Source organism: Arachis ipaensis, chromosome B1 (genome assembly GCF_059453495.1).
Source record: "Arachis ipaensis isolate K30076 ecotype BB chromosome B1, ASM5945349v1, whole genome shotgun sequence".
In the NCBI taxonomy this organism is placed as follows: Eukaryota; Viridiplantae; Streptophyta; class Magnoliopsida; order Fabales; family Fabaceae; genus Arachis; species Arachis ipaensis.
Genome location: NC_142436.1, coordinates 2,793,047 through 2,865,135, shown reverse-complemented (window position 1 = coordinate 2,865,135; position 72,089 = coordinate 2,793,047). Strand labels below are relative to the sequence as shown.

The 72,089-nt window shown below is 28.9% G+C and overlaps 4 protein-coding genes, 2 long non-coding RNA genes and 2 pseudogenes across 17 annotated transcripts in view; 3 read left to right on the top strand and 5 right to left on the bottom strand.

Moving 5' to 3' along the window:
• Nucleotides 1-8,786, bottom strand: part of LOC107640329 (isoleucine N-monooxygenase 1-like) — a 9,277-nt gene extending 491 nt beyond the window's left edge. For 2 of the 10 annotated variants that reach the window (XM_088500824.1, XM_088500826.1), the window contains exons 1-3: nt 7,765-8,764; nt 5,248-5,581; nt 3,224-4,743 (exon numbers count right to left, since the gene is read on the bottom strand). In XM_088500824.1, coding sequence (XP_088356950.1) covers nt 5,522-5,581; nt 7,765-8,703 — 999 coding nt within the window. In that variant the 5' untranslated portion in view covers nt 8,704-8,764 and the 3' untranslated portion in view covers nt 3,224-4,743; nt 5,248-5,521. Of the gene's footprint in view, nt 4,744-5,247; nt 5,582-7,764 lie in introns of all 10 variants that reach the window. The other 8 variants (XM_088500830.1, XM_088500831.1, XM_088500825.1 and 5 more) reach the window with 7 other exon arrangements.
• A 13,803-nt stretch (nt 8,787-22,589) lies between these two features.
• Nucleotides 22,590-24,762, bottom strand: LOC107644270 (isoleucine N-monooxygenase 1-like; annotated as a pseudogene).
• A 1,951-nt stretch (nt 24,763-26,713) lies between these two features.
• Nucleotides 26,714-27,367, bottom strand: LOC148575554 (dof zinc finger protein DOF3.4 pseudogene; annotated as a pseudogene).
• A 2,841-nt stretch (nt 27,368-30,208) lies between these two features.
• LOC107644267 (isoleucine N-monooxygenase 2-like) lies at nt 30,209-32,995 on the top strand. The gene is made up of 2 exons (XM_016348090.3): nt 30,209-31,156; nt 32,354-32,995. The coding sequence occupies exons 1-2, from the start codon at nt 30,224-30,226 to the stop codon at nt 32,993-32,995; spliced, it is 1,575 nt and encodes a 524-aa protein (XP_016203576.3). The 5' UTR covers nt 30,209-30,223.
• A 10,332-nt stretch (nt 32,996-43,327) lies between these two features.
• On the bottom strand, nt 43,328-43,938 carry LOC148575553 (uncharacterized). The gene is made up of 3 exons (XM_088500822.1): nt 43,861-43,938; nt 43,528-43,685; nt 43,328-43,394 (listed from the first exon to the last, which is right to left on the bottom strand). The coding sequence occupies exons 1-3, from the start codon at nt 43,936-43,938 to the stop codon at nt 43,328-43,330; spliced, it is 303 nt and encodes a 100-aa protein (XP_088356948.1).
• A 3,204-nt stretch (nt 43,939-47,142) lies between these two features.
• On the top strand, nt 47,143-49,904 carry LOC107640247 (uncharacterized). 2 transcript variants are annotated; one of them, XR_001620358.3, is made up of 4 exons: nt 47,143-47,886; nt 48,757-48,839; nt 49,052-49,171; nt 49,459-49,904. It is a non-coding gene; the product is annotated as an uncharacterized LOC107640247 (long non-coding RNA). The 2 variants fall into 2 exon arrangements; XR_015902169.1 differs by having other exon boundaries at nt 48,757-49,171.
• A 1,500-nt stretch (nt 49,905-51,404) lies between these two features.
• On the bottom strand, nt 51,405-56,668 carry LOC107640133 (uncharacterized). Of its 2 annotated transcripts, XR_002357219.2 has the most exons (11): nt 56,084-56,659; nt 55,051-55,081; nt 54,356-54,408; nt 53,869-53,932; nt 53,670-53,697; nt 53,393-53,489; nt 52,899-53,035; nt 52,634-52,721; nt 52,315-52,381; nt 51,884-51,944; nt 51,405-51,649 (listed from the first exon to the last, which is right to left on the bottom strand). It is a non-coding gene; the product is annotated as an uncharacterized LOC107640133 (long non-coding RNA). The 2 variants fall into 2 exon arrangements; XR_002357212.2 differs by lacking the exon at nt 55,051-55,081 and having other exon boundaries at nt 56,084-56,668.
• A 10,759-nt stretch (nt 56,669-67,427) lies between these two features.
• Nucleotides 67,428-72,089, top strand: part of LOC107644259 (isoleucine N-monooxygenase 2-like) — a 5,216-nt gene continuing 554 nt past the window's right edge. Inside the window, exons 1-2 of the mRNA XM_016348078.2 lie at nt 67,428-68,339; nt 69,245-69,732. Coding sequence (XP_016203564.2) covers nt 67,428-68,339; nt 69,245-69,732 — 1,400 coding nt within the window. The remainder of the gene's footprint in view (nt 68,340-69,244; nt 69,733-72,089) is intronic.

Below are 72,089 nucleotides of genomic sequence, written 5' to 3'. Positions count from 1 at the left end.
GATTTATACCTACCGAAATTTAATTCCTTTCACCTCCCAAATCAGACCATGCGATTTGATGGAGAAAAGTTTAGTAACAAAGAACTCAGATGGTCCGAGTTCTTCTACCTCACGCTGCCAAAAATCTGTCCCACATATATGTCTAAACCTCCTTGAATCCATATCAAAGAATAGCACACATATGCTATCCATTTCCATAAAATTGAGCCAAAAATTAACAACCTATCCCCTTTAATTTAACTTTTACTTCCATTAATTTATAAAATGAAAAATAAGTTAAACCGAAAAAGTTTACATACAATTTATAAACCTCACAATAAGATATGTCAATAAATTAATTACATTAAAAACTAAACTAAAAACAATCCTTTTTTATTTAGTTCTTGTTATATATAAAAACTAAATTAAGCACATTAATTCTATTCTTGTTATGTATCAAAACTGAATTATATAACAAAAATAATTTACTACATTCAAACAAATTCATAATATCCCTAAACCTTCAAAAAAACGAAAAATTAGTTTTGATATATAACAAAAACTAAGTAAAAAGATTGTGTTTAATCTTTTTTCGTTGATATATATCACTGTGTTTTTTTTTTTCAGTTTCAATTTTAATTTTATAAATTTAATTTCTTTTTTTGGTTTGATCAACTTAGCCATATAAAAAGAACACTTTCCTTTAACATAACGAGTTATGAGCCATCAAAATATCCCATTTCTAAAAAATAAATGGTCTCATAAGCCCACTTCAATTTTTCTTCTTTATTTACAATTAAGTCGCTATAATTTTTTCCTTTTTAATTAGATCTTTACACTACTTTTAATTTAGTAATTAGATACTTTCTAGTATAAAAATATCAGAGTTAAATGCATATTTTTCTACAAATTAAAGATATCCATAATTAAAAACTTAATTAGATCTTTAATCACATATTTTTTTTGAAAAATATTATGTTAATTTTAACATTTTTAATATAAAAATTAAAAAATACCTAATTATAAAATTAAAAACAGTATAAAAATTCAATTAAAAAAAATAGAAATATTTGATGAAATTATAGACACTATCAAAGTAATTAAATCTTTAATAAATAATGATAAAGACTGATTTGTTCAATTTTTTAGACAAAATTTGACATAAGAATTTATTTATGTAAAAAAAATTAGAGACTCATTTGATTATTGAAATTTATTAACGATTAAATTGTTTGATGAAAAATTCTTAGACATTGATTTGTATTATATATATATATAAAATAAATGATACTTATTTTTCGAGGGAGGAACTAATAGAAAAATACTAAGAACCAAAGAGATCAACACTCAGGTGGCAACTTTGTAGTTACAATCTATTCAAAGATGCAGGAAAAGTTTGTCCTTTTATTTAGTATTTATTACTATTTATTTTTATATTATCTATGCAGAAATTAAAGGGACCTAATAATTTCCCAAATAAAGGGATATGTCATTTTATGTGGCCCATTTTCTATCAAAGGTACTCTGATTGCCTAGTATAGGATAGGGTAAAGATTAGAAATTTTAATTTATTTTTTAATTATTTTTTTAATATTTGAATTAATACACTTTTAAACATGTATAACAAAATTGTAATATCACCGCAATATAAGCATTTGACATTATGTATCAAATAAACTACTTATTTTATAAGTTAATATTTTATCCCAAATGTTTAAATCATATTTTTATTCCAAAATATTTTATTTTATATTATTTAATTTTTTAATCAAAACAAAGTTTTACTTTTTACCATAATACAAAATAAGAAAAAAAAACATTTAAATCCAAAGTTAAAATGTTTCAAAACGTTAAAAATAAAATTTGAATTTAGTACACACGTCAACAGTAATTTATCCTATTTTGCATTAAGAGGATTGTCACATAAGTTAAAAACATATAATAATTGATATATAAATTGAATTTTGATAGAATATCAGTTATACATTATTCAATTACATATTATTATGTCAGCAAAAATAATCACTTTTCATTGGTTAATTAATGTGTTTCTCTTTAATATAAATTTAAAATTTTTTATTTTATTTTAAATAACAAATTGAACCCTGAGATTTAAAAAATCGAAAAGTCAAATTTCTATAATGAAATGAATTTTTTTCTCTTTCAAACAACCAGAAGATTTGTTTAAAATTTTTTTCAACATTAAAATGCAAATCTCACATTCAAACTTGTCCCTCATTTATATTTTTAAAATCTGACCTTTGGATTTGTAGTATACTCACACACACAAAAAAAATACATTAACTCTCCACATTATTAAAAAATACCACCAAAATCTCAATAATAAAAATAAAAAGTGCACATTTCATCCCTTACTACCACACACTACCATATAAAAATTATACAGGAGAAAATTATTTATATTAATTCTTATAATTTCATCTAACTTTTGTTTACCTTCTTAACATTTAAAAATTAGTATTTAAATTTTACACTAAATAAAAAATATGAAAAATTCTTAAAATATATATATATGTTTTTACTTGAAGTGAAATAAACTGCAGAATATTCTAAAAATGTTTTTTTTTTTTCTAAAAAACAGTTACTAATAAATTTTAGTTATAAACTTTTAAATTATAAAAAATTTAATATAATTATAAGACCAACAAAATAATTAACCTTTGTATGAGGACATTCAAACAGAATTTATCTCACTTTTCATTTTTTTTTTCAAAAGCCAAAAGTTTATAGTAGTGCAGCAAGATAGGACCCTCATATTATCATTAAGTCAAAAGACGTCGACCACTTTACCCTTTTGTTCTTTTCAAGAAATGGTGGGATCTGGAGAAAGATTGGATGCAACTATGCTCTCTATCATCTATCATGTGAAACTTCAGAAAAATATTAAATTAGAAATTAGAAAATGACTTCCTCACATTTTTCTTTATGCAAAGAAATTGTAAGAGATGGTTGAAAATTTGGCCAAACAGCCCAAAATAAAAATATTAAACAGAACTATGGAAAAAGACAAATTTTAAAAATTTGCTTAAAATTAGGAAAATAAAAATTAATGGACTTAATAAAGTGCTCATTTTCTAAAACTATAACATAGAGGCTACAAAACGGAAAAAAAAAAACTATAATGGAATAAATTAATTGTGAAGCCAAAGAATTCATAGAAAATGCAAAATCTAGTTTAAGAGTATTTGTGGGGGAAAAAAAAAAAAGAGTAAAGGAAAATTACCAGAAAAGAGGAACTGAAGTAGCACAAGTAGTATTAGAAAGTAATTAACACTCTTTTCCATCTTCAAAATTTTCTTGCTATGCTTCTTCTTCTTTGGCACTTCCTTCAATAATGTAGTACCTAAATTACAGAAGTTCTTTCTCTGAAGGAAGATATCTATCATAAACTATATATGGAGGGTGAATGATGTTTTGGTTAAAAGAATAGAAAAGGGAATGTGTATTGTGGACTAATAATCATGGGGAAACTCTAAGGCATAGTTATCAAAACCGAACCAGTAATCAACTTGGTCATATGATTATGTCAGTGGGTCATTGATTCACTCGGTTAATCCGGTTATAATTAGAAAAATATATAAAAATATAAAATTAAAATTGGGTTTTCCATCAAGCTTAAAGACACTTTTATCATAATTAACTTTTACAAAATTTGCTTTCAAACACTTTCAGACCTCACCAGCAAACAAACAATAATTTATTCAAGAACACTGTAGCAAAGAAAAACTCTATTGTAAACATCTAAACCAATTAAAATATGGTTATTGCGATTCAACCATTATAAAGTATAAACTTTGAAAATATGGTTATTCCAATTCAACCATATACTCCAAATGTTAACAAGAAAGAGAATTTGGCTACGATCCTTGATCCCAGCCTAAAACCAATTTGCAATGAAAGATTAGTTAATGAGGTGTTGTCGTCCAAAACTCAAAATGCTAGACACTATCTATCATACAATGCAAAATAGTTTCAATCCAGCCAAGTGATTATTTACAGCAACAAATTCAAGGTTCTCATGATAACAAGTAACAAATTCAACTTGGTGATGTTTTCCAGCAACAAATTCAACTTACAGCAACAAATTCAGTTCATTGAAAATTTTCAACAAACAAATTCAACTATGATAATTTTCTAACAACAAAAACTTTATCCTCAATTTTCCAAATATGATTTACAGCAAAAGAAAAAATTAGCTAAATTATTATTTCAACAACAAATTCAACTTTCAATAGCAAATTCAAGGTGTAGTGATGATTTACAGCAACGAAATTAAAAAAGAAATAACAGAACTGAAGGAAGCTGAAGCTCACCTGGCCTCCACTCCAAAGATGATAGGCTTTGCATCAGAAGAATTAATGCACCAAACATTCCAAAAAAAAAAAAAGCTTATCCCTACAAACAAAATTTTCTAGTCTTAACACCACCTATCTAAATCAACTCCCTATGTGTTTTGAATTAGAAATATTTAACACCCTTATCTCATAAAAATGCCTATTTGCCCTCTATCCAATCAAAATGGTAATTCCCAATCCAAATCTCCTCCTTAGATATTGCTACATCCCCAATGTATAATGTCCATCTAGCCTCCACTCCCAATTTGAAAAAGTCCACCCCTAAAATTACACTTGTTATATTTATACACACTGAATAAATAAGAACATATAAAGGAGGCAGATTCAAAAATTTGAAAATTTGAAAAGTCTCCATGATCTGCTTCTAATTAGAGAGAAGACAAAGCACCTAAAACATTATAAGATAATAAATTAATAAATTTTTATATTCCAAAATTGATACCAAAATTCAATAATTTAAGCATATAAACTATTTAAGTTAACCATTATGATTAGTAAACACAAAGTTCATATGAAAATTCAATAATTGATACAACCATAAAATTCAGAATGCATTTAAACCTTGCTTGTTCCACCACAAAAATGATAAATCATAGCATAAATGCCTAATCCACATTCAAATTCATAATGTTCCACCACAAAGTCAGATTATCAATTTTATTTAGCAACAGCTAAGTAAGAACACAGTATAACATTCAACCATCAACAATACACAACACAAAATCAACAATCAACAACACAAAATCAGATTATCAATCATCACAAGACAACAACAATCATAAATAATATTAATGAGTCAGAAAGGCAATAAGTTTAACTGTTTTAACATAAAAAAAGAAATAAAATCATAAAAATTAATTCAATAAGTAGTGAGTGAGAGAAGAGTGCTTACTGCTGCAGTGAGACGATGAGGGAGGAAGGAGGGACGACAAGGTGAACAGCGACCAGAGACTGCAGACCGGAGAGGTGAGGCGGCGAGGAGACTGACGGCAACGAGAGAAGTGGGAGCGATGCGAGCTCGGTGAGGGACATCGGCGAGATGAGCGACTGAGCGAGGTGAGGAGGGTTGGTGAGCGACGGCGGCGGTGTGCTTCGTGAGTTGAATGGCGAGGTGAGCGACTGAGCAACGGTGGCAATGAGGGACAGCGAGTGGAGCTTGGCTGGGTTCATTCACTTCGTTGGAGACTTGGATTTGGTTGAGGGGAGGGTTGACTGCGGGACGATATCTAGAATGGATAAGAATTAGAAAGAAAACCGTTATTTTTAAAAGATATATATATGCAGATAGGGAAGGGCACACCATGACCCGATCCCGCCCTGCTCAACACCCCGCCCCGTTTGATATCCGTTCCACTTTGGATCGGATTTAAACCGTCCCGACTGGGATAGAGGCAGGTCGGGCGTCTGCAGCTATTCTTCTCACCCCTAATATAATATCTAGAATGTTTACACTTTTGATAAAAAAAAAAGTTACAAAATTAAATAAGTGCATAAATTTAAGGTGAATTCTACCCAACCCCCTCTAAAATAACATGTAAGTTACCCTTCATGATGTGTTACATTTTAATTGGTCATTACTTAACTATAGTTGGATTATTTTGTAATTTATTATTTGAGATGGGTAATTGTATAATTTCTTAAAATATTAAAATTCTACCCCATTAATTGAAGCACGTTCTCACGCAATCTCTTTTTACAGTGCATCATTCCTTAACTAGTCGTTGAATTTCCATGGCTTGTAACTTCTTCATTCTTCCCAGTATAGTCAGCACCGACTTCCAGTATAGTCAGCACCGACTTCATTGCTATCTCATGTCCTCTCACTCAATCTCTTTTTTTTTTTTTACCATGGATCATTTCTTACCAATATAATTAATGGTTAGTTTGGTTATTAAATTTTTTTCATTAAAAATAATATATGGAATATATATTCATATGTAAAATATAATATAATATAATAAAATAAATCTATTAAGAGTACTTAAAAGTATAATTAAAATCAGGAATATACAAATATAATAATAAAATTTGTACTCTAAACAAGTAAATATATCTTTTATCATACATAAATTATTTAAAAAAAATATAAATTGTTAAAATTAATAACACAAATTTAAAATGATAAAATTCAACTTTCTTACAAGTAATTTTTATAGTATTTTTATTCTTTTAATTTTTAATTTATTAATATTTTATTATTTAATTAATGATTAAACAAATTATTTTTATGAGAAATATTTTTTGTATAATCTTAAAGAAGAGACCAATATACCAATTTAAAAATTAATGTAAAAATGATATTTTAAATAAAAAATAGTTAATATTAAAATTTTTAAATACAAAAGCAAATTATATAGATATTCAGGATATAAATATAAAATACATGTTTAAAATAAATAAAGGAGACAAAAATAATTATTTATTTCTCATGAGTACTTCTATTTTATCTATTTTATTTATTTTATGCATATATTTTATATTTATCTTTTAAATATTTATACAAATTATTTTTATATTTAAAAATTTTAATATTAAATATTTTTTATTTAAAATTTCATTTTTACTTTATTTTTTAAACTAATATATTGGTCTCTTCTGTAAGATAATACAAAACATAATTTTTTATAAAAATAATTTGTTTAATCATTAATTAAATAATAAAGTTCTAATAAATTGTAAATTAAAAGAATAAAAATATTATAACAAATACAGTAAAAAATTGGATTTTATTATTTTAAATTTGTATTATTAATTTTAATAATATATTTATTTTTTAAATAATTTATGTATGATAAAAAATATGTTTACTTGTTTATAGTATAAATTTTATTATTATATTTATATATTCATGATTTTAATTATACTTTTAAGTATTTTAAATAGATTTATTTTATTATATTATATTTTAAATATGAATATATATTCCATCTTGTAATTAAATAAATATATATTTTTTTAATGAAAAAATTTAATAACCGAACTAACCATTAATGATGTTGATGTTGGTAAAGAGTGATTCATGGCAAAAAAAAAAAAAAAAAAAAAAGGGGGGGGATTGAGTGAGAGGACAAGAGATAGCAATGAAGTCCGCGTTGGCTATACTGGGAAGAACAAGGAAGTTACGAGTCATGGAAATTCAATGACCCGTTAATAAATGATGCACTGTAGAAAGAGATTGTGTGAGAACGTGCTTCAATTAATGGGGTAGAATTTTAATATTTTAAAAAATTATACAATTACCCATCTTAAATAATAAATTACAAAATAACCCAACTATAGTTAAGTAATGACCAATTAAAATGTGACACATCATGAAGGGTAACTTACATGTTATTTTAGAGGGGGTTGGGTAGAATTCACCTAATAATAATAATAATAATATGAAAAAATGAATGAGTAAAAATGTTACCATGATTTGACTTTTGATTTCCTGGAGAGTCAAGAATGGATTGCTGTTAGCATCTTTCAAAGATATAAGAACATCAAGCCAATCCTCTTGATGTGCCCTTGTCCCATTCCTCCACTGATGAATCCTTTCTTCAATGATGGGATCATGGTACTTCCTTATGGTATTAGTAACTTCCTTCAATACTTTTTTATGACCTTCAAAATCAAGCCACCACAACCATGGAAGATAATCGGAAACAGAAAATGCATAAATGTGCCTTATAGCAATGAAGAGTGATTCAACATACTCCACTTCCTCAGCACCTGCTCCTCCATCTTCTCTACCATTACCAAAGTACCTCTTATTGAAGAGTAGCCTCCTCATCAAGTTTCCACCATATTGTTTCGTTACAATCCTCAAATCCACTAGGCCACCACCATTCTTGTTGGTTTGGTTATACACATGGCGGACGAGGTTGTCGGCTTCTTCCACCCTTTTGTCATGCAGCCATTGATGCCTTTTTGGTGAAATCAATTCTTCCACCATGACTCTCTTCATTTTCTTCCATTGTTCTCCAAAGGGTGTTATTGTTGTGGTTAAGTATCCCGATGAGACATATTTACTCGACCAATTCAACGGCCGTGATGCGAAAATCGCATCTTGTTTCATGAAAAATTCACGTGCAATGGAAGGACTAGTCACTAGAATGACATGAATGTTGCCTAGTCGAATGCATGCGATTTCAGTTTCGAGATCATTCATGATGTTTTGTATCCATCTGAACGTGGGTTTGTTTGCAAGCATTTCAGGGATGTTACCAACTATAGGCCATGGTTTGGGACCTGGTGGGAGCCTAGGCTTCTTTGATTTCTTGGTTGAATCGTTGTGTTTGAGGAGATTGATGAAGAGAGGTATAATGAAAAAGAGTAAGAGCAAGAAGGTAGGAGCAGAATATTCCATGGCTGAGATAATTAAAGACAGTCTAAGTAAGTAGTTGAATTTGAATGATGTGTATTCTCTAATGCACTTTGGTCTTTTTGGTTGATGAGTTGGTTGCGTGCATGTAACTATTATATAGAGCTGTTTTATGTGGGTTTGGAGAGATAAGATACTATGAGTGCTGACTTGTCATATTCTTTGAATATTTTCATTCATAATATCAATTATGAAATGTAGAAAGAATTAACTTTTAAATTAGTTAACATTACTTAACATTAGTCAAAATTTTTATTGTAATTATAATTAGGGATAAGTATTGTTTTAGAAACCATCCCTAACGTAATTTTTTATTTAGAATCATCCTTAACATTTTTTTTTATTAAAATCGTAATATTTTTTTAATAAGTTTTTTTATTTTATTACTAAATTACCCCTATTAATAAAAAATTATAAAATAAAAAAAAAACACGCAAGGAGACAGGGGAAAAGGAAAAAGAGGAAGGGCGCGAGGAAGTAGGGGAAGGAAAAGGGAAAGAGGGAAGGGGAAGGGGAGACGACGCCGGCGAAGAGGGAGCTTTCTGCTTCTGCTTGAGCTTCAGCTTCTGCTTCTGTGACTGCTGCGTCGCCGGGAAGGGGAGTCCGACGCGAGGAGGGCGGCGCGCGAAGGAGAGAAAGGGATCTGAGGCTGAGTTGGGTTTCTACCACCGCCGTCGTTCCGTCGCCCACGAGTTGCCAGTAGTTCTGCTTCGGCTTCTGCATCCGCTTCTTCTTCTTGCTTCGGCTTCTGCTCCTTACTTTGACCTCTGCTTTCTACTTCTATTTGAGCTTCTGCTTCTGCTTCCTGTGCTTCTGTGATTGCTTCTATTTTTACTTTTAATTTTGATTTTGATTTGTTGTTTTCCGTTTTTATTGTTGTTATGTGTTAATTTGGTTGTTGAATTTGTTGAATTTGTGTTGATTTCATTGATGTTGTTATTCTTGGTGGTGGAGGAGGTAAAGGTGCTAGTGGTGGTAGAGGGTATTTTTGTCCGAAAAAAATTAAAAGGACAATTTTAATACAAAAAAAAATGTTAAGAATGATTCTAAATAAAAAATTATGTTGAGGATGGTTTCGATTCTGACCCTCAAAGTTAGAGACCAAAATAATACTTATTTCTTATAATTATCTTTTTGTTCTCATTCTGTTTTAAAAATTTAAGATTTGGAGTAACAAACTGATAATTTAAAAATGTAAATATCATAGAAATGTTAATTATGTATGATTAATAATTATATTATAATTATTAATAATTAAAATGATTGATATTAGTATAATTAAAATAATTAACAATAAAAATAATTGACCATTAATATAATTATTTATTAAATATTTATTTTTTAAAATAAATTAAGGAGATATAAATATAAATACTAATACTCCCATATTCAAATACACCACATCAGTATGTTTAATATCAGAATGCTACTTATTATAAAATAATAATATAATGATTGTAAAGGTTGTCTAATTAGGAAAAATGCTAGGAATTTAGAAAGTCATTAGAATTTATTATTTTTGACCATTATATTGATTAGTTATCAATATTTAAAAATATAGAATAAAATATATTATTAAATTATTAAACTAAAATAATTAAATTAATAACTAAATAATAATCAAATACAATAAATTTTAACAACTTCTAACATTTATTTTCAATTAATCGTCCTAGGCGACATTAGCATTTAACAACATTATCATTCTCTACCTATCAACACAAATTCAATTGAAACACCTCAATAAACTCATTATGGAACGATTTTATAGTCTATAACAATTAAAAAGTGATTTGTGAGTTTTATTTGGAACCCTTCCTTCTAGTATGTGTGTATTGAGGCAAGGGTTTAGAGTTTTCATTATGAAACTCATAAATCACTTTTTAATTGCTACAGAGTATAAAATAAGTCATCAATTCTAAAATCTATTAATATATAATATATATTAAAACATATATATACCAATTATCCATTAACATTTTTTAATTTTCAGTTCAAAACAAAAAATACTTCAAAGTATTGTATTAAATTTTCTTTTATTTATATTTTTAACTCTAATTTAAAAATTTTAGATTTAGGATTTCTAAATAAACCCCATAAATCACTGTTTAATTATGGGAGAGTATGTAATAAGTCATCAACTGTAAAGTCTATTAATATATAAGACATATTAATATATACACCAATTATCCATTAACATTTTGAATTTTTTAATTTTTCAATTCAATACAAAATATTTTAAAGTTTTGTATTAAATTTTTATTTATATTATTTTAAAATATTGCATTAAATTCTCTTTTATTCATATTCTTAACTCTAAGAATATTACATAGTATGATTTTTTTTTTTTTTTGTAATCATAAGCATTTTGTTGTTTTTAAGTTGTCAAAAGCATCTTGTGTTATCTTTCTAGTCTGATCCATAATAAAACTCCCATCCTCCTTTCATATATGATCCATTTCGTTTTTTAGTACGTTAAGTCATGTAATGCCAAAAACTAGACTCACCTAAACAGTAACAAAAACACAACGGTCCAACCATGGCCCATCATCAGCACTAATCTCACTTCACTTCATTATCTTAATTACCATGTCTTGTATATTTTAAAAACTATCATGTGAGGCATAGAGACATAGTAAGCTAGGCACCGTCTCTTTCAAGAGACACTTGTTAAGTTCTTATTCTGCCACCACAATTCTACAATTCTACACATGTAGAAGGTGACCCCTCTTCTACACTAGAGAATTGGTCATATTTTAAGTCTAAATTTGTATTTTTTTTTTGCCAACAGTCTCTCAATTCGATAGATTAATGATTAATCTATTATAAATTTGAATTTTTTTTAAAAATTTATTGTTAACTAATAAAATATTATATAATAAAATAAAATTTAAATTTTTAATATTTATTTAAACAGACAAATAAATTGACTATTAGACTAATTTAAATTGGTTAAGTCACTCTTCTTTTTATTCCGTATACGTAGCATGGCAAGAAAGAAATCAAAACTACAAAAACGGTGTCAATATCTGGAGCCCTACTGATAACAAAAATGGAGAATAATAAAAAAAGTATAAGGCACGTTTCCTAAATCAAACTTTCTCCCGCGGTCTCACCTTATTGTCAATAGCCCAATACTACATTACTACGTCTTTTCTCATTTTCTGTACACCGTTTATACTTTTGGAAGCGGTGGTTCTGGTATGCCGGTGTATGGAAACAGAACGTGAGGTTCTATTAATATCAACCATAAAAATATAATATAAATAATGTGAACGGTCAAGATTTTGATAGAATATTTTGAGAGTATAAAATCGAATTTAATAGTTAAGAAGTATATACACACTGATAATGTTTTCTGTGTCTATATACAATGAAAAGTAGCTATTTCAAGTAGGCGTGTTTATATGTCGGGTTTTGATGTGAAATCGGTTTTGATGTGACTTAAATCTGGCATGAAATATATATTGGATCTATTTGTTAGATCTAAATTTGATCCTAAATTCAATGAAATTTATGTATTTTCGGACCATGATTATAATAGATAAAAATCGGGTGAAAATCGAACTATTAATATTATTTTTTTATAAGTTAACATGTGAAAATATCTAAATTTTTAAAATTTTAACCATTATTTGACATGATAAAATTTACTTAGAAAAATATAACAAAAACTAACAATTCCCTAAAATTAAAGCATAACCATAATTAATACTAATATTGTCTAATAACGTCAAATATTTAAATCAATACAAATAACACAATATTATGCATTAGTTTAAAGTCTTATGAATTTTAAACATAAAATATTAACTTATAGTCTTATAATGACTAATAACATAAAATACTAAGGTTTACAATATTTAAATTTCACATAAGAATAGCCATCATCCATCACTAATAACACAAAATATTAATTGTGTATAATGACCAGACTACGTCGAATTCGGGTGACCCGAGTTATGGTCCGGACCCAACCTAAAATAATAATCGAGTTTATTTTTGAGACCCTTACGACCCTACACCCAATAAAATTACACTAAATTAGCCCTTAAAAAATTTGGAGTCAAGTTGGGTCTTTGGTCGAGTCGGACAGTGAACACCCCTAATTTCAAGGTGTAACCTTTAAGCGAAGCTATTTTATTGGGTTAGCCATTTTTTTATATATATAGAACGAAATTTTGTTTTTGTTAATAATGAAATAAATAAAAATTTATATTAATTGGATAGAAATACCATTTATCAGCGTTCATATGAGGTTGTAATTGACAAATTTTGTCATAAGATAAATAAAATAAAATAAAATATTTTTAAAAATAAAATATGGTAATTTTATTTATAAAAACAATTATTTTTTTATAGGAAAAAAAATCAGGTGGGAACCATCCAAATTTAATTTTAGTTTGGGTTGGACTTTACCCATACAATTTTGTTTTATTTTTGTTGTTTCTAAAATATATATTTAAATAATATATATATATATATATATATATATATATATATATATTAATTAGTAGTAATTTTTTATAATGTTACTTGATATATGAATTTTTTTTCTATTGTATATTTGCATAATTTGTAAAAAATAAGAGTGATATTATAAAATATAAGTGATAATATACTTTTTTTATTTAAGTTAATAATTTAACAAGTAAAAAATTATTAAAAATAATTTAACAATTACCCATTAAAACAAAATATCATCAATCATAATTAATTAAAAATCGTTGTGCATGTCATATGAATCATTTTTTCTCTATTCTTCCTGGCTTCTATCTTTTTTTATTATTATTTTAGTTTTAATATTTAGGTCAAATTTTAATTTATCTTCTAATATTTTTAAATATCTTATTTTAATTTTAAAAAAAATTAAACAAATTTAAAATAAGATAATTAAAAATATTAGAAGATAAATTATAGAGTAAAGTACACTTTCTCTTTCTTCTTCTCTTACAAAATCTCAAACCCTAGCATTCATTAACACTCCAAAATCAAGTAAATTTATGAATTCAAAACTTGTCACATATAAAAGTACACTTAAAAAAGAATTTTTTGTTTATTTGTATAATTATTATATTATAAAAAAATATATGTGTGTTTTTTCTTCAATATTTTTATTTAGTCATAAATTATTCTAATATTATTTTTGTTTCAAATGTATTTAACGGTTTAATTACGTTTTAAACTTTCGGTTTAATACTCTGTTGGTTCTTATAGTTTCGTAAAATTTTTAATTAGGTCCCTGTACTTTTTTTCTTTTTAATTGGGTCCCTACACCAAATTTTTTTTCAATTAAGTCCCTCTTAATAGTAATTAGCTTAATTTTATAGGGACCCAGCTAAAAAAAAAATTGGTACATGGACCTAAATAAAAAGAAAAAAAAAGTGTAGGGACCCAATTAAAAAAAAATTTTGGTGCAAGGACTCAATTAAAAGAAAAAAAAAAGTATAGGGACCTAATTGAAAATTTTGCGAAACTATAGAGACCAGTAGAGTAATTAAACCTAAACTTTCGGTTACATCTTTAAAATTTGAGATTATTAATAATGGAGAGATTAACTGTTAATTTAGTGTTACCAAATACTATTAAAAATATATTTAAAAACATTAAAAATACTATTAAAATTAAACCAAATATGACACAAATATCAAGGATAAAAATATACTTATTATCAAGTATATTTTTTTATTAAATTGTGTTAGTGATATTCAAAAGAAACATGTGTAATGTAAAATGCAAAAGTTGTGTTTTTCTATCGAAATTGGCTAATAAATAAAAAATTAGTAATAGAAATTGTTAAATTGTGTTTATGAATGGCCTGGGTTTAGGTTTTTCTACCCATATACTTAAGTATGGTCGGTTTTTGGAGAAGAAATATAAGATTAATAATTAGATGTGAATTTTCAAAAATATATGTGAAAAAATATATTTAAATAAATTTGTGCGAATAATTTTTTGGCGCAAGAGTCAAATTATTGTTTACTTCAGCGGCTTCACTTTTAAGCCAAGATCCAATAAAATTGGTAACTTCAATAGGTTAATTACGTCAATACACTCGTATAACGACGGACATTTTTGCCATTTCATGATTCACTACAGGACAAAAAGCATTCTTGGCAATCTAATAGTATCATGGAACATTATATTCTACTTTTTTTTGTCAGGAAACACCTAATAATTTTTTATACTTTTTAATAAAGAGGTAAATACCAAATCGTTATTTGAAAGATTCTGACACTGACAAAATGATATCTTACTTTTGTTATTGATAAAATGATTCCTGAAATATTTTAAAATTTGACAAGCATGTCCCTGAATTCGCCGAAACACATCTCCGACGAACAAGATGCTGACGTGGCCACCGTATTTCAGTGACCTGACAAACCCCATCCTAATCCCTCCTTTCCCAATGCACTCCCCCCTCCCTCTCCAACGCACTCCCCCTTTCCCAACGGCCAACCCAGCCCCCCTCCAATGCTTCCGCTTCTTCTTTCTGCCATTCACATCATTCTTTAGCTCAACCTTCTCATTCCCAAACTCACCATATCTAACTCGTTTGATCGATTCTTCCATCTTTACTTTCCGAGGCCTCCCACGCTTCCATTTCTTCTTCATCCCAACCCCTTTATTCGCACAACCATTAGGAACAAAATCATCATCATCTTCACTCTCCTTCTTAACCGTTATCCTCCTAAAACTACCATGTCCCCTGCCTCTCCCTGAAATAACTACACCACCACTACTCCCTCCACTACAAGTACTACAAGAAAAAGTAATATTTGCAACAAAAAATTGTTATAAAAAATCGAAATTTTAAAACATAAGGAATTTGTAACAAAAAAGGGGGCCGTTGCAATATGTCGCGTTACAAAAAGTTTTTGTAACAAAAAATGGATCTGTTACAATTCAAAGTAATATTTTGTAACAAATTTTTTTGATACAAAAAACGAAATTTGTTACAAAAATGGTAACACTTTTTTACTTTTAAAATACTTTTCGTAACAATTTAGATTTTTGTGTCATAATATTTTGTTACAAAATACTACTTGCTTTTGTAACATTTTTTATTCTTTTAGTTACAAAATAGAAAATTTATTTTAAAATATTTAATTAAATAATTGATATATCAATTAATTTGCTAATCCCACTAACTTAACCTTTATATAATATATAATCATATAGATAATATATAACTCAAAAGCATGTAAAGAACAAGAAAAAAATAACACAGTTGGTGATGCAAAATTTTTCAATTTTGTTCATATATTTGTTCCAAGCATATAAGGGTTCAAGTAAAGTGACTTCCCATCAGGCTTAATCCTAACCATAAGCAATGGAGGAGCATCCAATCAATAACACTGAATCACAGTCCAGAATCAAAGTAGCAGTCTCAGACTCATCACGGTAGCTCTAACATTGGCTCTCGGCAGTAGAAGGTCGGCGACACATTCTCTAGTGGCAATCGACAATGGCAGCAGCTTCAAAGGGGACGGAATCACAAACCCTAATAATCAGAACAAAAACTAGAAGCAAGAACAGAACAAAAACCAAAAGCAAAACAGAACGAAAACCAAGAGCAAGAATGATTGCCTCAGTTCATCTTCACAGTGGTGGCGAGCTCCCACGGCGGCGGCGAGGAGAACACCCACCAACGAGTCCTTCGACTCCCCCCCCTCTCTCTTGGCCAATCGCAGATCTTCCCTTCTCTCTCCCCTCTCTAATAACATCTTAATAAACATTAAGTCTCAAGAGTAAAAATAAGTAATACGAAAATAAACACAAAATTTGTTAATACTATTAAATTAGTATCTGATCTAAATTTAACACAATGAAAATAACAATCTATAGATTATATCCATGGAGTAATTTCAAAGTCTGTATATCTTTCTTTATCTGACAAATTTGAAACTACATCCTGATTGGTTTCATTATGATTTGTATTTTTCACATAATTATTATTAGCTTCATCATTATCTTGATCATCTTCCATATTCAATTGATCTAGCATTTCAATAATGTTTCACAAATCATAATCAATAATAAGGCAAAATATTTGGTTAAAGCATTACAAAATCACCCCTAACGAAAACATAGCCAAATCATCTAAAGCTGATTAATAAAGAGACATATTTGCAAGATCATTTCGTAAAGCATCAACTTCTTTAGGAGTTAAAAATGGTGGTAAATCTTCCATTATCCATTTTGAATGATCCTCAAATGCATCAAGACAAATTGTATCATAACTTTACTTTCTCATTCGGTTCCTATATTATCAATTAACTTGATTATTCTTATTATGACTAAAAATTTAAAATAATGCCCTTAAGAAAGAATAGTAAAAGTACCATTGTTGTAGCTTTAAGTTGTAATGAACATAAACAAGATCATTAAGCTTTTAATGCTCTAACCGATTCCTTTTCTTTGAGTGTATGTGTTCAAAAATGCTCCAGTTATGCTCACAATATGAAGAACTACAAATTTGACTCAAAACATGAATCGCTAACTTTTGCAAGTTTAGTGCTCCACATCCGTAAGATTCTCACCATTGATCGTAACATAAAAAAAAAATAATATATCACAATCATAAAAATCAAATCATAAACATATTACAATTATAAAAGACTAATTTTAATAAAAAAATTTACCAGGCATCATTGTGGTTCGCTCACGTATTGCAAACTATCTTTCAAAGTCTTGTTCAGCATTCTAATCTTAAAGATTCTCATCTCACTTGTCAATTTAGAATTCAAATCTGCATCACCATAAGCATATATCTCAATGACATCTAGTAAGTCAGAAGTTGTTTGCTTGTGCTTTTCAAATTCTTCAGCATTAAATCGAAAAGCTAGATTTAACCAATAACCAGCAATATGAAGGTTTTTTCGAAGTTGTGAATCCTAACGTATATCTAAAATCTTCAAATAGGAATCAACAACCCTCTTTCTTTTTTGAAACCTCTTCACCATCTCTTCCCTAACCTTATAAATAGCTTGATAAAGGAAATCCATTGCAACTCTATCTTCACTATCCACAATACATAATACAAACAACACCGCATTAGAGATATCTTCTTCCAAAAATAAGTTCAACCGATTTGAACACACAAGCAACCAGAATTTCAATTCTGCAATCAGATTTTCTGATTCAGGGATTAGCTTACCTGTATGCCGGAACGCAACCTCTAGATGCCGGTGGTCATCCGTGGTGGGGAACAAATCCGGTCGAGGACGAAGAAGTGGCAGATCTGACAATAGGTAGCGGCGCCAAGGACGGCGCCTCCATGAAGGGGAAGCAGATGCTCGAGACGCCCTGGGTTGACGGAGTGGCAGCAGCGACCAGCACCAGAGATCCTCGAAGGTGTGGCAGAGGGTTCCGGTGATGCGTGAGCATCTTTTCTATCTTTTCCTAGTGAATTTGCATTTGAATTGTTAAGTTTAATCAAGATTTAAATATCTTTTAGCCACTATGAATGCTACTTTGAGTTGTATGCAATTCTGTTTATTTCAGGTAACATTCGGATGGATTTGATGGAGTTTCTGTAGAAAAAGAGAAGAAAGTGAATGATGCTGTCAACTCTGACCTCCTTGCACTCCAACAAGAAAAACTTGAGCTACAGAGATCCAATTGACGTGATTCTAGTGACATTGGAAAGCTAACTTACACTTCTTCTCCAGCATGTTCGGTCATATTGGCGCCTAACTTGGCTTTTCCCAAGTTAAGCGCCGGAAGAAGAATCAAGACTCCAATTGCGTTCGGCCAAGGTGAAGTCTAACTTAGGCGCCAAGACATAATCAAACTGTCCAAACCATGCTGCAAGGGTGGCGCCTAACTTGAGATTTTCCAAGTTAGGCGCCAGTTTAATGATTTACAAGTGGTCCCACGTCCATCATGGAATCCTTCGAAGATGTTAATTGATTTTGATTAAACTTTTATTTTATTTATAAATAGGAAAATATATTATTTAGTTTTGGAAAATATATTTTACATTAATTAATTAGGATTAGATATAAAAGGGAAAAGAATCAGCCTTTCGGGCTATCTTCTCTTCTCTGGAACTTCATTCCGCACTTTACAGTTTTTCTGAATCCTAGTTTTCTCTCTGAGCCATGAGCAACTAAACATCCACTGTTAAGGTTAGGAGCTCTGTTTATTCTATAGATTAATACTATTACTTTTCTATTTTAATTCATGTATTGATTTCAATTTCAAGAATTATTTTCGTTCTTTATCTTGTGAATCTGGGTGGAACAGAAGTATGACCCTTATTCTATTTGAGTTCTTGTAAAACTTGGAAAAGCTCTTTACCTGAACAACAGCTTGAAAATAATTTCTCCTAAATTTCTATTTATCTGGACTTAACGGGATATGTGACATATAATCCTCTTATATTTGGATGATTAGGATTTTTGTAGCATATAAACTAGAATTGAACTTAACCCTCTAATTGGAATCAAGTGACCAAGGGATTGGCGATTGATGAAGGTTAGAGGAGACTAAAAAGGTCCAAGGAATTAGGGTTTAGTCACATATAGTTTGTCATGAATTCAATCTTGCATGATTAAAGTAGTTGGTAAAAAAAGTTAATCCGAAAAATAAATATCTCTGAAACCTTAACTGTTTTACTCATATATTTCATAACCCATTTACAGCTTGCTTTCTGAATTTCTGAATTTACTGATTAATGCAATTGAGACCCAACCACTATTTTCTACTTGTCTAACTAAGTAAATCACTCAATCATTGTTGCTTAATCCATCAATCCTCGTGGGATCGACCCTCATTCACTTGAGGTACTACTTGGTACGACCCAGTGCACTTGCCGGTTAGTTTGTGGGTTATAAATTCCGCACTAAGTTTTTTGTGCCATTGTTGGGGATTGACTGTGATTGACAACTATTAGTTGTTTGATTTCTTAGATTAGGCGTTTTAGTTTTAATTTTATTTAATTTTGCTCTATAATTTTCAAAAATTTGTGCTACTATTTTTCCTTAATTTCTGAAATTAAGTTTGGTGTTGCCTAGTTAATTTTATTTTAATTTTCCTGTTTAATTTTTCTTTATAAATTTCGAAATTCTAGCTTAAGTTTATTTATAATTTTCGAAAATTTTTGGCTTTAATTAGTTAGTTGCTCTATTTTATTTCTTTACACAGGTTACCTCATTGGGAATTCTCTACACTCTGGCGGAGAGTTCCGGCGTGTGTCTCCGATCTTTGGCAAGACCAGCTCCACTCCTTGCGGCGGTCTTCCCTTGGGGTCGCGAAGATGCAACGCGAACAGCCGGCGATAGTTCTACGACGGCCAACGGCGTGCTCTATGGCGCTGCGCAGAAGAAGTCGGAGCAGAGAGAGGACAAGACAGTGGTGGTTTGGTTTGACGCTTGCACGGTGGTTAAAGTGGTCGAAGAAGAAGGTGGAGGTGGCGGGTTCCGACATTGGGATGGCCGGAAGTGGCGACCAACGTGCGCTGTGGAGGGGTGGCCGCGGGATGGATGCAATGGCGGCGCAGGTGGGTCTCCAGGCAGCAGTGGAACCCAGGACAGAGAAGGAAGGAGGTGCTGGGAAGGAGAAGGGGTGTATGTGGGGCAAAGAAGTTGGGTTTTCTGAAGCCCACTATGGAAAGAAGATGGATACTCTTTTGGTTTTAGGCCCAATGTAAAAAATTGCAGTCCATTTGAACCAATTTCAGCTTATTGTTTTAGATATATTATTTTTGTTTTGGATTGGACTAAATATTTTTCAATGGAATCCTCGTGGTTAAAATTTTTTTTAGCAGTAGCATAGAAAAATATTGTTTTAGGAATGCTGATATTTTTTTATTACTTGTAATTAGCTTTTACAATTTTTATTAGGATTTAATGATTTATATTTTCTGCAACTTTGAGGACAAGGTTGTTTTGAAGGGTAGGATAATAATAGAATTAGTATTGGGCTAGCCCAATTAAAAAATTATACTATAAATAGAATATAATGTAATAATATAGACATACATAATGTAATTGAAAACTCTATTTTCCTTCTTTGATCCTAATTCTAAGAATTTCTCTTCTATTCTTTCTGATTATCTCTAGTTATAATTGATACGAATTCATATCAATATGTAAAGGTGTATAAATAATTATATATTTAACTAGAGTAAGACACTTCTTACATTATACATAATTACAATAATAATTGCAATAATATTACCCTAGCCAGCTAAAATTATTAAAATTATTTCAAGTTGGATGAAAGACATTATTGGACACTGACGCAACAATTAAATACAAATTTTTTTATAGCCGTTGTATATGTGTTTAATATAACACAGGTAGCAAAGAAAAACGGAGATCAAATTGAGCTGAAGACCTATACATTAAATCATTAATTAACGGTTATCTTTTTATTAATTATTCTCAATTTTTTCACATTTCTCTTGGGTTAGAGGTATTTCAATGGAACGGATGGAATAGTTAATCCAAAATAAAATTCGAATTATCTACACTTGAAAAAAAAAATTATACCAAAAATAAAATTTGAACTATGAATTCTTGAGTTCTTTCTATTTAAGTACGCTCTCAAATTTTTAATTTTTTTTAGTTTAATTTTAATATACTAACAATGTAAAATATTTTACACAATCATATAATTATATTATTTTTTTTAAATGACCATCCATGCGGTCAATTAAAATAATAATTATTTTTAATAATATAATATTACATGATTAAATGCACGTATAAAATTACTTGATATTGATACTACATCACTGCATAATACTGTTCCTGATTCTATCGCCAATTTCTAAGTCTCCTTGTTCTCTGCCATTTTCTCCTCCCACCGTCGATTTTGATTGTCTCTGTACATCGTTAAACCTTCATGCATAGCTACCTCGGTGCAAGTCTCTTCTACCACAAGGTCTTCATGTTCATTTTCTTTCCCTTCTCCAGATCCTTCACCCAACTCCACCATCGATGTCTCTCATGCCTTTGACTTTCTGCAATTTAATTTGGACCGCCAGACACCTGTTTCTCTTCTTGAACGTCAGTATATCTTTTCTTAAAGCTCAAATTACCATATATGTAAAGGTGTATAAATAATTTTATATTTAACTAGAGTAAGACACTTCTTACATTACATAATTACAATAATAATTGCAATAATATTACCCTAGCCAGCTAAAATTATTAAAATTATTTCAAGTTGGATGGAAGACATTGTTGGACACTGACGCAACAATTAAGTATAAAATTTTTTATAGGCGTTGTATATGCATGTGTTTAATATAACACAAGTGGCAAAGAAAAACGGAGATCAAATTGAGCTGAAGACCTAAATATACATTAAATCATTAATTAACGGTTATCTTTTTGTTAATTATTCTCAATTTTTTCCCATTTGATGTTGAACACAATATAAAAACTAATTTCTCTTTGGCTTAGAGGTATTTCAATGGATGGAATAGCTAACCCAAAATAAAATTTGAATTATCTACACTTGATTAAAAAATAATTTTATATCCAAAATAAAATTTGAACTATCAATTCTTGAGTTCTTTTTGTTTAAGTACGCTCTCAAATTTTTTAATTATTTTTTAGTTTAATTTTGATATCTTAACAGTATAAAATATTTTACGTAATTGTATAATTACATCAATTTTTTTAAATAAACATTCATGTGGTCAATTAAAATAATAATTACTCTTAATAATGTGATATTACGTAATTAAAAACACGTGTAAAATTACTTGATAGTATCAAAATTAAATTCTTATTTTTTAACTATTAACTTTGAACGCTGAAGAAGCGAAACCAAATCATTTGTACAAAACATTATTATTGAATCAGTGACTAAGGGACTTCATTATCTTACTGGAGTCAATCATTTATTCATTCCTAATTCATGAATTGATACAGCCCTGCTTCCAATCTTGGCTTAGCTATTGCAACAAGTGGCTGAGCAAGAAGCATATATACCATTTCTGGAGAAAGTAAGATCAATTTTTGATCCACTGTGAGGTGGACTCCAAGTGAAGCCATGAACCAACCTTGCAAATAGCATCACAACCACTCCTTCCGGTGCCAAATGATATGAACCTCAAATCCGGTTCGCTCAAAACGACATCGCACCCTTCACTACTATTTGTTAGGTGGTGTTGTGGATTGAACTTGTGTGGTTCATTCCAAACTTTAGGGTTTCTCCCAAGTGCATGTCTTTCTATTAGTACATGGCTACCCTTTGGAATTAGGTATTTGCCACCAATAATTGTTGTGTCTTCCATTGATATATACATGGGGAGCATTAAATGTTACAATTATTGGATGAAGGCGAAAAGCTTCTCTTATACAAGCTTTTACATAGTTGAGTTTAGGAACATCTGATTCTTCTACCATTCTCTCTCTTCCAACAACATTGTCCAATTCTTCAGTGGCTCTTTCAAGTCATTTCACCAAGTGCCCATTCAACTGCATTTGATAGATTATCTACTGCCGCAACCATCAATTCCTACAACAAGTTTGCTTTTCTTTTTTAGTGTTTTAATAAAGTTCATATACTATAAATTAATGAACTTTAAATTCAAATAGATATTTAATTTCTTTCAACTATGTTACGTGCATATCAAAATCATCCACTAAAATTAATCACTTATAACTACAAATACATATTGAAAATAAATTAAATTACATATGTATTTATACATAAATATATTGATGACTAATTTTAGTGGCTGATTTTAATGCATAAATAATATTTTTGTAATTTAATACTGCCTTGGTGATTTTTTTTTTACAAAAAATATTAAATTATGTGTTATCAAATCAACAACAATATTTGAATAGTCATTTATCACCATCTCAAAACTCGTATCATTATTAGTACTAATTATTTATTTACCTCAAAATGCTATTTTTTATTCATAGTGAAATGATACACTTATTAATAATTTTTTATTATAAATATATATTAATTTTTCATATACATTTATTCAATTAGCATTTTAGTCTTTTTCAATGATTAAATGTTATTTAGTTTAATGTTTTAATGAGTTTCTCGACAAAAAAAAGAATTAAAATAATAAAAATGGTGCAAAATAAAAATTTAAAATTACTTGTTATGAAATTAAAAAAGGAATTTTCTATTGAATCAATAAAAAAAAAGTCAACTGAAAAAATAGAATAAAAAAATTCGTAATGGTTAATTGTACTGCCACAAAAAGACCACTAAAACCGTATTACAATATAATGGCTGTTTAAAACGGCAACAATATGAATGAATATTTAAATCAAGTTGGACTTTAGCTGTTTAAAATACAAATGCAGTGGTGGTTACAAACTATTACAAAATTAAGTTATCGTTATTCCAGCAATTCACAAAAATCACCGCTCAAACCTTTTAGCGGCGGTTTTGAACCGCAGCAAAGACAAAAAAAAAAGCAATAAAAGAGAAAGAATAGAGAAGTGTTACTATAATTTGGGCCTTGATTTCCTCATGTGTCAACAATGGCATATTGTTGGAATCTTTAAGTGAGATCAAAACATCAAGAAAATCCTCTTGTTCATTCTTCAATCCATCATTCCATTGCTTGATTCTCTATTCAATGACTGGATCATGATACTTTTTAACAATCTTCATAGCTTCCAAGTCAAGTCCCCTCAACCATGGCAAATAATCAGAAACACAAAAGTTAAAGAGATGAAAAACCAAAGTGAAAATTGCATCCACATATTCAACTTCCTCTAAACCTGGCCCACCATCAATAATATTTCTACCATCTCCAAAGTACTACCTTTTATTAAAAATCATTTTCCTAATAACATTACCACAATAATGTTGTGTGGCAACTCTCACATTCACAAAACTATTATTATTATTCTTGCATTTATTGTACACATAAAACATAAGATTGTCAGCTTCTTGATTCCTTTTGTTTAGAAACCATTGTTGCCTCTTTGGGGAATTTAGGGTTTTGATAACTATGAAGCTAGAAATAATTGCAATCAAAGAAGGCCAAAAGCCTTCAGAATGGTACAAGTAATTAAGGCTAGTGGTTATGGTAATATAACCCATAGCTTGGAAGAAGATTTTGTGTTCTCAATCTAAAATGTTGTGACATGTTGAGAAGTCAGGACCCTATTTATAGTAGATAATCAACCAAAAAAAATCTTCTAATAAATTAATTTTTTCATGAACACAAAATTAATCACGTCACCATGCACTATATTTTTATAAGTTTATTCATATAATAATAATAATAATAATAATAATAATAATAATAATAATAATAATAATATAGTTTGATTATATTATTTATGAAATTTTAATTATATATGTGTGAATTTTAAGTATGTTACATTATTTATAAACTTTAATTATAAATATTAATATATTATTCTCAAATCATCTTTAAATACTTTTTACTAGTTTTTACTAAGTGAAAAGTATTGTATGTTTTTTGTTAATTAAATAAATATCAATTTTTCATTTATCATATTTTGCATCAATAGTTTAGATTTATGATTTAATGTTTAGAATTAAAAGTTTAAAATTTATATTATTTTAATTTTTGTTTCTCTTTTTTTTTAATAGCAAATTAATTTTTAAAACGCGTTATACGCCTTACATTTTTCAGAGCACATTAGTCATTATTCTCTATTTTCCCATATGTATCTTGATACAAATAATTGAGTTTTAAAATCTATATTATTATCGTAAGAAAATATTAAATAATCTACAAACCAAAGAAATAGAGATGCATTTCAAATAATGTTTTGAGAATGAATAAACTGTTTTAAAGTATGCAAGATGCTTACATCTCAATCTATATATACCTTGTCTTTTCACACTTAACAAACCATTACATGCTGGAAAATGTTACGAGAAAATATCTATATAACTACCCTCCTTTAATTTTTGCCGCTTACGTACCTACTAAATACTAAACTACATTGGTTGGCAAGGTATGAGTATGACAATAATGATTGTGTGATAAAAATCTATGTGTTCCCCCTTTATTTTCACTAAGCTCGTATTATGTGTCATCATAACAACAGATTTTCAGTTTATTATTTTTTATTTTTTATTTATTTTTACATAATTACATATACATTAGAAAATAATTAAATTACTCTATCAACTCATATCATTTTATTAAATTTGTAATAATTTTTTTATAATTTAAAAACTTTTAATTAAATTTTTATACTATTTTAATTTTAATTTATAATTAAATTTTTACTGTACAATAAATATTAGAATTAACAGACTTTTTTAAATTGAAGATATTCATATCTAAAAGATAAATCTTTAAATTTAAATATTTTTTATTTTTAAAATATTTTATTAATTCTAATATTTTTAATTTGACAAAAATTTAGTTAATTATAAAATTTAAAATAGTGTAAAAATTTAATAATAAACTTTAAATTATAAAAATTTAATTATAAATTTAAACATAAGAATATATATATATATATATATATATATATATACACGTTTTTTGTGTAAGAATTTTTTTGGATTTGTATAATTTTTTTGCATAGTCTTTTTTTATCAATTGTATACTGAAATGGTTGACAACCATTGAATTGTAGACCTTTAGGTCATAGAAATTTTGATATTATATCATAAAATTATTTTTATTAAAAATTTAAGCTGATAAGAAAAAACATATAAATATATATGAAGATTTTTTAGTGATTTGAGAAGGGAATTGAATTAAGGAAACATAAGTAGTAATTAGGGTTAAGTACTGAAATCGTCCCTAAGGTCTGGGGTGAAAATCAAAATCGTTCCCGACCTTTTTTTGTTATTAAAATCATCCTCAACGTTACAAAACGTTATAAAATCATCATTTTCTACTTCAATTTTATTTTTTTTTACCATATTACCCTTCATTATTAATAAAAATAATTAAAAATAATATTAAAAAAATTAAAACAAACTCCCCCCACCCCTCTCAACCCTCACCCCTCCCCCCTCCGGTAACTCCCTCACCCCTCACCCCCCATCCCTCACCCCCTCACCCCACTCCCGTCACCCCACTCCTGTAACCCCACTCCCCCTCACCCCACGTGTGCCCAACACCGGAGCCCGCAACACCGCCGCCAATGCTGCCTCCGTCCGCCACCACGCCCGGGAAAGCCCAACGGCCTCTCCCCATCCCCATCCCAAATCCAACATCTTCGAGGCCAGGCCCAAGACCAAGCCCGAACCCACCCAGAGCCAGAAACCTACCAGGACCCTGCTGTGTGTTGCTCAGCAACGAAGTGAAGCTCCCACCGAACTGCACGGGTGCTCCGGGGTGGTTGTTCCCGGCCACGGGAACCATGGTGAGCGGGGTCACAGAAGAAACCGAGGTGACGGCCGCACCCACGGAGGAGGAGGTTGTGGCGGTGGAGGCTGAAGGAACGATGCGAGAGCACTTGGCGTTTTTACGGCTTCCACCACCGACGGGGATGTCACGGAGAGTGCCGCCGTGGGTCCAGTAGCGGCGGCAGGACTTGCAGAAGTGGCGAGGCTGGGAGAACTTGTAGTTGTTGTAGTTGCAGAACTTGGTATTAGTAGAGTCGCAGGGAGGGCATAGCAGGTGCTCTTGCTCGGCCGGCGGTGGGGCTAGGGAAGTGTTGTGAGGCTTGGCTGATCGACGGCTTTCGCCGGAGTCGGAGGAGGGCATGGCGTTGTGAAATGGGGTGAAGGTAGAAATAGTATATAGTTGAAATTGTATGCGTGAGGGGGTGAGGGGTGAGGGATGAGGGGTGGGGGGTGAGGGAGTTACAGGACGGAGGGGGGAGGGGGGAGGTTTATTTTAATTTTTTAATATTATTTTTAATTATTTTTATTAATAATGAAGGGTAATATGGTAAAAAAATAAAATTGAAGTGGAAAATGACGATTTTATAACGTTGAGGATGATTTTAATAACAAAAAAAGGTCGGGGATGATTTTGATTTTCACTCCAGACCTTAGGGACGATTTCAGTACTTAACCCTAGTAATTACTTTTACAGTTTATATAACGAAACTGATAAATCATAAGATTATTTTAGTTTTTGTCTTCTTTCAAAAATGCAGTAACAAATAAAGAGAAAAATGGTACAACGATATACTCTGACTCAGTCTCCAAATGTAATGAGACCTGTATCTAGTTTCTACCACGAATTATAGTAAAATTTTTACTATAATCAATAATGATTACAGTCATCAATTCTAAGAGATTCACATTTTTATTATTCACCTAAGTTAATCCAAGTTTAATAATCTCTAAGTACTAACCCAACTTAGATAAAGAAAATTAAGTGTATTCTAATTTCAGTACATACATTTTCGAAACAAAAATCAAACAAAAATAAAAACAACTTTTGTTTGATATAACTCTCTTTGCCTTTTGTATTTTTCAATATAAAGACAATAGAGAAATTGGAACACACTCAATATATAATAGAGAAGAGTAAAATCAGCAAAATTGTATGTGTATAATAATAATCTAAGTTGGTTTCAATTGGTTGCCATCCTTTTTAAATAATTCCTTCATACATAGGCAGTTTAATCTCTTTTCTATAAACTTTAATCTAAACACACTATGTGTGAAAGTGTATAAGATACAGTATATATCTTGAGTGTCCTATATAAGCTGGGAATCACTTTTCTTTGTAATCAATTCATCCATTACTTGCAATACACATTTTCTTACTTTTCCCTCTCTGTTCTTCAATTCTGGTTTTCTTCTCTGTACTACTCTAGCTCATTCTATCTCTCATAATCATCAATTCATGCTTCAGATCATGAATGCTTTCAAAATTATATACACTGGTTGACAAGCTATGCCTATGATAGTTGCTGGTTCTAAACCTTACCTAGTTAACCTAAAAGTAAAAGAGTCATATTGTCTTAAACAATAAATAAGGGACACTGATCATCATTGCGAAAATTCGACACTTATAAGTTATAATCATGTACTGACCTTTAAAATCTTGTGAAGTTTACTTTAATAATTGTTAATGTAACGAAAAATGTATATATTCACCTTAATAATTGGTCAAGAGTTTGACGAAATGTTAAAATAATGACCAAGATTTACTTCCGTTTACCATCCTTATTAATACGCATTCAATTTGAATTTCTTAAAAATAAAGGGTGGTTGTGCTGATATCTGCACATGAAAATATAAACAAAAAACTTCAATTTGTTCATTATTTAATTGGTAACAACCATTATATTGTAGAAAATGTTTGTGGTTGTGAGTATTTAATAAAATCTGATCAAGTCCACGTTTTATAGTAATGGTTGTACTATCTAAACTCTCTAAGATCAATAAACAACCTCATTTGTTATTGTCACTCTGGACAAGAATTATTATTTTTTCTTGTGGAAAATCACATGTAATTGTTTACATGTGAAGTTGATAATAAAAAATTATTAAATAATAATCTAGTCAAATCTGTCAAATCATTATCATATAACTATTCTTGACTATCAACTTCATTCATATAAATACAACTATACGTGAGTCTTCACTTTCTTTTATTTTATGAGCCAACGGGCTAAAAAACTTTTACGAATCTCATATTTGTTTTCAATAAAAATGTTACTACATTAAATAAATCTTAATAAAAATAATAGTACTTTTTTTAAGAGTATAAATATTTCTTTTTCACAATATCTCGTAGTTTGAATTCTATTTAAAAATTTGTCACTAGCCAATAGATTATTGCTATACATACAGCATATTAAAATTCAAACTCTCAATACTTATTTAAGTACTTATTTAAGCGAACGAATAAATTAACTATTTTACCAACTTAAATTAGCTATAAATTATTTAACATTAAGTGTACATTTTGTTCTCGGACCTCTACATAACTTGCCTCAAAATATACATCCCAACAAATTACTATTAATAATCTTTTTGTCGAGCTGTTCTCTCACCAATTCAGTTCTGCGATTCATTGATGTACTTGTGTTGCCATAGCGTGAGCAATTAAGGGATCCAATTGTTAAGTTACATTATCAAAGTTAGAGAATTGAAATGGATCATAGAGTAAATTTAGAAAAATACTATTTTTTATATTAAAATTAATTATTAAAATTATTTATTAATATATTTATATATAAATATATGTGTGGTTTAATTTATTTTTGGTATGTATTTATATTTTAATATATATTTTATTAAAAATATTAATTGTCCTTTAATTTTTTATTTTTAATCAATTTTTTAAAAAATTATTTTTATTTAATTAATTAATTTAAATATTTATTTTTATGTACTAGTTCTTTAAAAAATTAAAAAAAATACTTGTTTTTTATTTTTTTCTCTCTTAAAAATTGAATAAAAAATATTTAATTATACTGATATTTTATATTAGTAGCGAATTTTAAAAACTTATTTTATAGTTACACTTAATATAGTTGAATAATTAAATAGTAATATATTACATATATGCGCACGATATATATATATATATATATATATATATATATATATATATATATATATATATCCAAATCCTTTAGAGTTCTTTAACCCAGCCATGAAATCTGCTACCAGCTTCATGTTTATGCTATTTTGCGTTATACCTCTCTTCATCAAACTCCTCAAACACAATGATTCAACCAAGAAATCAAAGAAGCCTAAGCTCCCACCAGGTCCCAAACCATGGCCTATCGTTGGTAACCTCCCTGAAATGCTTGCTAACAAACCCATATTCAGATGGATACAAAACATCATGAACGATCTTGACACCGAAATCGCATGCATCCGTCTAGGTAACATTCATGTTATCCCAGTAACCAGTCCTTCTATTGCACGTGAGATTTTAACGAAGCAGGATGCGATTTTCGCATCGCGGCCATTGAATTGGTCCAGTGAGTATGCCTCGCTGGGCTACCTAACAACGGCCATAACACCGTTCGGAGAGCAATGGAAGAAGATGAAGAGAGTAATCACCAATGAATTGGTGTCTCCGCTACGACTTGAATGGTTACATGACAAAAGGGCGGAAGAAGCCGACAACCTTGTTCGGTATGTGTACAATCAATGCAAGAATGGCAATGCCCTAGTTGATATAAGGTTTGCAGGGAAACACTATGGTGGAAACTTGATTAGGAGGTTGTTCTTCAATAAGAGGTACTTTGGTAATGGTAGAGAAGATGGAGGACCAGGTGCTGAGGAAGTGGAACATGTTGAAGCATTGTTGAGTGTGTTAAATTACCTTTTTGCATTTTCTATTTCTGATTATGTTCCATTGTTGAGGGAGTTTGATTTGGATGGTCAAAAGGAAGCAATGAAGAAGGCTATTAATACCCTAAGGAAGTACCATGATCCCATCATTGAAGAAAGGATTCATCAATGGAAGAATGGGATAAGGACACATCAAGAGGATTGGCTTGATGTCCTTGTCTCCTTGAAAGATGCTAACAACAATCCATTCTTGACTGTGGACGAAATCAAAAGTCAACTTATGGTAACGTTATTTTTTACTCATTTACTCTTAATAATTCACTACAATACTTGTGGATACTAGCGGCGGTTCCCCAACTGTCATCCTTTAGGGCGCAGGAGTTAATTATTGCGGCAGTTTTCAAAAATTGCTGCTATTAAAATATTTAGCGTCGAATTGCATGGCATCAGTTTTGCGATGGACACAAACTGTCGTTATTAGGTGCTGCTATTCAAAAAACCGTACGATTACAAACTGCTGTTATTAAAAAAAACTGTATGATTTTTCGAGTCTATTTTTGTCGGTTATAAACCGTCCTCTTTGGTGCTATTAATTTTTTAAATTAATATATATTAATTTCTTTTAATATTTTAGGTATATTTTTTCTGTTTTTGGAGTTATTTTTAATATTAAAATCTTATTAATTTTTCTCTAAAAATCTAAATTAAGGGTGAAAACTCATGAAAATATAACTATAAAACAAACTAAAATATTTATATTAATATTAATAAATATCCTATGAAGCATGGACACTTCGCTGAGTTACCGTGTCCGCGTGTCGGACACATTTTGGATACGACACTTATCGACATTTGTTTGACATGCGTGTCTGCTGTGTCCAAACCGTGTCTTAATAAAAAATAAAATTTTTTTCACCGAACACGCTTGGACACACTTAAATACCATCATGTATCCGCGTGTCCAATCTTATTCTTAACATATATTCTTGAAATAAATTTAGATATAGTATAAATTATTATTTATTAAAATAAAAAATATTTTAAATATTTGATATAATTAAAATAAGACATTAAAATAATTACAAAAATTAATTTATATTTTAATATCAATAAAATATTAAAATATCGTTATGATTTATCTAAAAAATACTTTATATTTTATTTGTATGCGTGTCCCGTGTCTTATAAGATTTTAAAATTCGCGTGTCGATGTGTCCCGTGTCGTGTCGTATCCCGTATCCATGTTAGTGTATGTGCCTCATAGAGTATATCTCTAATTAATAAAGCTGCATAATCAAATTAAAAAAAAAAAAATGTACGCTTCAAATAAAATAACATCAACTCCGATTTTAATATCTATCTATCTTCTACAATATTTCTCCAAAGAATTCATCCGTACAACGATTTTTATCTTTTTATATTTATGCCTCTAAAAATAAACTTTTACTTAACAATAAGAAAATATTTATTTCTATTACAGGAGGTTATGATGGCAACAATTGATAATCCATACAATAATGTTGAGTGGGTACTTTCTGAAATGCTAAATCAACCTAAGCTACTCCAAATTGCCATTGAAGAATTGGACAGTGTAATAGGAAAAGAAAGGTTAGTACAAGAATCAGATATTCCAAAACTCAACTATGTGAAGGCATGTTTAAGAGAAGGTTTTCGCCTTCACCCAATTGTTGACTTTAATATTCCTCATGTCTCAATGAAAGACACAATTGTTGCCAATTACTTCATCCCAAAGGGTAGTCATGTTCTTATTAGGAGACAAGGTATTGGCCAAAATCCAAGAGTTTGGAATGAACCTTTGAAGTTCAAACCCGAAAGACATTTGAAGAAAGATGGGTCTAATTTGACTTTGATTGAGCCGAATTTGGAGTTGATAACATTCAGCACTGGAAGACGAAGTTGCCCTGGAATTACACTTGGGTCTACAATGACTATTATGCTCTTTGCAAGGTTGGTTCATGGATTCACTTGGATTGCACCTTCCAATGAACCAATCATTGATCTTTCTGAACTTGAAAGTGACACTACAAAAGCTAAGCCACTGGTGCTACTAGGAAAGCCAAGGTTACCCATGGAGGTTTATCAAGAAATTATTCAAAAATAAGATTAATCTGCTCAACTCAAACAAATAAACTGCTCATCATGTTTGTACTAAAAATTTCAATTCCAAATAAAAGAATATATATTTTTTCTTTATGTGTTACTTTTAAGATTTATAAATTGTACCTAAATAATAAATGTAAAAAGTAAAAATAAAAAAATACAAAAAATATAAAATATAAAATTATGTTAAAATATATAGAAATCGACAAGTATTTGAATGAAAATAATAAAATTAAAATAATAAAAGAGAAAAGAGAGAATTGAAATAACAAGAAATAAAAATAGAATCTCTCAATTCTTACATAGATTTGTGACTGGTGTTTACATGGTTAGTGTGATTGAAAATTTTTAAAGTATGTAAATACGTGAATTGAGATCTTTTAACTTATTAAAACTTGGTGAATATTTCAATAATGATGTCACATGCATGAAAATTGCATTGTAAATCATTAGATAGTTTAATCAAAAATAAATCCATCCGTTTAAATTTTATCATTTTATTCTTTTATTATTATTTTAAAGGTGATTAAATAGCAGTTATGTCAATTACTGTTTATTGATAAAGTTAAGAGAGTTAAGATGAAAAAAAATTGGATACTAAACTCTTATATTTTCTTTAAATATTGTTATAGATAACAAATCTATTTTTATTTTTGTGAGAGGTTATTGAAGATAAATATAATTTAAAAGAATTGAACACTAAAATAATGACTATTCTTTGTATTGATTTTATATATTGTTATAAATAAATATTAACTTTATATATTGTTAAAAGATTTATATTGCTTAAAGACATTAAATACTTGTGATTTATTGTGTAACAAATAAATGCTTGTGTGTTTAGAATATACATTATCAGAGGAGATATAATACCTACTAGCATAGTTATCAAATTCGGATTAGATCAGTCGGTTTAATTGAAAATCCAGTAGATCGAACTTTTAATCGGTTCGGAATTAAACCGGTCAAACTTAGAAAATTCAGTCAAAATCGATCTGAACTGTAAATTAAACCGGACCGATTAGCTCGTACCAATTTCAAAAAATTGGCGCTATTAGGGTTCAAACTAGGACTACCAGGATAAAAAAATTCTTGCAACCACCAGACTGAAATGTTCTTCAATAATATATATGCATTTTTATAAATATATTATAACTTATTAGACATATCCTAATTAATAATTTAATCTTATTAATTCTTTTTAGTCATGCAAAATTTAAAATCTCTTTATTCTTTTTTTTTTATTTTAATGAGTAGTTTTTATATTTAATTTAATTGAATTTTTTATTTTTTTTATTTTAATGAGTAGTTTTTATATTTAATTTAATTGAATTTTTTATTTTACATTTACTCGCTTAAATTAATTATTTTTTAAATTTTACATAATTATTAAAAGAAAACATTAAATGTTGTTAAATATCTTTAAATTAAAAAGATAAACAAAAATATTTTTATTAATCATATCATATTTTTATTATTAATAATTATATAATATTTATTAATATTAATTTTTTTAACATATATTTTATTAATATAATTAATTAATAAATTATTGAAATCTTAAAATAAGTTGATTTAATATAAAAAATATATTATAAAAAATTAAAATTTTATATAATTATTTAATTATGACCAGGTTAATCGATTCAACATGTAATCTAACGGTTGAATCAGTGATCTGGTGACCCAGTAATCTGACCGAATTAATTATCGGTTTGATTCTGATAACTATGCCTACTAGAGCCATTGGAAGAAAGGATTGGAGCTGGTGGTTCCCAAACATTAGAAACAACCAAATTAAGAGGTGAATTGCATGTAGTAGTGGAGGATGAATATGAAATTGATAAGACAGATGAAGGTTTTAGAATGATCTAGAAAAAGGGGTTGAATTTAAGCTCTTTTTGTTGTATTTCTTTTGCCTTTTTAGCTTTGACTGAAAGAGAACATAGTTGCTAAAGTGTCTGTCAAATAAAAATGCATGAGACAATTTTATTTTGTCTCTTCACAAAACTTTCAGGAACAGAATAACTTTCACTTTTAATTAGAATAACTGTGACTTCTGAGATAATGATAAAATATGAGATATTTTTATTTTGTCTTTTCATAAAAGAAAACAGAAGAAGAGTAGAAAAGAGAAATTCACACAGCTATATATACTGATTTACCACCATGTGCAATATGATTTACATCCAGTCTCTTTCTATAATAGTGGTAAAATTTTTACTATCTTTCAAAGATTACACATACCAATCCTATTTAGAACAAACACATCTTCTATCCAAGTTAGATTTGACAGGTTCACTTTCTAGATTTTCAACCACTAAGTGCTCACCCAATTTAGTAAGGGAATCCCCTTAAGATCATGAAAATAAAACAGAAAAACATATAAAGGATATTTGAAATAAACATTTGGCTTTTTTCCAAGTCTAACTCTCTTTATCTTTCTCTACTCAATAATTTTTTCTTAATTCCATACATTAATGCCTTTTTCCATTGAAACAAAGAAAGATAAAACTGATAAAGTTGAATATTCAATAGAGAACCATGAAAGAGAAGAAGATATAGCTTTGTAAGCTATGAAAATCCAAACTTTGTACTCTCACTCCTTGAATCAATCTCTGACCGTTTACCCCTTTAACAGAGGAGTAAAACTTCCAAAATTTGAAACTTGGCTTGAATTTATTTGACTTCTTTTCCAAATTCAACAGCAGCAGCGGTGCAGAAGAGAGATAGAGTAGTAGCGGTGATTGAACTTTATATGCATCCATACCTTCCATATTCTCTTTCATCATTTTTCAAATTTCTTCAAAAATCTGAGTCATTCATTTGTGTTTTGGCTCCTAGTTTCTTTCCTATCCGTTGATTTGTAGCGGAGCTCCATAATCTTCATTTTTTCAGTTCGGTGCATGCAGAAAGAAAGTTTCTTCAACAATTTTCAATGAAGCACAAAAATAAAAACATTTTCTGACTGTAGCCTTCGAATGTGATCTTTACTTAGAGCCCTAATTTATTTGATTTTCTTCTTCTTACTTGATTTTAGTAATCCACTTTTTCATCTTTGTTTTGAACTCTAAGCAAAATCTCTTTTTCTTGCTTTACTTTTTGGAAGTGATTCACGTGGGTAGAGAGAAGAAAGAGACGAAAAGACAAGTTCTTGTCTTTTCGTCTCTTGTCTTTTCGTCTCTTTCTTCTCTCTACCCACGTGAATCACTTCCTTTCTTAGTTAGCAACCTTCTTATGGGCCATGAATGAGTAAATGGATTTAATTCATTAAATAGGCCAAAAAACTTGTTATTGAGTCTATTTTGATTATTTATAATTCTGCACAATAAACAAATTTAATTATACACATAATTAGATTTTTAACTCAATAATAATATTTGTTCATTATCAATTAACTGTTATTAGTTGTTTAAACTCAATAATAGATTTTACTAAACAACAAGATTGATACAAAGAATTAGTAATATTTGATTTATTTACTAGTAATGAGCATTTAGCAAGAATATTGTTTACAATTGATGCTAGATGTCCAAATTTTGTATGATAGACATCTAAGGATACATATTTGGAAACCAAAAGAGAAGGTGACAAAATAGATACATCAATTTTAGAAATTTTAACTTTTTAAAATTTATACATGTCATTTTTCGCACTGTCGTCTCGACAAAAAATATTTTTAATAGTTTGTAATTCAACCAATAAAGTCAGGCTAAAATAAAAAATACACATTATTATTTTTAGAAAATCTTGGAACACTGATAAAGTTATGGATAATAAAGATGGAATGTGTAGTAAATCATGAATTTAAATGTTTTATATGTCAGGATGTGAGTTAGAGTAAAAGAACCAATTTTTTTAATATCTATACATGTACTATTACCTATGTAAAGTTGTTCTTTTCCATGATAATACTAATTCACTTTGAAGATTGATTCTACAAAAAATTGTTCGATGGAATAAAGTTTTAAGAATTTATAGAAAATAAAAATTTATTGAGAACCAAAATATCCAATCTAAAATATTTTAAACATCAATTTGTGTATTTATTCCAATTAAAAAATATTTGAGAAAAAATTGAACTAATTTATTAAGAAAACATTGGATAGTTTTGTTATAAAACTATTTCTTCCAAAAATTTAAGTTCATAGGAGGAGATAATATGAATAGTCATATCTTTTACACGTCTCTTTAAGTAAGAGTTTAATTTTTTGTGAATTTTCTTTTTTTTTTTCAAAGTTAATATTTTTATTGCAATCAAATGACTCAATTACAATACCCACATAATCAGGGATAAGCATATGCAATAATATAAAAAATTGGGAAACTTCCAGAAAAAACAATACCAAACTAAAACATTAAGGATTCAAAACAAAAGGTCAAGCTATTCTTTCCTCTTCAGTTTCGGTTGCTATGCCTCCCAAGTCGCCCAAATTCTTCTGCGAATGTCGGAGCTTGGGACAGAATTTCTCCTATCTAAACTCTACAATTTTAAAAAATGAGAGTTTCTGGACAACCAAATCTACATAGAAGGTAACTCATCACTTGACTGATTTTTACTTTTAAATCTCCTCTTCCTCTCACCGCTTCTATTAACTGACACCACCATTTCTATAGTTTCATAGTTGGATCTCTAGTAATCACACTTGTTACTGATGATTGATTCTAGACTTGCATAATTTTCAGACAGAAAACCAGAACATAAAAGTGTGTTTCCGACAGTGAAGACATCACGGGCACAAATTAGAGATGGGAGATTTGTAGTCATATAAGAAAAGAATCAATTCTTATATAAGTTTTATATATTTGAATTTCTCTTTTTTGAGAGCCAAATAATTATAAAAGAAAATCGATTTATTGTTCGTTATGGATTTTTTTATTTTAATTTAAAATGTCTTGGACATTAGGATAAAGAATATTCACATATTTGGAATATTAACATGTAGGAAATAGTAATACTTATTTGTATATTCTTTTTTTAAAGAATTTTTAATAATCAATTTCATGAAAATTAAGTTACATTTTCGGATAGTACAAGTCAAAATTCGTTTTAAGAAAATCAGTTTTTATTATATTGTATGAAACAATTTGCTTTTATATGGTAAAATTACTAAAAAAAAATGATTGTCTATCATACCATTTATATTTGATACTTTGGGCTAATTAAGTATAATTGAAACTATTCTGAAATAACATGGTTTTACGTCATAATCATAACTTTCAAGAAGTTGCTTAGGATGAATAATTACTAAACAAATATTTAAAAGCCAATAGAAAGAAAATTTGGCAGAGGTTGCAGGTGAATAGGTATTGAAAATCAAGAACATATGGCGAAGTAGTTAGCGTTAGTTTATGGTACTTTATCTATTTATAACTTCTATTTGAGTTTATCTATGTGGTAGAATAGTATTCGTTAATAATATTTTGAATCGACTTAGTGAGTCCTAATTGATGTTATCTTTCTCTCTGACTAGGGCTGGCAATGGATAGGGTAGGGTAAAGACCTTACCTGCGGGTTAAAAATTTTATTAAAATTCTATCCTACCCTATTTGCGTCCTAACCCTATCCGCACTCTAAAATTTTAAATCCTATCCTATTCTACCCTACACGCAGAAATATCAATTTTTTTTAAAGTAAATATAAAATTCAATTATTTCGAATTTTATACGTATTAATAACATAAAAAATAAAAAACTAATGCTCTAAGTTACTAAATTAACTACCTAGTTTAGTGGTTGTTCACTTATTATAAGTCATTACATAAGAGGGGTTGTGGGTCAAACTCTTACTTCCTTCACTATATAGAGAGATTTTTATAAAATATGTGCTATATATGTGGTGCGGGTAGGATAGGGTAGGATACACCCTAAACCCGTACCCTACCCTACCCGCAGACATACCCGGGCCGTACCCTACCCTACCCGCAGCGGGTAGGGTAGCCTACCCTACCCGAACGGATTGAACCGGGTTTGGTACCTGCGGGTAGGGTATAAATTGCCAGCCCTATGTGTGACAAGTCTGTATCATTCTTTCCTTTTTTTTTTATACCAAAAATAAGAGACTCGAACCCGTAACCTCTTAATTGAGTATGAGAAAACTATGCTATTTGAGCTATAATTCATTGACGACAAGTCTGTATCATTCATTATATAGACAATCAAGCTTATGGATAATGAATATATACATATATAACACTTAAGAGTAATTTCAATGGCCAAAATATGAGTCTCTGTCTCTGATAAAAGTAGAGGTCAATTATTGAACAAGAAAAAAAAAGTGAGTAAAAGTAGAGGTCAATTATTGAACAAGAAAAAAAAGTGAGTTCTAGCGTGATTTTTAAGAGAAGAAAGTCCCTTCAACCAGGAACTTTCATCATCTGATAATAATTTATCACCTGACAAGTTATTATAAAAATAAATAATTATATAAATTTATAATTAATAAATAATTATATTAAATAATTAAATCATAATTAATTTATTAATAATTATAATAATTAATTATATTAGATAATAATTAATTCGATAATTACATTAAGTAATTAAATTGTATTTAATTTATTAATAATTTATATTAATTACCTCAGTTAGGAGAGAAAAATTTTGTACTATACCATCAATTTCTCTAAAAAAATGTCCAATTTCAGAATATGCGGCAACATCGACCATTGAAAGAAGACTTAACCAAATTCATATGACAATTTTACGATACTTGGCATTAACTATAAAATTCCACTATATTTTTTTATATTGCGTATTTTACAAATTAATTTAATTTCGAATTATATATTGTGCATTATTGTTATATATGAAGTTATTAATTTTTTTAATATTAATATTTTTAATAATAAATTATTTTTAAATTTATAAATTTTAATAATATTATTATAAAAAATAGTAACTATATTAATTTTAATTAATTAATTAAGTGCGATCATAATAGGGACTAAAGTTAGTTTCTTCTAATGGAGAAAAAAGAGATACTTTGAGTTTCTATTTACTGTTTATGATGTAAAAACTGATGTAAAATTATTTTTTATAATAAGTGAGCTATAAATAGAGACCGAAATCTAAGTAAGTTTTAATATTGGGGTGGTCTATTTTTTTTTTTTATGGTTGTTTTTTAGGTTGATAAGATGTAATGTTGAATTTTTTATTTTTTATTTTTTTTATCCGTGTTTGATATAATGATTTCAAATATTATGACTTATACGGTGTAAATTAATAATTTTTTTAGTATTATTTAAGCATATATTATTTTACTATTCATTAATTTTAAAATTATAAATTTTTGTTTTTTTGTCCGAATAGAATTTTTGTGATATTTTCTATATATATATATATATTTATTTATTTATTTATTTATTTCAGTATTTATTTACACTTATATATTTTTCTTTTGCTTATATTATGTGTATAATAGTATTCGAATAATATTTTATAATGTCAAAGATTTGTAATTCTATAAGAGAATAATTAATTTGTTACAGATTTTATGTATTTAGGTTTTTTAGATCCAAATAAAATAAAATAAAAATGAAATTTTATTGTTTGATTTATTATTATAAAATTCTTATTTAATTTAATATGATTAATTAAATTAATATAAAATACTAAAATTATGTTGTTCATTTGATTTTGCATAAAGATGTAAATATTAAGGTCTCTTTTTTTATTAGTTTAAATTTTTTTTAAAAATAATTTTATAATATAATATTAAAATTTTTATGTCAAAAAGATTTAGAATTTGATCATAGATGATGAATTAAAAAAATAAAAATCAACATAAGACAAATAAAAAAAATTTTATACAAAAATTTAAACAAATTAAAAAAGACTTATTTGAAATGACATATTAAAGATATAACTATTATATATTTTCTCTTATTAACTTAAACCTTAAAAAAATAATTTTATATTACAATAAAAATCAACTTAAAATAGTCTAAATTTTTATTTTATATTTATTAATTATTATCAAAAGTAAATAAATAATTTTAAATATAATAATAAATATATTATTATTAATCATTATTTCACTAGCATTTTTTAAAAGATCATTCTTTGATAATTCTAAATTTCTAATAGTATTGTTCGATCAATTTACGTAGATGTTGTTAACACATGGGGAATTTATGGTAGTGTAGAAAATAGGGATGACAATTGGTTGGAGTTAGCAGGAAAATAAGTATCTAAACAGGTAAAGTCTGTAATAATATAATTATTGAGTTAAATTTGATTTATTTTCTGTATGTCAAGGGTTTTGTTTTTGTTTAATTTCACTTATTTAAAATATCTAGTTTAGTCTAATTTAAAACTTGTTTAAAAAGTCTACCACTACAAGAAACATCGTTAAAATCGACGGCTAAATCGACGGCTAAGTCGTCGATAATATTAAAATTTGACGGCAAAATGGACGGCGAATGTGGTCGCTATTAAGCTTGTTGATTTTTCAAAATTCTAATAAAATCGACGGCTTACTTAGCCGTCGATAATAATTTAATAAAATCGACAGCGTTTTTGTCTATAATATGAGTTTGGGAATTTTAACTTCTTATTAAAATCGACAACGTTGCCGTCGATATTATTATATAAAATCGACGCCATTTTCGTCGATATTTGATTCAATAAAATCGACAACATTTTTATCTATAATATGCTTAATAAAATCGACGACGTTGCCTTCGATATTTGATTTAATAAAATCGACACAATCGCCGTCGATTTAATTATTTAGATACCAACAAATTCTGTGTCTATATTTTATTTTTTTTTGTCTATTTTAAACTTACAAAGTGACAACTCTACTGTCAATTTTAATAGTTATATGTTTTTATTATTTTTTTTTATTTAAAAAATAATAAATAATTAATGCAAATAAACTTTTAAATATAGAAATAAAATAGTAAACAATTAATACAAATAAACTTTTAAATATTAGATAATAAATTTATAAACTTATCAAAATCATAAATAATCCCCTAATATAAAAATTCAAGACAAAATAAATAATTAAACTTAGACCTATATTCGTTTAAATTGCAATCCACTAATAATACAAAATATTCAAAACAGAACAAAACATTTAGCTGTCATGACTTTAAATCTGTGATGACTTTATAATTTGATATTATATTTTTAGAGATAATTCGAAAAGCTAAATTAAATTAGTCAAAAGTTCTTGCCTTGGCAGCACTGACGAGGTTCTTGCCTTGCATGAGCTCGGCTGCCTTAGGAACCTTCTAGAAGGCGCTCCCACTATCACTACCGATCATGATCACTGCCCTTGTCTTGGTTGCAACAATTTCAGGTTCTCTATTGCTATTTGTGCAGTGGAAGCCGCAAACTCAGCACTATTCACGCTCATGAGGATGATCACTTCTTATTTGTTAGGTGTTCAGAGTGCAACGAGAATAGTCTTGTCAAATGCACCATTTGCACCTTCTAATAGATTTTTAATTATTAGTATCTGACTCAAAATTAAGTAGTACTAGTTCTGCATCATGTTGCTTAATTAATTAGCTTAATTTGTATGCCTTGCATGTTTGGTCTTTTTCAATCTCATGTATCATCATAATAATGATGTGCTAATAAACTTCATTGAATGTAAAAAATTATAAGCTAGCTAGAGCTGATGTTGTGCCTAATGTGGAGGTTAAGCTAATTAAGTTTATTAGTGAGGAATGAAAGATTGATAATCAAAGCACTACATACTATTTGATGTATCATATCATATCATACCATTAGTAGTGCAGAGAAAATATTGATGTATCATATCATATCAAAGCACTACATACTTTATAGACAATGTTTTTGATGAATCATGTAAGAACATATTGCAAACAACTTAAGCACGAATATTGCAGTCAATATTGCCCTTTATTGCCTTCTTTCTCATAACAATATTCTAGTGCTAATCAACAACTAAGCATGAAAGCACCCTAAACACTGCCAAATAACATTCAACTGCAAAAATATATTGATGGAGAAGTACAAAGAATCATGATGCAGTAGCAACCAAGAAAGAGTGAGTACCTTTCACGAGTAGCTTTCCTTTCATGAGTAGACATGGTAGTTGTTCCATCCACATATACCTGCACTATGAGAAACATTTTTCAGCCTATCCCAATTTCTCAGCTCAATATGAAAAATCCCAATAACTAATCAATGTCTGTACCTTGTAAATTAGGATTCTTAACAAGCCAAGTGCTCTAGAGAATCTGATGACGAAGAAACTGCCATCTCATCCGTGCTTCCTTCTCGTCTCAACTGCTCCCCTGAGCACAGGCACTGCATCTTGTTCTTCAAACTCCTCTTCTTCCTCCTCCCCTGCCTATTTCCATTTCCCATGCTTTCTCAACTCACCCAATAACTTCCCACAAGCCACAACCGTTGAACCACTGTCACATATCAAATTCAAATGAAATCACAAAATCATCACCGAAAACAACAAAAAACTGTTTCCATTTCCTATTCAATTAAACATTTAAGTACCAATATTTGAAAGATACAAATCAACATGATATTTATTACCTCTCAAGATCATATCCTCCAACACCTAGAACAAAGTCCACATCCACAAATACACTTCCTTTAACCGAGTTGCCAACAAGATTTTTTATTATTTGTCTGAATCTCCCAGGATCTCCCATAACAATGTCTGGAACTTTATCAGAAACAAACACTGCCAACTATAATTCCTAAAACAATTTAAAAGTTAAAATTGGAAGAATAGCAACCATGTGGAAAATGAAATAAGATCATTAGTTAAAGAAAAGGAATTAGAATTATCAAATTTTGAAGCTTGCATGAATAAAAACAACCTTAGAATAATCTGATATAACAGAATGCCATGTGAGAGATGACCTGAAAGAACTTGGAGAAGCGCAAGGGAGATGGCTGAGGAGGTTGCTTTGCTGTTCCATTAGAAGCATTGGCTGCCATTGTCAAAATCTCTCAAGTTCAAATCCTGAACCAATTTCCAAACGGTCAACACTTACTATGAGCCTTTGCACACATTAATTAGTTGAAAACATCAAAACTTCATGAACCAAATCAAATTGAAACCAAGCAAATGGACCAGGAGAAAGTGACGGATACTTAAGTAACAATCATTGGAAGAGAGAAAGAGAGAGGGAAAGAGAGAATGGACCTGACTTAAGCAGAGAAAGAGAGAGATCAATCCACAACCCCAAATCACAAGCCTGGCACAAAATCTATGATCAGAACACCGTTTTATAGTAACAAGAGCATATCCAGAAATTGAGCTTTCTCCTACAACCAAACACTAAACCACAAACTAGTGTAATCACATTGTAAAACTAATGTGTCAAACTAATTGAGTTGAAGTAATGTGATGAATTGATTATGCTAACTAGGTTTTAGTAAAACAATTGATTATACTAGAAAAATATTTTTTTAGTAGGTCATCAAATTTATGCTTTCATATAAATAAAGTAAAACAAGCCAATTTTTTTTTAAATATACAACTTGAGAATATGCATCAAGTTAATCATTGTGAATAAAATACTATATAAGTCATTATATTATGGGCAATTTACTAAAATAAATAAAATGACTTTTAATATTATCAGAATACACATTTTGTAAAATAGATATTAAAATGCATTTTTTTCATAAATTATGTAAACCGTGACAGGGGATCCACGATTTACAAATGAACATAAACCGTTACACTCCTACAGCGGTTTATGTTGATATGCAAAATGGCTAGAAACTGCGACAGCCGACAGGAGTCTCGCGGTTTTTGTGTATGTGTTTTTTGCTCTCAGTTGAATACTTTTTCAACCTGGACCTTCTACTTTAGCATAGTTTTCACCAGCTTCAGTGCTTCATCCATGTCTAACAACTCATCAGTGGAGATTGAAATCATTTTTTATATTTGCCCATTGACACCTGCGAAATGAGATGCCTACAAAATAGAGCAGCCGCCATTTTTCTGCTATTGTAGAATATTAGGATGGATAAGGAATGATCATATTAAACATTAGAATATTTAATTTTTTATTAAGTTAACAATTTATTTTATATAATATCAAACATGAAATACATTTGTTCAATTTAGAGTCAATTTAGTTCTAAAATTTATAGTTCTAAAATTTAGGATTAAGTATATTTGTTAAATTTTTTTATTTAGTACTGAGTACGTACTACTTGAATTAAAAGAGTTATGGTGAATAATAAATTAATTTACTAGTCTTGTTTTTTTATGGTTGATCTGTATAAATGCAATTAATTATTTTAAGATTGTCATTTATTTCATATTTAATATTATATAAAAATAAATTGTTCTTAAACTTGAAGGAAGAATCAGGAGCATCATCATTGAGATTTTCTTGATCAAGTGGCAGAGAACTTAACCAATGAAATGAGCCAATAGTTAGAGAAGGCATAGTCTAAAAAAAATGAAAAAATAAATAAATAAACACAACATCTCAGGTCCCAAAAAATTGATCTTTTGATAAAATTGAAACAAAATAATCAAAAAAGTCGCTGAAAAAATCAACAAAAAATATATATATATATAAAAAGAGAAAGCGGAATATGTGAGAATTGTGGAGCATGATGGGAGAATAAAGCAATGCAGCTAATGCCAGGGTATAGTGATGCATAGTGATACAGAGCAAGAAGATGGAGATGTAAAAGCGAAAAGGGTTGCGGTTTATGCACATTCTCAACTCACACACAAACTGCGACACCCCACTACAACAAATACGGGCTTTAGCAACACCAAATTTTGCAACGCTTTAAAACCGTTCTTTTAGATAATTTTAGACAACAATTTTTTTAGTGTTACCAATGAATTCAATTTTTCATTATTTTATAGCAATAAACTAAAACTGTTCTCTTTGACTATTTTAAAGAACGGTTTTATAACCGTTACCAAGATTTTTTTTATGCAACAGTTTTTTATTGTTGTTTAAATAATTGTACAAAAGAAACGCATAAAAACCGTTGCCAAAATGCTACACTTTAAAACCGTTCTATTAGATGGTCTTAGACAACGGTTTTTACAGTGTTGCTGTTGAAGTTCAATTTTTCATTACGTTATAGCAATAAAATAAAACTGTTCTCTTTGACTATTTTAAAGAACGATTTTATAACTATTACAATAATTTTTTAATATTATTTAAATAATTATCCAAATTAAAAGATACATATAAAAATAATTATAAATAATCATATAAATTTAAATAATTTTTTCTATAATACTATAATTTATAGAATACTCAAAAACTATTGTTATAAATATATTTACAAATATTATTTTTGAAAAAAACAAAATTAAAATAAATTTATAATGAATATTATATATTTTTGTTATAAATATATAACAAATATTATTTTTGAAAAAAATAAAATTAAACTAAATTTATAATAAATATTATATTTTTTTTGTTTAAACTCCCTCTAACCCCTAACATAACCAAACTTGGAGAAACTTCCTTTACTAAAAATAATTAAATATATATTGAATCTAAAGTAATTAGGAGTGATATGTAATTTTCATAAGAATTAAAATTTAAATTAATTAAGATTTTTATATAATATTTACTATAATTGGATATTTAGTATATTTAAAATTATAATCTTGGTGATTGAAAAATAAAAAAGAACTATATAATTTAATTTAAATAACTTAAATTATGAATAATTTATAGTTTAATTCGAGTTTTTTATTTTTAAAAAAATCTATTAAGAATGATTAAATTAATTTTTATAAATACTTTGAACTTAATTTAATTAATATTTTTGTGTAATTTTATTATAATTAATTATTTTATATAATTTAAAATTATAATTTTTATAATAAAAAATAAAAAATTATATTATTTAATTTAAAAAATTGACATTTTAAATTTAAACGGTAATTAATAAATTATAATTAATATGTTTATTTATAATTTAAATTAAAAATAATTATTTTTATTAAATAATATATTAATGAATAATATTTTTAAATAATTATAAATAAAATATATTTAATTTTAAAATTATTATTCTATTCAATAATTTTATTAAAATATCTATTTTATCTATATTGTTTGATAAAAATTTAACTCTAATGCTACATTTTCAAATTAAATAAAAAATTCTAGTTTTCAAATTGAGAAACCTAACCTTAAAACTCCACCCCTCCTGAGAAACGAGAAACGCAGAGAGAAGAGAGAAAGCTAAACCTCGCGAGGAAGAAAAAGGGAAGGAGAGGGAGAAGAGCGCGCCGGCGTCGCGCCTCACCGCCGTGGAGCCCATCACACGCGTCACCACCGTCATGTCATCGTCAATCTGAACCGTGCGAGGGAGAGAGCTGCCGCTGCGGGAAACGCGATGGTGGAGAGGACGCCGCCAGCTCTGTCGCACCTGGTCACTATCGAGCTCGCCGTCGAAGACGCCACCGCCGTCACTGTGACGAACCCTAGCCGTCGCAGTCGCCGTCGACGCTGTAGCAGAGAAGGAGGAAGGATGCGCGAACAAAAGAGGGAGAAGGAAGCTGCGAAGCCGTCGCTGTTTCTGCTCGGGATTGTCGCCGCTGCTGAAGAAGACGCGTCCAAGAGAGAGAGAACCAGGGGAGTGACGCGCGAAGATGCTCTGACAGAGAAGGAGGAGAACGAGGCTGTCTCATCGCCAATGATTAGAAGTTCCTACTGTTGATGGGATGAACAGAACATGAAGAGGGAGGAGAAACTCGCAGAGGAGAGGGAGGTTTTGCCACCGCACCGCTGGTCGCCAGGGACGCCGCCATTGATGCCAGGAAATGCCACTATTGGAGCCACTGTCCTTGCTCGGCCCCTATTTCTGCTGCTGTTTACGCTAGCTCAGCCATTGCCGCCACAACCCGTCTCAAATTTCTTCTAATTTTGACACTCAGAGGTAGGGGATTTCTTTTAGAATTAACCGTTTTAATTTATGAATATCATTGAAGTTTAGTGAGTATCTGCAAATAATTTATAAATGTCTTGTGTGATTAATTGGTAGAAATAAGCTTAGTTTGAGGATGTAAAATTTGGATTAGTTTGGTATTGAGATGATGTTCTAGTGTTTCAATTAGTTTATTGAGTTTAGGTTATGGCTGTGAATGTGACTGGTATGATGACGATCACGTGCGTGTAAATTGAAATTTGTTTAACTCTTGTGTGCATCTTGCAAGGTTGTTTGGGGATGAATGCTTGTCGGAAGTTCTGTTTTTTTTTTTTTTTTTTACTTAATAATGTTGTGATTGGTGGTTGAATCAAATTATAATGAGTAATTTATGAGATTGAGGCTTGATGAATGATAAATAGATTGAGTTTAGATTTCTAAACTAAGTACCTAAAATTGATTTCTTAACTAAAAATAGTAATTTTTATGGTTTATAAATAATTTTACAAAGAGTGGAACCAAATGGTGATAAAATATGTTGATTATTAAGAACCTTTTTGTTTGATAATTGCTGATGAAAGGCTGGTAAACTATTGAGAAGGAGGGAACCCGTAAGGGTGGTTTAAGTCCAAATTTTTGAGGTGATGCTGTCAAAATTTTTATAAAACTCTAAGACTTTATTTTTTTATAAATTCGTCCATCGCTGCTCGGTGCATCAATAAACATCAGGTGAGTAATTGATTAATGATGTTGCTGTGAATGGTGGATTGAGGTGAGAAATGTGGTTTCATTCATTGTTCCTTATTTTTTTTCCTGTTTTCTCTATATAGTTATATCTTTTTTTTTTCTTGATCCTTGTAAATTAATTATTATATGTTTTAGGGTGCTACTACTCTAAATGATTGGAAGATGATCATCGCTGTTTGAAAAGAGCAATGCATCACAATTGTCCTGTTTGCTTTGAGGTATAAACTATAAAGACTATTCTTCTATTATGGTAAAATCTTTTGGGAAGAACCACATGATTTCATTTTGTTTGGTTTATGAATTGGTTTCGCTTATTATGAATTTTGTTGATTGTTGATTGTTACTATGATGATGTTGGCTTGTTCTGCCATTAGTTACTTTGTTGATTGAATTTTTTTCTTTATTAAGATTTTGTTTTGAGCAATGTTAGGAGAAAATAGTTCTGCTTCGCCATCAGTTCCTACTCTGTCATCTGCTGCTGTTCTGTGCTCTCCTCTCCGCTTGCGTCCACTAGGCCGTCCCCCACCTCGTCCGTTGAGGTTCAGTTACGGTGTGTGTTTGGATTAAGCTTATTTTCTGTTATAAATCAAAGAATTATTTTGCTGAACATGTTTCTCTATGTAAAAAGTTAAGCATAGAAGTTTTGTTTAAATCAATTTGGTTTGAAATTAAGCTAAGTTGTTTTATGGAGCATAATGCTAATGTTAATGGTTGTCTCTTAATTACTGGTTGGTTTATTTTGTTAGCATGTAAAGTGGCTGGAAATTCTGAGTTGATTCTCTCAATGGATGTCTTAATGTTTCACAAAATAAGTGTTTAAATTATGGTAATATTCAGGGACAAAATTTGTTTAATGATTCGGCTGAGGACATTCTCGGTGGTAGCAGACTTGGAAACAAATTCCACGGCTTGTTTGAGAGCCAAGTCCTTAGGAGTTCCTTAACAGATAAAAAGAGAGCAAACAATGTTGCTAAGATCAAAGTTGTGGTATGCTTTGTGTTGCATGTTTCTTAGTCGGTAATGGCTTGGCTAGTGTCAACGTGTATAGATTTTAAACTTTGAAGTTTTTTGAGTGTGCAAACAATGAATTAATTGTTTTTTATTTGGATTTGAATTTAGTTTGGTGCATTTTAAGTTGTCAAAATTATGCAAAGCAATGAGTACTACTTTTCTTTATTATGTATATTTTTTTTAGTCAAACTTCAGTGACACAAAATTTTGTCTGTAATAATTTTTAAGTTCTAGCATTATCATGTCCAAAATGAATTAGTATTTTCACTTAAGATTATGCCTTGCTATTATATTTTGAAAAATGTGATATAATTTGAAATAGTTATGACTTAGACTAGTATTATGATATTTTGTAATGATGATATAATGTGATTATGGATCTTACATAATACTTTATAAATTAAATTTGATGGTAAATGTTCAATTATTAGTTTTCTTTAGTAATTTGATTCAAATAGTTAAGTTTATTTATTGACATTAAATTAAAAAAATAGTTGGAACTAATTTCAATACAAAATGAGAAAATTATTGTAAATCATGAATAATTATAAAAAACCGTTGTCAAAAGTCACAAAAGGCAATGGTATTAAAACCGTTGTCAAAGGCAGCTACAAAATGACAATAATATTAAAACCGTTGCCAAAAAACACAACCGAAGGCAACGCTTTTAAATCGTTGTTTTTATGAACAGCAAAACTACAACAATTTAAAACCGTTGTCTAGTCAGTTATGGTTTTAAACCATTACGTCATGAAAGAGAACGGTTTTAAACCGTTGCCTATCTAGTAACGGTTCTAAACCGTTCTTGAAAAATTGTTGTCAAAACCGTTGTCTATGCCAGTAACTATCGCAACGGTTTTTTGGTTGCCGTTGCTTTAGGTAAAAAACCATTGTCAAAGCGTTGCCTAAAGTTTTAGGAACGGTTTTCTGATCTATGGCAACAGTTTTCGACCGTTGCGAAAACTCTTATTTGTTATAGTGCCCTTATTGCGGATTATGTGCATTTTGGCTTCCAACGTAAACCGCGAGTACGTTCATTTGTAAACTGTGGTTCCTGTCACAATTTACATAGTTTATGGAAAAAATACATTTTAGTATCTGTTTTGTAAAATGTGTATTCTGATAATATTAGATGCCATTTTATTTATTTTGGTAAATTGCCCTTATATTATTATATACTAATATATATTCAACCTCTATAAATATATTTATTTAGTAATTATAGGTATAAATAATTTGTTTGATATGGTAGGTAGAAAATAAGAAATAAGTTTAATAATAAATCCTATGAATTTTTATTCGAATCCTAAGAAAGTTTTATAATTCACAACTAGAAAATGGATTAATACAAACAGATTTATAGACGGATTTAGTCTTTATTACAGATGGATTTTTGGTTACTAAAAAAATTACCGACGGATTTTGTCCCTCCGTAAAAGCCCCGTCGGAAATTATTTACCGACGGATTTTTTTCCGTCGAAAAATTACAGACGGATTTTTACCAGTTACCGACGGATTTTTCCTCTGTAAATTTTCTATCCATTTCCCAAAGGCGACGAACTTTCAGACGGATTTTCTGTCTGTAATTTAAACTTTGGAAAATTATCTTACACTCTAATTACAGACAGAAAATCCGTCTGTAAATCCGTCGGTAAGGTAAAATAGAATTTTTTTTTTATTTTTCCATTGCAAAATAAATACTTTAGGTTTGTTTTCTAAATTTACTCCATCAAACACTGTAAATTGAAAAAAGAAAGCCAAAAATCACATAAATAAACATAATATTCATTACATGATACCTATAAAATTGGATGTTATTTTTCAACATCATTGGCCAATATCTCACTGTCTTAATAAAAAGATACCCAAAAAAATAAGATGACCATCCTAATGTTACATGAATGTCACAAATTACACTTATCACTTAAAGATAGAATAATCTAAAATATTAATAGATAACTAAATTGCATCGGCAGCATCAAGCTTCACATTGAAAGTTAATCTTGACATCTCCTGACTGAAATAGAATCAAAACCCGAATTGGAATTGGAGTGAATTGGAATGCTTGAATAAAAATAAAGCATATTATTTAAAGCATTTTGCACTCCAGAAGTAGTCTCTTTTTGCATGAACAAGTTTCCATAAAAGAATCAGTAAATAGAGAATTACATCTCTTCCTAGAAAGCAAGAACCATGAGCTTCTTAAAGGAGGGTAAAAGAGGAACTGTAGTAAAATTTGAAGACATAATACCTCCACATAGTAGCTGAACGCAAGCTTGCTAAGTAGTAGCATTATCCAAAATAAAGTATACCTGCCATAACAAAGTACAATCATATACTTTAATACCAAAATATACGAAGAGCTAAACAAAAACTCTCAATTGAACCATTATCAAATAGTGGTTGTATACTTTAATGCCCCATTATCACTGCCAACTTCACTTCTCTATATTAAATGTACACATGACAAATTTTGCTTCACTCATAAAGGTTCAGAATTGCGAAAGAGTGAGAGTGAGAGTGAGAGGCATAATAACTAGAGCAGGAAATTATAAGCATACCTCTATGTTTTAATGCAACAAAGTGATGAGCTAAAAGGTTCAGAATTGCGAAAGAGTAAGAGTGAGAGGCATAATTGTAAGTTGTAACAGCAAAGAAAGAATTAATATGACGATGTGATACCTGAAGAAATAGACTGAGGAAATTGTGTTTCAGTGTCGGTAAAAGTTGAGAAAGCTTGATTGAACTCCTACAGATGGAAAGAAAGAATAAGAGATTGTGATTGGGGATGGAAAAGAAGAAAGAGAGAGAGAGAGAGAGAGAGAGAGAGAGAGAGAGAGAGAGAGAGAGAGAGAGAGAGAGTTAGAGTATTATTTTTATAAAAAAAACTTCTAGCAGTGAAAAGATAATAAACATTGCATTGGTGTATTAACAAGGGAATGAAAATGGTGATGCAAAGAATTAGCATGAGTTTTGGGAAGATGAGAGCAAAAACACATACCTAGGTACTAACATTCAGTTTTTGCATAACCGCACGCCCCACCCAATTGATAATAGAATTCCATGAGCGCAACCAATGCAAAAGAATGCTGAAAAACATAAAACCTTGTCAATAAATAAAATCAAGGTTTAGACTCGCGCTTTACGCGAAAGTAACAACAACAACAACAACATCTTTTGTCCATATCATGAGATAAATTAAAAATATATTTTCATAAATATTATAAATAGGTAAAATAAAATTCGATGGAATAAGAAAAGTAAACCTTTATCTTGCTAATTAGAATAGTCTTCACAAATAAAGCAAAATAATCTTATTTGATGAAGTGTGTGCTGCTGCTGACCACCCTCATTACACATGAAATGGTGTAAAATCAGAATCAACAGTAACATTAATCATCCACTGCAATAAACCATACAAATACTGTAAGCAAGAAAGGAGCTATCATGAAAAAGTTTAGTTTTTTGTTCTCTTTTCTAAGCATCTAGTTTATTATCCTTAAAAAAGTGAAAAAAATTGGCACCAATAAGAACTTTTCATTTTAAAAGTAAAACTTGTTTGTGAAAAGGGTAGCCATAGTACAGAGAAATGGCTAAGAATAGAAAGATAAACATTGCCTCGGTTTATTAACACGAGAGTTAATCTTTATAATTTTTCAATAGAGCTGCCTCAAGAAGATAAAAAAAGTATGATCTTAATTTGTTAATGATAACGGTTAAGAAGCTTTGCAATTTGCAGAAAGAAGAGAATAATATGTACTGGTGCCTATGGAGTCTTTCCAAGAAAGGCAAGACTTGAGTTGCTTGGCAGCTCGTTTGACATTATCACCCTTTTGGCAATGGTTACAATATCACTCCTGTTTTCACCAACCAATACATATTAATGATTAGTTTGCAATTTCAAAGCTGAAATGATGGAACCAATGTCTAGTATCAATAGCTACTGTTTGAATATATAGGGAACTACATGGTTGTAAAAACATTGCATATTAAGAATTTGTCTAAACATCAACAATGAAGAAGATTGAGAAGCAAACCTGTGTCATCAGGAATCATGACATTTTCCTGCACCATACAATCAAAAGGAAAAATAATTAGGCATGCATAAGAAACACCAAAAGACAATATATATTAAAAGACAATATTATGCACAAAACTCAAAAGGTTGATAGAATACAATTGACAGCAAGATAAACTTTCATCTGATTCTGTTCTGAGAGGAAAACAAACTCATACCAGTGATACAAGATGCAGATGCACCGGCTCACCTATATTCTCTTCTATGCAAAGAACAAACTATCTGCAGAATATAAGTAAAAATATTAAGCATAGAGAGGGTGTAGAGCAGATGGATGGGTACAGAAATCAAGCAAACAAAAAAGAGAATCAATTTTCAGCAATTCACATGGCATTCCTATACAAGGATACAACAAGAACCAAGCAAAGAGAAGGTCCACCCTATTTATGGAGTCTCTCTAAGAGATGTACCAGGTGGTCCAAACCCACTTCATAATTGATCAGCAATCTACCAATCTGCTGCTTATCAAGTTAGATTAAACTAGAAGAGACAAGAGTATTATTTTTATAAAATCATGAGAGAGGGCAATTTGGTAATTTACTATGGCAAAATCACAATCAGAAGACTCAAGAAAAGACCTAATCCAACAACTATAGATAAACAAATCACACAGAATTTTTTGAGAATCAGGGTGTGCTTGCTAACCTCATTAACTGTCACTTGGAGCAGAGAGACAGCTGAATTCTAAGCCGTCGATCCTGTGGAGTAGTATTAAAAAAATTAATTAAGAAACTAAAAATTGGGAATCACTGTCAATTGGATCTTTGCCTAAGATATTACCATGGAATAGTATTAAAAAAATTAATTAAGAAACTAAAAAATAGTCATGAACAAAATAAAGACAAACTACTTGACTCACTGTGTCATGATGACAGATTCCCTTCTCATAGAATCAAATGCATGGTCACAGTGCTCTTCAGCATTTAATTATAGACACGACAATATGGGTTTCATCAAATTTTTCACTTAATTACTTAGTATTCTTTTAGCCTATAAACAATCACATTTAGTGCTCTAATTACACAACTGAACACCGAAAAATAAGCAGGGAAATATTTTTCCTATCATCAAAATCAAAAACTGAAAAAAATATTAGGAAAATCAAACACATCTGACCAATTTATCTCTAAAAAACTTGAGTTTTTCTATTTTGAACAAGTATATTTTCACAAACTACATAATGCTATATATAATTTAAACTTGTATTAATGAAAAATGAAAAGTATATTTAAGTATCAATGCATCAGTTTTCTACTTACATACCAGAGATTGCACAGAATTAGTTTATCAAAATCATTGACTGTGATTTGAGAAATAAAAGAACAAAAACATAGACTCACATTTACATTAAATCAGAACCACATTGGTCCCCTGCATTGCAAATTACAAAAATCAAAAGCTGAAAAATATATATAGGACTACTAAATTTCAACATCATCAACAACCACCTTAGATTATTTTTTTGTTACATAACTCCTCAATCCAATTGAGAAACAAAAAGAATCAGTAAAGGAAAGAAATATAAATCAATCGAAGAAAAAAGAATCTCTAAAATCCAAAGCATGCCATTTTTCACAGAATTGCGTGAACTGAATCAGAAGAATTGCACTAACCTTAACTCATGGATCCATGTCTTAAAAGTACCATTTTTCCCCTAATTACTTGATATAAATAGAACCAAACTTTATAGTTCCTATCCTAAATTATCAGCTAGCCACTCAGCACATCATGCTCATATATATTTCATTCAGAAACCACTTTGGAAATATAATGAAGAAGAAAATTAAAGTATGCTGCCAAGTTGATGAGAGAAAATAGAACAATAATTCCATTTTATTTATAACACATGTATGATAAAAGATATTATATGCAGAAAATTAATGATCATGATTCATAATTTCTAATGGTGGAATCACTTATTAGTACCATCATTAACATACATTTTACAAAGTAAGATCAGTTTGTCTACAGAAGTGAGTAATCAATAGGAGATGGAGACAGAATGTGACAAGGGTTGAACCAGAAGCCTATACACTTCATAGCATCTCAATTGGCCCAAAAAACTCAATAGCTTATGGTAGTTTCATAAACAACTAACAGTTAAACATATGATTGATCTTCAGTAAGCTTTAATTCTTTTAATTTCTTGTCTGGAGGTGTCTCACCAACACTTTATTCAGTTTTATTTTTATCTATTTTTCCACTAATCATAAATGTTACAACACTAAACGAACCTTAACATTGAGCAAAATCCCTCAAAAAAAATGTTGAACATAACAATAACAACACAATAAGAAAACTCATCAGAAGAAACACCAAGAACAAAAACAAAAAATAAAAACTAAGAAATAGGAAAAAAATCTCAAATCTTACCTCAGAAATAAAGGGAAAATGGCGTATGGAGGAGGTGTGGGAGGAGGGGCACAATGTGATTGTCGACGACAGCAAGGGACGCAAAGTTATGGCAACCGCAACACCAACTCAATGATGGAGGAACATGCCACACCTCGGTTCGTGGCTCTTCAGATCTACTTCCAATGGAGGAGTGAAGGAACGGTCATGACTCGTGAATGAAAGCGAGGAGGAAGGGCAGTGACAGAAACACAACGGCGACACAGAGAGAGAAGGAGAGTGCTCGAACAGAGGAGAAGGCCAATGAGCTTCCAAACAACGGGGAGGGAGCTTCCAATCACGGCGACACAGCTTCCTACGACGGCGACGAATCTTCTACGTTGGCGGTGGAGGCTGTGTCTGTGTAGGGGTTGCGGTGGCTGCGCCGCTGCGGGGCTGTGAGGCTGTGGGGTTGCGGGGAGCTGCGAGGGCTGATGCGGGGCTGTGTGGCTGCAGTGGCGGCAGAGACTGCGGTGGCTGCAGGCGGCGGGCTGCAGGGCGAAGAGTTCGAGGGATGAGGGCGAAGAGGAGTGTGAATGGAGTGTGAATGGTGTTCGAATGGAGTGTGAAATGGGTGGTGATAAAATTAGGGTTTTCAATATTTCCGACGAAAAATTTAAATTACAGATGGATTTTTCGTCTGTAATAATTTAATAAAATGCAGTGTTTTGTCTATTTAATTACAGACGGATTTTCCGTCTGTAACCATTTTTCACGGAAAAAATTAATTTTTTTGACGAAATTATCGACGGATTCTCTTTTTCGTCTGTAATTTATGCTAATCCATTTTTTTTGTTTTTCGACAAAAAATTCCTCTGAAATTTTCTCTGTATTTTAGTGGGATAAAATCCGTCGGAAATATCCGTCTGTAATAACTAGTTTTCTAGTAGTGAATTTTTTGTTGAGTTAGTAGTTCTTTTATGATTTTTAATTTCCATTACTTTGGGTATAATTTTTTTTATTACGACCATTTTCTTATGGATATAAATTTAACTATATATCCACATTTTGATGGAAAAATGTGAAGAGGTTGAAGAAGAATTTTAGAATTGGATTTATCAAAATAACATTTCTAAGTATTTTTTGTTTCAAAGAGTGGCGGTTAGTTATTGTTATTATTAATAATAAATATTCCTGACACTACATGTTTTAGGGATGGCAAAATTTTTCGAGACGCGGGATTTCTGCGGGGACTGCCTCGAATGGGAATCCGATTATGGAGAATTTTTTCTATGGAAATAGGATGGGGGACAAAATTCCCCCGAAGCAGGCGCGGGGACCCGAGCGGGGATTCCCACCACGTCCCTGCTATTCCCTGAAACTTATGAATTCCTTGAATTATCCTTAATAGTTTATTTCTCATATATGTTTTTTAGTCATTTCTCACACACACATATATATAGAAACCCAAAACTCCTAATCTTTATTTGCTTAACCCTTCTTCAATTCAGAGATCCCTAAGGTTGTCCATACTCCATCCAACCTCTCTGCAGCCACCTCCTCGTCACCCTTCTCACCGCATCGTCACACCTCACCGTGCCATCACTCTTACCGCGTCGTAATTTCTATTTGCGGCGTTCCTTTTCGTAACTCTGTCGTCGTGTGCATTCTCCTCTTTGTTGCCGCGTCTCCCACCTCGTCCACTACTTTGTCCTTTGGCTCGTCGTTGCGTCCCCCCATTGCGTTATTTCGAAAGAAGTCATCATCGTGTCATTTAGACTTTTTGTATAAAATCTTGTAGTTTTTGTATAAGATAAATACTTGCAACTCTATTCATATGGAAATTAATAATTAGTTAGAATTATTATGTAGATGGGAAATGGGGTTCCCGCAGAGAACGGGGCCCCGTAGAAAATAGGAATGGGGAACAATATTTCCCATGGCGGAGAATGGAGACGGAGATGGAAAACAAATCTGAGGGCGAAGATGAAGAGCAGGGAGACATCTCCCGTCCTTGTCCTGCCCCATTGACATCCTAAGTCATGTTTAGTTCCTAGCAGACACCACAATAAATATTTTGAATGAAAAAAACATAAGAAATTTTTGCTACATGTTTAGTTTCTAGCAGACACCACAATAAATATTTTGAATGAAAAAAACATGGGAAATTTTTGCTTCATTCTTCTCCCTCGCCGACAAGGCTACAAAAACTAAGGTTAATCACTTTCAATTGTAAGACGTGTCCACGGAAACCACCTACTTTTGCAGGCTGTAACAGGGTGAGCACATGTTGCTCATGGCATTTAGCTATAAATACAGGTAGTTAAGAGGCAAATTATATTATTTTCAGCATTAACTAATAGCGTCAAAAAATTTTTATTAAAATTTTGTTATTAATTTATAAAAATATTGTTAGTGTAAAAAAATTTTACATGTATATTTAATTTTGTAATAATATATTAGCAAAATTTTTTTTAATTAATCGTATAAATAATCATCTAAATAAATAGATATAATTTGACAATTATATAAAATATTTTACATAATTATTACATCAAAATTAAATTCTATCTTTTAAAACAAATATATATAATGTTAAATGACACATTTTTTAAATAAAAAAATGATTGTGAGTTAAAAAATGCAAAAAAAAAAAAAATTAAGTTAAAAATTTATTTTAAATCTTAACACATTATACTACAAAATAGAAAAATTGTGACCAAAATATAGAGACTATAAAATAAATTAAAAATAAAAATAAATAACTTAAATATTAAATTCACAAGACTTATTGCTATAATTTTGTATTGACAAATTCTCTCAATTTTTATTGTAATATTTGTTATCACCTCCCCTCTCTCCAGAATTTACAGCCAAAATATATAAGGTTGTGTGTGAAAAAAAAAAGTGAGACCGGAAAAAGAAATTGAGGGACAGACATTAAATTAAGTTTTTATATTATATTTAGTATAAAATATATTGAATTGAGTTATATCTTAGTATCATGTTTACTTTAAGATAAATATGAAAATGAGTAAAGTATCGTTTTTGTCTCCAACGTTTGGGATAAATCTCAAAATTGTCTCTAACATTTCAATCGTTCTATTTAAGTTCATAACGTTTTAGAATTGACTCAATGTTGTCCTACCGTTAGGAATCCGTTAACATAATTGATGGCGAGACAAAATTGAGACGATTTTGAAACGTTAAGGACTTAAATAGGACGAAAACGTTGGGGACAAAAACAATACATAGAAATAAATTTTAGTTTTATCTTTCAATAATATCAATTTTTACTGTACATAGTATTCAATTATTTTTTAATCACATCTAAGTAAATTACACTTAATCACATTACTTTCATTCTACAATGTTAAACTTTCGAAGAAACGTAGACTAGAAAATATGACAAGTCAATTTAGGTTCTATTCTATCCGCTGGACAGTAGATCTTAGCCATTTCGAGATGAGCTTTTCTTCTATTCAAAGACTATGTATATATATGATGAAAATTTTGTACTATACTAAAATCTAAATTATACCAATACTCTATATATGTCCTCGTGTGGGTTATGTTATTTTAGATGTCAAACTCTTTAGATAGTAATTATGATTCGATTATGTAAAACTATGGATTTAATTATATACTTTAGTTATTAAATTAATATGTATAATGTGATTTTTGATATGTTCGGTTTGTGAATATAATTGGGATGTATTGTTATTGTTATTAGAGATTGATGTTTATTATTGATACATAAAGATATATAATATTTATTTTGACAAGGATCTAAAAATAAAGGAGATTCTGTAAATTTAGTTGATTAGCTTGTTGAGGGACGTGTCGTCCTTTGAATACTAGTCATGACTTAGTTCGGGTCATGACAGATTAGATCAAATTGATTTTCAGTAGTTTTGTAAAGTGTATTAAAAAATTAATCAAATTTATGCGTTTTATCAAAAAATAGAATCTAATCTAATTTAAATTTATATCGTTTTAGTTGGTTTTTTATTTGAACTAGTATATGTTCCCGTGTCCTACACGGGATAATACATAAAATTATATAAAAAATTTTCATTAAAATTTGAAATGAAAAATATCTATAGTAATTATTATTATTATAAATATTTTACAACTTAAAAATATTAAAATAACTAATATTTGTTTTAATCAATTTGGATTGGGTGAATGGTCATTTCATTTGTTCGTTTGAGCAAGTATTTAGAGTTCGAATCTCGTTTTGTGTGTATAACAATCCATTAGTTAGCAACAGACCCTTAATAAATAGAACATCAATATGTGGTGGATTAGTTATCAACTTGCCGAGTTAGGAAATCCGTAGAAAAAAATTGTATTTGTCTTTAAAATAGATTAATTTTCCATTAATAGCAATACTTATGGACTTTTGTTTTGTTGAAATTTACTTGGGATAATTTTATTTGTTGGTATTATATTCATTCTTGAAGTCAAAATAATATGATCAGCATTATTACTTGTTAAAACTTCACATTTTATGAAATGATTTCTAAATTTTCAAATTCATAAACTTATGTCATTACAAAAGTTATTAGATCGATCAATTAATATTTCTTGGCAATATAGTGTACCGAAACACCATTGTTGAGTATTAGTTAGTGTGAAGAGAAACCAATAACAACTTTTGTTATTCAATATATAATTTATTCTATTGAAAAATAAATTAATATTTTCTAAACTTGTAAATACATTTTTTTCTAATTTCTTACACTATTTTATTTGACAATATTTACCATTAAAAAATAGCAAATGACCATACTATTTTATAATATATATGAGGTACAAAGTAATTTCTTATCTTAAAATTAATTATGGTTAGTGAGATAAAATTAAAAATATTTTTTTTATTTTCTTATTCAAATTTAAATTTAAATTTAGAATTGATTAACAACTCATTTTTTTAATTTCAATAAAAAAAATATGGTTCAATACAAAATATTGAGCATTTAATAATTTCAATTATTTAAATTTTAATTACCAAAAATTGGATAAAAAATTAATTATAAACTTAATAATCAATAATATATATATATATATATATATATTAGTATGTAAATAATAATATTTAATGTATTAATTATTTATTTTTTTGATATAATTAATGTATAATCTATTGAGAATTGATTTATTATCCAAAATTTTTTCATAAACTTTGTAATATGTGAAAATAGTGAACTTATTTTTTATTATTATTTAAGAAATTATTCATAAATTTTTAATTATGTAATTAACTTAATTCATAACCTTTATTATTGCTTTTATACTAAAAAAATATCAATTTATATTATTTACATATTTTTCACTACTAATAAATAAATAAGTATTTGCACTATTATACTTATTGTCCTAGATAATGACTTAAATTACTTATTTTATATATTAAATAATATTTTATATGTTAAATTTATTAAATATTAAGATGAAAAAATTGTTCAATAAATTATATAAATAGTCATTACAGAAAAGAAAAAAATTATATATCATATATAATAATCCTTAATATATATAGTGTCATGTATATATTAAGATTATCTATTTTAATTATGTGACTAATTATTGTTATTTTCACTTTTTCGTTATATTAGAAAATAATATTTAAAACTAAAAAAGAGATAATTAATTTTTTTAATTTGAATTAAAAATATCTTATAAATATATCCAACTTTTATATATACTAAGTGTTATAACATTAAATAGTATAGTATTTGCTATAACAATGACTTAAAATATTAATCCAAGATATATTTAGGCCTAATAAGACCTCAATGCAAGCAAGATCAACTAAAACTCATTGTTAGGGTCCCAAATCCGACTTAGGTTCACTACCTTAAATGCCCAATGCAAATGAAGTCCACGCGTCCCCTCTTAAATCGGTTCAGATTGGATCCTGTTACTAGTTAGATATGGTAATGAGTACTCAGGGGAGCGTGAGAAGCTTCCTTTCCATCCCTCACTCCTATTTAAAAAAAATGTCCCGTTCCTTCTCTGTCATTGCAAGTTCCTGTTTATTACCCTTTAAGGAACACAGATCTCCTCGGGTATTTACGAGTATTCTTTGAAAACTTTTGGGACGATACTGAGCAACGTAGTGACGGACTTGAGAGGTAGAGAAAGTGAGTTAAAGAGAGAGAGGATCGAGGCAGAGAATGAGTCTGGAAGAAAAAGGAAGAATTTGAATTAGAGGCAGAAATTAGGGATACTAAATTCAAGAAATGGATTTATGTATATATAAATTAGGATAAATTAATAATTTTATATTCGCGTATATTTAATAAATTCTATGGGGCATGTACTTATGTTCATATCCCCGTTAGGGTGACAAACAGAAAAGTCCGCCCTGTCTTGCCAAAAGCTCGCCATCTGGTGGGTTGGCCTGCCCTACCTCGCCTAATAAGCGGTCCTGAATTTCTCTGCCGTCCTGCCTAATGGTCCGCTGGCGGGTTCTCCTTTTACTTATAAACCATTAATATGAAATAATATAAATAATTTTACAACAATTTTAATAAATTTATAATTTCTAGAAACATAAAAAAATTCTAATTTTTAAATTCACACACATTAAAGTCTTTATAATTATAAATATGTAATAAATATAATTATAAACCAAATTTATTGAAACGAAATAATAAAATCAACATTATCCAAAGCAAAATAAATATTGTCCAAAATATATAATTAAACATCTTTATGTTTATAATCAATCAAATATAAAACGTAATCCAAAATATAACTTAGAACATCTTTAATTATTATCTTCATCCTCTTGTAGATTAATAACATCATAAAAATTTGTAAAAAAAATTGTCCTGACAAAATAAAAGCTTGGCCCAGCGGAGAAGCCTGCCCCACCCCGCCGAAGCCCGCCACATCCCATGGATTAGGCGGTGCGGGGTAGGTAGGCTTTTTAAGATTGACAGTTTTAAATTTCCAATCCAACCCGCCTTTTGGGGGGTTATGCGGGCCAACCCGACGGGTTTTGGCAAGTCGTGAGGATTTCACGAGTCCCCATCTAGTCCCCAAATGCGAGTAATCCCTGCAAATACCCGTTTCTGATGTTTTTGTGATTATCCCTATTGCAAGCATTCATTGGTTCGTGACGTGGAGCTATTCTAACTACTCAATAAATTCTCAGATAATCAAAGTTAAGGTTATATCATTTTTATAAAGTCACATATATCTTTGTTATAACAATATTAATAGAAGATAAATGGATAAACACTAAGATGTTGTTTGGATATAAGATGAAAAATAAGAGGAAAGACAATAGAAAGAAAGAAAATGAGAGGAAAGAAAATGAAAAGAAAAGTATATTTTTGTATGTGTTGTTTAGATGAAGAAAAAATGAATGAAAAGAAAATAGAGAAAAAAATTTCTTTTGCTTAGATGGAAGGAAAAGTAAGAAGAGAAAAAATTATAATAGAGTAAAATTATATTAATATTTTTATATATTATATATAAATTATAATTCAAATGATAACTTTATATTTTTACCCATGTTTGTACTTCTGCATCAGTTTTTTTTGCAATTTTGAAGAGAAAAATTTTATATAAACTCCACATACACTTTTATGTTTTCCATTCAATTTCTTTGTTGATCCAAACAATGAAAAATTGATTTTTTCGGCCATTTTATTCTCCAGCATTTATTTCCCTACAAATTCTTCTAATCCAAACAATGCATAAATAAGTCACATTTTTCATATATATAACAATAAATAATATTATATATTAGGTTAATTTATGTTGATAAACCAAAGCCACCCCAAAATTATTTGAATCTCCCAAACTCAAAAATATTACCTGGTTGTTTCCATTTACATTTCTATATAAATCGAATTTAATGAATTCGAATTAGCGTAATAAGTAGTAAATCGAATTTATAGGATTTGAATTACTTGACATTGTGATTCGAAAGTAAATTGAATTCAAAGAATTCGAATTATGTCATCTCCTACTAAATCGAATCTATAAATTTCGATTTATATGGTCCATGCTAAATCGAAGCAATAAGGTTCAATTTATACTCACTTAGTAGCAATCCAGCTCATTGTAAATTGAATCACCTTCATTCGATTTAGTAGTGATATGACTGTTACAATCCGAAGATATAACTCAGCACTGTACGTTACTACGAAAACACATATTTCGAACTCCATAAATTTGATTTACATAGATATGTAAATTGAGACATGCACGTAGCCTTTTTTATTTTGGGGGATATACGTAAAATTGGTTTGTAAATGGTTTATAAAGGTGATTTACCCCACATATTATAACTTGTAAAATCATAATATTTTGAGAAGTGATGTATAGACAACTTAAATGTTGATAAGTCTGAAAAATTTTAAAAAAAAAATATCAAAAAATTACATATTGACCCATAAGATTTTTTTTTAAAAAAAAATTGTCCATATTCTATGATTAATAACTTTAAAATTATATATATGTTATTTATTTTATATATTTTTTTATTTAATAAAGACATATAATTTTGTTATCGGCGATATTAGTGGTTATAAAGAGATTTTTACCTTTAAATAAATTATAGAGAAATTAAAAACAAAATTGGTTGCTATTTTTCTGACAAATTATTTATTTATTAGTTTAAATTAAAATTAAATTATATATTCAATTTATATTTGTTTGTTTATCCTAATAATTGTATATAATAGATAATATATTTAAGCATGTTTTGAAAGAAACTATTGAATTTTATATAATTAAAAGTTAACTATGAAATTAAAACTAAGATGAAGTGAAATACAATAAATATATGAGGAGTGAAAGCAAAATAAATAATTAAAAATAAGATAATAAAATAATTAAAAAAAGTAAAAAAAGACAGAAAAATAAAACATGTAGTTGATAAAAATACACTATAAAAAAATTAGTATAATCAATGAATATATGAAAGACAAAAATTAAGATATATTTTTGTTAAAAAATTCAAGAAAAACATTGTGAAGAAGAACCTATTAATTAATCAAGTTTTATGAAAATATTATACAAAATTTAAAATGTTAGTAAATAAAATAATAACTCCTTTAAGAACTATTAATCAAAATAAGTACATTCTGATTCATAGATATAGAAAATAATAAGAGAATGATTTAAATTAAATTTATTTATTTTATTTTTTATTTATTATTTTTAAATAATTTAATATTTATTTAATTTTAGTCAAATCATATAATATAATTGATTAGTTATAATTAATGTTGTTCACCCTAATAGTATAATTGAAACATATATATTCAAACTCTAGAGGTAAAATTAAAATTAAATATTAAGGATAAAATTAAAATAAAGTTGCATTTGCTATCTTGTAATTTTTTTTAATAAAAATCTTATTTATACATTTTTAAAATGCATCACTTTAATACAATGATATTTTTATTAAAAATAAAAATTATGATAAATATCTCATATATTTATTAGTAAATTATATATAAATATTTTTTGAAGCATATCATTTTTATTATATGAAAATAACTTAAATATCTTTAAATGTAATTATGATAATTTATTAAGTATTATATTTTTTTTACTGATTTATATTTAATAATTTACTTCTAACTTTTAATTATAATAAAAATGTAAGATATGAGGCCAAAAAAAGAAAAGTTAAAGCGAGATAAATTTTTTACTAACCAAAAAAATATATATTTTTTTTATTTTTTAGACACGTATCTATTTTTTTAAGTTATACATTTTAATTTATATAAATTAATGACAATTAAATGTACAAAAAAATACTAATTAATAAAGAAATAAAATTTAAGATAAACATGTCCTGAATAAATTGAAATAAAATAAAGACTTTTAATTATGATCATTAATTATAATCACATAATTTTTACTAACAATTGACAAAAAATTCATTACAATGGGTATATTCATTTTAATAAATATTCTTCTATCTAACACTATAAAAAAATACATTGGCCACTTTGAATTGCTACAGGTCAACTTCTATCCACAGTAGTAAAATGGTTAAATTGAGATATATTCATCAAATAAACAATCAATAAAACACTCATCCATACTTTCTCATTTTGGATACATTTATATATAAAATAAATTATACTTAAAGAAAAAAAAAAGAAGAAAAGAAGAGTTGAAATAGTAAGAGCGATAAAAATTACGATTCTTATAATTTTGTGTAGCCATCTATATATAGTAGACCAGACAACTATGATTATCTAACAAAATTAATTTGTATTTATTGCACTCAACTTGAATAAGTAAGAAATTATTTTATTTTAATTTAGTCCTTAATTCACATGATTTGAATTTAGCTCAATATATATGATTTGATTTGATTTGATTTAATTATTAGTTGAAAATATCTCAGTTGCCTATTTTATTCATAAATTTATTATTTGAATGACTAATAAATTAATCAAATTAATTAATTAGTATACACAATAAATTTAGTTTAATAAATTAAAAGAAATAAATTAAAAATACTAATAGAATATTAAAATAAATAAATTAAAAAATACTACCAAATCAAATTGATATAAATTGATATAAATTATATGATATTTAAATATCTAATCAAATCAATTAGTTGATATAATTAGTTTATCGTAATAACTTGTATTTAATGCGTTAAAAAAAAATAAATTGGGAAACACTCTCAGAAGCATGCCACGTCAGCTCCATCATTAAATATAGAAATCTAATTTTTATATAATAGAATAAATTTATTAAATGAGTAGTTTTATTTAGATCCATTTGAATTTAAATTAAACACTTGCATGTTATAGAGGCTTTTACGGGGTATTATGCTTTGTTGTTGGAAGATTGAAAAAATGAGAGTAATGGTGAAAAATAATTTGGCATAATAATATTTGGGATTAACAATTTTATTAATTATTTAATGAAAAGATTATTTTTCAAATTTTTTGTTAAATGTTTGGGGAAGAAAAACGACATTATCCTAAAATAATAGAAATTATGAATCCAACAAAACATGTGACAAGTCATGGCCATGAATTTTTAAATCATCATCTAACAATTTTTAACTATTAATTTTATATAAAAATAACTGCACATGAGTCGTGATCGTATAAAAAATATTACATAATCAATGTTTTTCAGCATTTATCTTACATTCAAAAAAGCATTAATCAATTTTCCATTTTTTGCTAAACTTATCATCCTGCTAGCATTTCCCTTTCTATATAATATATAGCAAATATGCACCAACCAAAATATTATAACATACTCCACCTTTAGTAGAGTGTCCTAAATTCTTAATCCAAATAGTTCTAACTTCCCAAGACACATGAAATCTTCTTTTACCCCCATGATGCTCTCTCACTCAATTTTTTACTTCTTTTTCATGCTGTTTGGCATCATACTCCTCTACATCAAACTCCTCATCAAACCCAACGATTCAACCAAGAAACCAAAGAAGCATAGGCTTCCACCAGGTCCCAAACCATGGCCTATAGTTGGTAACATCCCTCAAATGCTTGCAAACAAACCCACATTCAGATGGATACAGAAAATCATGAATGATCTCGACACCGAAATCGCATGCATTCGTCTAGGTAACATCCATGTCATCCCGGTGACTAGTCCTTCCATTGCACGTGAGATTTTAATGAAGCAAGATACGATCTTCGCATCAAGGCCATTGAATTGGTCTAGTGAGCATGTTTCACTGGGGTACCTAACCACGGCTATAACACCGTTCGGAGAACAATGGAGGAAGATGAAGAGAGTAATCACCAGTGAATTGGTGTCTCCGCTACGACTTCAATGGTTACATGACAAAAGGGCGGAAGAAGCCGACAACCTTGTTCGGTATGTGTACAATCAATGCAAGAATGGCAATGCCCTAGTTGATTTAAGGTTTGCAGGGAAACACTATGGTGGAAACTTGATTAGGAGGTTGTTCTTCAATAAAAGGTACTTTTTTGGTAATGGTAGAGAAGATGGAGGACCAGGTGCTGAGGAAGTGGAACATGTTGAAGCATTGTTGAGTGTGTTAAATTACCTTTTTGCATTTTCTATTTCTGATTATGTTCCATTGTTGAGGGAGTTTGACTTGGATGGTCAAAAGGAAGCAATGAAGAAGGCTATTAATACCCTAAGGAAGTACCATGATCCCATCATTGAAGAAAGGATTCATCAATGGAAGAATGGGATAAGGACACATCAAGAGGATTGGCTTGATGTTCTTATCTCTCTCAAAGATGCTAACAACAATCCATTCTTGACTGTGGACGAAATCAAAAGTCAACTTTTGGTATCAATATTTTTCCTCATACTCTCATTAATAGCTATCTATCTACTTATTTTAGTTTGCTTTATTCCGACTGTCATCATGGTTATATACATGATTTTGTTGCATCTTACAATAACTTAGGTTAACAGTCAATCAGTTCTTAAAAGATTCGACATAATATTTTTTAACTTTATTCTTGACAAATTTTATCAATTAAATTGATCTTTTAAATATTACAAATTAATCATATTTATTTTTTAGTCATTCCATTAACATTTTCGTCAACGATTGCTAATATAAAATGTTAACTTATAGCATACATAACACTTAACATGTTCAATTAGATACTGACCAAATATATTTATGAAAATTTATTTCACTAGGTCATATTAAAAATAGAGGAATGTTAGGTAAACAATGACCATCTTGAACAATATAAACAATCACCAATCAAATAAAAATATACTAATCAAATAAAAATACACTACATCCTAATTTAATGCTACTAATTAAATTTAAGATTAATTTACTTTTTTAACTCTATTAATTTACATTGTTCACACATTATTCAAAAATGTTGTTGTTTAAAAATATGGTTTATGTAATTGAAAAAATGGACTAAAGTAATAGACATATCTAGTTAGTATTCAATTTGATATGTCAGATATTATATATATTGTCAATTAATATTTCACATCATTCATTATTGATGAAGAAAATTATTAATGGAGTAATCGAAAGACAAATATGTTTAATTATAATTTTTATAAGACCAATTTGATTAAGAAATTTTTTTAGGAACGAATTTAAAAAATATTCTATTTTTTCAGAGACTAATTTGATTATTAACTTTAACTTATTTCATATTTATGTCTCTAGTGAATTGTGATATACTCTTAATAGTAAGATATTTATTTTTGTTGCAGGAGATTATGATTGCAACTATTGATAATCCATATAATAATGTTGAGTGGGTACTTTCTGAAATGCTAAATCAACCTAAGCTACTCCAAATTGCCATTGAAGAATTGGACAGTGTAATAGGAAAAGAAAGGTTAGTACAAGAATCAGATATTCCAAAACTCAACTATGTGAAGGCATGTATAAGAGAAGGTTTTCGCCTTCACCCAATTGTTGACTTTAATATTCCTCATGTCTCAATGAAAGACACAATTGTTGCCAATTACTTCATCCCAAAGGGTAGTCATGTTCTTATTAGGAGACAAGGTATTGGCCAAAATCCAAGAGTTTGGGAAGAACCTTTGAAGTTCAAACCCGAAAGACATTTGAAGAAAGATGGGTCTAATTTGACTTTGACTGAACCAAATTTGGAGTTGATAACATTCAGCACTGGAAGACGAAGTTGCCCTGGAATTACACTTGGCTCAACAATGACTATTATGCTTTTTGCAAGGTTGGTTCATGGATTCACTTGGATTGCACCTCCCAATGAACCAATCATTGATCTCTCTGAACTTGAAAGTGATACCACAAAAGCTAAGCCACTGGTGCTACTAGGAAAGCCAAGGTTATCCGTGGAGGTTTATCAAGAAATTATTCAAAAATAAGATTGTTGTGCTTGGATTTTGCTCAACTCAAACAAATAAACTATTATTGATCATGTCTGTACTAAAAATCTCAATTCGAAAATCAGATATATCTTTTCTTTATGAGTTATTTTTAAGATTTATAAATTGTACCTAAATAATAAATATAGAAAGCAAAATGTAAAAAGAATAAGCGCAAAAGATGAAAAAATTTATGTTAAAATATATAAAAATTGATAAGTATTTAAATAAAAATAATAAAATTAAAATAATAAAAGAGATAAGAGGGAACTAAAATAACCAAAAGAAAAAAAAATAGAATCTCTCAATTCTTATATAGATTTGTGACTCGTATTTATATATTTAGTGTGAATCGAACTCTTTTACATATAAAAATTGTACTGTGAATCGTTAAATGGTTTAATCAAATATAAATCTAACGGTTTAAATTTTATCATTTTATTCTTTATTATCATTTTAAAAAAGTTTGCTCCATATTCACATACACAGAGTTTATTTTCAAATTTGAATTTGAGAATTGTATTTTAAAATGGACAAACAAAATTTAGTTTTGCTTTTCTGATCTATAACATATAATTTATTAAATCATACACGTTTTTAAAATAGAAAAAAAAAACTAAATATCCCAGAGTTTTTCTTAAAGTATCAATTTTACCTTCCACTGTTTTTAAATGGTTTTATTTATTCCTCAATCAAAATTAGCAATACTTTTTTAAAATGAGAACGGTTAAAAGACTCTCAGAATTTATTATCTTTAGCTATTATTTATTTATTAATTTAATTTATTTAGTCTAATAATTTAATAATATACTTTATCTCATATTTTTAAACATAGATGATTAACTGATAACAAAAAATAATAAATTTTAATAACTCTTTAATATTTTTTTTAAATATCTCCTCGTTCTATTCCAAAAAATGAAAGGTATAAAAAGTATAACAGTTAATATGAGGTAAAATTGACTGATTCAAGCACTAAAAGAGAAAAGGAAAACTGTGGCGGTTTATTTAGGAATTTGCGGCGGTTTTAAACTGCCGCGAAACAAAATTCCAGCGATTCCAGAAACGTCGCCTATTAAGGGGTTGTAATATGATTTTGTGGCAGTTCTAATGAACCGCTGGTACAACCGTCGCAAATCAGGTTAACGTTTTTGCGGCGGTTGCAGAACCGCCGCTATTTCAGTATTGGATTTAAAATAAAATTGCGGCGGTTTCATACACAAGCTAAAAAAAAAACTAACCAACTACTTCGTATGTAGTCAACAGCACATTGAACTTAATAGGTTATGCTAAATTTGCAACATATGAACCTGCGCAACCAGTCCTTTAGCAAGTTTTGCTATTTTGCAATGTTAGAATACTAAAATATCAAAAAAGAAAAGTAAGAGTGAAACGATTAAATTCTGTATGCAAGGAAACTAACAATATAGTTCTTTATCCTTTGAAAAATTGCCTTGCTAGTGAGCACTGCACTAATAATGACACTAAGACCAGGTTCAGTGAGGATAATATTAGAAGCACTTCTAGCAGCATCTGTAGCATCAGCAACAACAATTTTTGCTCTCTTTAATGCAAAGGGGTCATTGATACCATCACCTGTCACTCCACATATATTTAAATGTTTTTAAAATATTAATATTTTAATTATTTTAATTATTAATTTTAATTAATATATATTATATATATTTTGTAATTAAAATTAACGATTAAAATTATTAAAATAATAATATCCCACTGAAATTCTTCTTATAGTTTAATCCGGCGGGTATTATTAATTTATTACACTTTTCTTAGTTGGTTTTATCCTTGCGTTGGCGGGGTTGAATGAATTTGTGTGTGATATGACAATAGATGTATTATTAGGGCGCTGACTAAGATAGAGATAAAATCATAAAATGCAAATGCATGCATTGAATCACATATATACTATGCCATTTAATTTGGCATAAATTAAATTATGGAATAGGGGACTGCACCCACCAACTCTCAGTTTCAAGATTGATAGTTATTAGAAAGGGGGGGGGGGGTACATCTTTGTTACTGTTAGATAAAATTATGATACTAGATGCTTGATGTTATAATGCATTAAAAAGAAAATTATTTGGTAGTTCTTTTTTTTTGAATAAGAGCATTGTTCGGTCAATTTACGTTATGTTTTTAACACACGGAGAATTTATGTTACAATACAAAATATATAATCCTT

Coding starts and splice junctions, on each gene's coding strand:
- LOC148575553 (XM_088500822.1), bottom strand. CDS start 43,938: ATGGCAGCCAATGCTTCTAATGGAACAGCAAAGCAACCTCCTCAGCCA. Junction 43,686..43,860: donor GCTTCTCCAAGTTCTTTCAG/GTCATCTCTCAC, acceptor TAGGAATTATAG/TTGGCAGTGTTTGTTTCTGA. Junction 43,395..43,527: donor GGAGGATATGATCTTGAGAG/GTAATAAATATC, acceptor GATATGTGACAG/TGGTTCAACGGTTGTGGCTT.
- LOC107644267 (XM_016348090.3), top strand. CDS start 30,224: ATGAAATCTGCTACCAGCTTCATGTTTATGCTATTTTGCGTTATACCT. Junction 31,157..32,353: donor AAATCAAAAGTCAACTTATG/GTAACGTTATTT, acceptor TTTCTATTACAG/GAGGTTATGATGGCAACAAT.